Genomic DNA, 71,368 nt, shown 5'->3' on the forward strand with positions numbered 1-71,368 from the left:
TGCGAAAGATGCATAGGAGAATGAGGTCCCTATCTATAGGAGAGAGGTATATCTGGGTTCATACCGAGTACCAGGAACCAGCCATGTAGAGGAGCATCCAGGAAGCATGGGGCTGGGTGGCCAGAAGGCCACGTATCCTTGAGGCGCAGGGCTGTAGCCAACCCTATACTGGCAAGAGGCCAGGGAAAGGAAGGGGCGGGCACACCATGTCCCAGGCTTTTAATCCACTTTCAAAGGGGAGTGGTTAATTAACCTGATTGGCCAGTGGGTGCTCAGGTGTGGCCAGGTAGGGGCATGAGGTCACACAGGGGCGTGGTGAAGTCTCACGGACCTAATCAGTCTTAACCTCTATGCCTGCCTACATCAGAATGACTTTATTAATATATTTCAAAATAACTGTGGTAGTATCCTGTGGTATCTGACTCCAATCTACATGACATATCATGAATTTGCCTGTGACTCTGTTTTCTGTCCAGGGATAGCTTAGTGGAGTCTGACACAATTGTCGTTTGCAATGCATGTCTCGGGAAAGAGGCAGAACACGAATCCCAGTGGGCTCCTGCTGAGCCGGCTGACTGGCAGACTCCATATGGTGCAGCTGTCTGATCCTTAGGGGGGTCTTGCTTTTACTTTGCCTTTTCGGGCTCACCACTTTCCCCTCTGAAATCTATGAATTTGGATCTACATTCAAAACTGCTGAGGAGGATCGCTGAGGAGTCATTTTCAGTCTGCTTGGAAACTATTGCTTCATCTAAATAACACGTTCACTCCCCTTCCAAGAAGCTTGCAGTGCAGGCCCGTCCAGAGTCTCCCTCCTGTGATGTTCAGAGCACTTAACGAGGGACCTGGAAGCTTGCTCAGAGACTGTGCAACTCTCTGCTTCTACCAAACTCGAGAAAATGGAGGCCCAGGAGGGGAAGGGTATGGAAATCAGCAGGCAAGCAAAGACAAACCTCCTGACTCAGGGCTCATTTCCTACCCCACCCTTTGTGCTGTCTATGGAAGCTGACAAGAAAACCAAACGCCAAACACTCCTCTCTCCAGTCTCCCCAGAGCCGCATCCAGCCATCTATTTCTAAAACGAATTTGTAACTCTCCGAACCACAAGTAGGGGCAGCGCCGCGCCACTGCTGAGGGGAAAGATGTCTGTAGGAAAGGTGGCTGCTCTGGGCTCCTTTCCACCCCAGAGCAGCCCCTGGGGACCAGCCGAAAGCCCTTCCTTCACTAGTGACCGCGCCTGAAAAAGTGCTTCTCCCCCTAACATGACTGAATTGCCACTTCCCCACTAGCCGTGCACACTCAGTCTGCGCCAAGTTCTGGCTGCTACCCAGCCCCTCCTCGAGCCTGGAGCCAAACCCCAGACTCCCTTGTCCTAGGAACTGGTCCAGAAAGGCCTTAGCTAAGAGGAGCTCTATATCACAGCCTGGGAGGCCTGGCTGCCCAGGCTCCAGCTGCCTGGGTGGGCTGCTGGGACCCCTCCTCCGTACAGACGCACGGGCTCAGCAAAGGACAGACAAGCGAGGGAAAGGCAAGGCTAGCAGCAGTACTGAGGTGCTGCTTGGGGCAGGGAGTGAGGTTACTCTCGGCTCTCCTGCCTCTGTGACTAGCAGCTAGCTAAAAGCCACGTTCCTCATTCTTCAGGAATAAGCTCTGGGGATTCCAGAACCAAGCAAGCTCGTTCGAGGGGACCTTTGTCTGCATACCAGCTCATGGGGCTGAAACTAGTACAGGTGAAGGGGACTTCTCTCCTTCACTCCCTTCCTGGAATGGACAGCGCTCACTTTGTCCAGCAATGGACACTCTGGTGCCTTTGAGATTTCGTATTGGGGTTGCCAGGTGGGGTTGGTCAATTCTTAGTTATGGTTTATAGGCGGTGGCTTCCCTGGGGCTAGCTTCCAAAGGGCAGGCAGGATACGCGGATGGCACCTGCACATGTAGTGCAGACCCGAAAGTGCCCCAGACGCTGGCTCACTTCTGAACATTTGAGCCTCCACAGAGGAGTCGCTGTCAAGGGCAGGTAACACCTAGTGCCTCTCTGGCAGCCTGCACTTTCGTGTCCGAGCCATGTTACTCAAAACTGAGCACTCACGGAGCCCCAGGTCATGCCTGCAGGCCCTCAGGGATGCCAGACCTAGTTTGAAAAACACACTTGGTGAATGTCTTTTCTTTCACTTGGGGTGCTCAATCAGCTCAGATGACACGGGAGATACACAGATAATTCAGCTTCTGAAACCAGATGGCATCGCTTGGCTGTAAGGTCACTCCCACAGGCTTCAGAACACATTTGTGTTGATTTAATTTCTCTTTAGAAAAAAGTCAGAATGGCCCCAAAAGTGAAACACTGCTTTGGAACTCATGGACTCCTCTTCTGCTCCCCTCACTGTGTGTAACTTTCAGAGACTCATGGATGCTGTTTGGTTGTGGAGGTCTTTTGCTCCATGTAAGGAAAGAGCTCGAAGCTGGGCGCAGCTTGGGCTGTGTCTTACACGGCAGAGTCAGAGTAAACAAAGAAAATGCATTTGAGCACATGACCCTGAACTGGGAGGGCCTTGGTCAGTCTCTTCCCCCAAGGCCATCTGATCCACGTCTAACGTTGCCACCCCCGTCCATTGTTGAACAGCTCCTGCTAATGCGGTGTTTTCACAGCTCTGGTTGGCTGGTTTACAGCTTTCACTGATTTTTCGCTCTTGACCTCTGGAATCATGTAGAAATAAAAATTTTTAAAAGCCCCAAAGATACTGCAGCAGAGGGCATAGAAGCCTGATGTGAGCACCTTTCTTCTTTTATATAAAAGAATGCAAGAGGTTCATGGGAGCAGCCACTGAACACACTCATTTGCTTCTGAAGAATGCACAGATGGGGGAGATGAGAGTTTGCAGGAGAGGCACAGATGGAAAAGTCTTTTCACTTTTGATCTGTCACTGAGCAGAGACCTGGAGTTACTGTGGGTGTCAGGACTCGCAGATGCAAACACAGGGAGGAACGGCGATAGACACATGGCAGGCGGTGGCCGGCAGGGAATGTGTTGTGCAGGGTTCAGCTCCATAATGAAGGACAGGGACCAAGGGGCAGAGTGGGAATTTCAGCAGAAGTCCCTGGTATCTTCCTGCGGGGACAGAGTTGAAAAGTGGTATTTCCAGGTGGTTTATATCGGCTGCCCCTGCCACCCCTACCCTCAAAGAGTGAGTCCTGCCTCTATTTGATTTGCTGATCCAGGCCTTGCCCTCTGAAGTCTGAGGATTTTATACTGCACTTCTTTTGAAGTTAGTTTCCTATTCCATCATCATTATTGCAATGTTAGCCTTTGTTATTGGGTGACATATAACTGTAGTTTTTTTTTTTTTTAAGATTTATATATTTATTTAACAGGCAGAGTAACTGAGAGAAGGGAAGGAGATCTTCCATCTGCTGATTCACTCCCCAAATCATTGCATCAACCAGAACAGGTCAGGAGCCTGGAACCGCTTCTGCGTCTGCTACGCAGGTGTCAGAGGCCCACACACTTGGATCATTTTCCACTGCTTTCTCAAGTGCATTAGCAAAAAGCTGGATTGGAAGTGGAGCAGTGGAGACTCAAACCTGCACTGTTATGTAGGATGCTGGCACTGCAAGCCGTGACTTAACCCATTGCCCCCCATCAGCCCCTAATGTAGATGTCCTATACTTGCTTTAGTTGGTTCTCACCATTGAAAACTTTGTGCAGAGTTCTTGAACACAAATACACAGATACAGAGTCCTACTTTTGAAAGCACCTGCCAGCCTCTAGTTCAGCCAAAACAGCTTTTTGGGGCCAAGTGATGTGGTTGGAGTCCTCAGGATAAACCAATATGACTGTGTAATGAGATTCCTTCCTTGATCAATATATTATTATGAGATTTGTAGGCTTTCCAGCTGTTTAATGAAGCTCAAGAATCATTTGCATTTAGATGCCAATAATATATTTGAGATGTACATATTATTGGTGTTGGTTGTATACTTTCAGAGGAATCTGGAGTAGCCCAGCTCCCCCAGCTGCTGTTGATAAGCCTGGGGTATGCCCAGCTGGCTTTGTAGTAGAGAGCCCACTGGCTCCCTCGGGGTGGGTGTGGAGTCCAAGGCAAAAAGAAACTGCTTCTGTCTGTTCTGACCTGTTGCCCTTGCTGAGACCTGCTGGTGGAAGCCCTGAGCCTTCCCAGACCAGGGAAGGAAGGACCCCGTTTCCTTAGAGATGAGTGGGCTATGAGAACCCAGCTCAGTCTTTCTCCTACCACCGAAGCTTGTGCCATGGCCTGAGCAGTGGGGAGAACCTGCAGCTTCTTTGGCTGGGAACCTGTCTTCTTCCTCCCTGACCTCACACACACAAAAGGCAGTTTCACCCAGTGCTTTTGGGTTTGAGTCCCATGTAACGGTTTCCTTAGTGAGAAATAAACCTATTTCTAGACCCATTTCTTGATGGTCTGGAAAGCAGTTCCTAGTCAGACAAGTGCACCAAGGCTGGCTTGGAGGACTCCGCATGTGAAAATACAGCTCCTGCTGGACCAACACCTAGCAGGCAGATAGAAGGGGGAGCCTGCTACTTGCAGCTCCCAACAGCGCTGGCAAATGCCCAGAGACCACCCTAGTCCAGATGGTCCTATTTCGGCTCTGAGAAGAGGGACAGGCCATAGTTGTCAGATATGGAGAACAGGGCCTGACTTATCTTTTCCATATTCCGTGCTGGGCATCCTTTGTATGAAATAATTCTGGGGGGCAGGAGAATTCTATGGCTGAAGAACTTACTGCATAGTGTACACTGTTGTGAACACGGGGGCCAGTTGAGTCTGGCTCTGTAGGCTCAGTGTACCTTGTGTCACTCTCACAAACCATCTCTTGATACCTCTGCTGGAGAAAGACCGTAGGGTGGGATGAACCACGGGATCAGCTACTATGATATGTTTACAGTATCATCAGATACAAGAGAAGCATAGCAGGGTGGGAGACAAGGCAGGAGGACCAAGTCTCTTAACGTGGCACACTGTTGTAAGGACATAAATACACTGTCCTGATGTTGGTTTAGGGGATATTGAAAAGATGCCAGAAGCTTCAGTGTGCAGGCACAGCTGTGCAAGAGTGGGAGAAGGGGTCTGTGTCTGCGGTCCTCAAACCCACTGATCCACTTAAGATCCTGAGTGCAGATCTCTTGCTCTTCTTTTTCATCTTCCTTTCAACTCAGTCATCATCATCATCATCATCATCATCATTCTTCTTCCTCTTCCTTCTCTCCTCCTTCTTCATTTATTTTGTCCACTTGAAAGGCAGGGTTAGAGAGAGAGAGAAAGATGGAGAGACAGAGAGGAGAATCTTCCATCCACTGGTTCACTCCCCACATGGCCACACAGCCAAGGTTGGGTCCCACTGAAGCCAGGAGCTTGGAATTCCATCCAGGTCTCCCTGGGTGCAGGGTCCCAAGCACTTGGGCCTTTTCCACTGCTTTCCCAAGTACATCAGCAGGGAGCTGGATCAGAAGTGGAGGAGTCAGACTCAAACCGGTGCTTATATGAGATGCCAGCATTGCAGGCAGTGGCTTAAGCTGCTGCACCACAACACCGGCTCCTCAATCCCATTATTGTTAACAATGTATTTAAGGAATTTTATTTTGAATCACAACTCCAAGACCTCTTGTTTTAAGGGTAATTTCAATTTATTAATGAACCAGAGAAAACAGCACAAAATGACTGTGAAAGGCCAAGAAATACGGATGAAGGTTCATTCAGCCTGACTACCCCGTGCATGCCAGAAGAAAGCCCCCTTGAGCCACAAGGATAAGGGAAGGCTGGTCCCACAGGGAGGCGCCCAGTGCTTCTCTGCTTCTGTGTTATGGGTGGGGAAACTCTCTCTCCACTGGGCATGGGAAGCTTCCCTCCACAGGATCATAAACCTGCACTAAGAGCTAAAAAGCGCAACTTCAGATTTTCTAATCTGCAACCAGACTTCTGTGACACCTTTGGATTGCATTGTATTTCGTGAAGCAGCACATTTAGAGAAAGGTTGCAAACTCAGCCTGTTAGATTCTACCGTCCTTTTCTTCTATGCTGCTTAAAAGTTTAGATCCAGGTGTATCCCTCTCCCACTCAGAAGGGAAAATACTCAGACCTTCCACCATCATTTTCAAAAGCATGAACACACAGCATCTCATCCGATCCTCACAACAGCCCTGTGAGGTAGGCAGGCAGGCAGGCAGGCATTGTGGTTCTGGGATAGAGTACAGAGCTGTGGCAGGTGGAGCTGGGAAGCAAGTCCACGTCCTCAGGCTCCTGATCCAGGGCTCCTTCCACTCCAAGAGATGAAGCTCACCTGCTGAGCAGACCAGCCTTTCTGGTTACAAATGATGAACGAGCCCTTGGGCTTGCAAACACAGGTGATGTTAGTACAGACGTCGTCAGAGAACTTGGGGAATAAATGTACCTGAGGTCAGTTCAGCATCAGTATTGGGGGTGGAACAGGATAGAACAGGGGCATCTTGGACAAGAGTTTTTTTCTTGTTTTCTTGATTCTCACCCAGACAGTGTTGGGGGCTGTAACCTTAAAGCAGCAGAGTCCAGGAGGAGAGAAGCCATTCAAAGGACTTTCTCGTCTAGTAATTTATTTATCCCTTCACAAATCCGCTTGAGGTTGGGCCGATAGTCTCCGTCCAGACTGTAGAGAGTGGAGAGGAACTCTACGTCTGCAAAGTGGTTGAAGACGTGATTGATGCGCCCGTGGGTCCTGGGTGTCAGGTGCCGCTGCACCAGTCCATGCACCAGGTCCTTGCACTCATGCAGGAGCTTGGAGAGCACGTTCCTATCAAAGGTGTATTCCACCTCGTAGAAGCTGACCATGGTCATGGCTGTCTGGTTCAGCTTCTTCCGGAACTTCTCCACGACAACCACCTCCTCTTGGTTGAACTGGTTGTTCCGGTAGAGGATCCCAATTTTGATCGCCACCTTGATTAAGTCTTTCATGATCTTGTGTGCCTCTTTCTTGTTGTGGGTGTATTCTCTGGTGACTTTGTAGAGCTCATCAAAGATCTCACTGCTGGTATCGTCGATCAACATGTTGGCCACAGTTTTGCTGGCTATTTTGCTCAGAATCTTCTTCTGGGCTTGAAGGGCAAGACTCTTTGAACTAAAAACATCGGGACCTATGGTAAGGAAAGAAATAGGTGTTATAGAAACACGAGAACAGTTTATATGTTTCTGCAAGTAAAACAGACAAAATTGGGGGTGGGCATTTGGCTTAGTGATTGCAATGCTAGTTGGGACTCCCACTTCTTAGAGTGCCTGTGTTTGGGTTCAAGTTCCAGTGTGGCTCCTTATTCCAGTTTCCTGCTGGTGCAGATCCTTGATGGGCAGTGGGTTTCGGGTTGTGATTGGGTCCCTGCCATCCATGTAGGAACCCTTTATTGAATTCTGGGGTCCTGGCTTCAGCCTGGCCTAGCTCTGGCTGTTGCAGGCATTTTGGGAGTGAACTGGCAGATATGGTTCACTCTTGGTCTGTCTTTGTCTCTGTCACTCTGTCTTTCAAATAAGGAAAAAAAAAAAAACAACAACTGTAAATTGATCTATATATTCTTTGAGCAAAAACTCATGTATTTATGCAACTTTCTAACCAAACCCTGTCCCAATCTGGCTACCCCTCTCTCCTCTCCACGTGACAAGCTTGTTTACTGCTTTGAGCCTTCTACACTGTGTTTATGCCCTTCCCTCTGCTGGAAGTGATCTCCTGGGCAGGCAACAATGGCACCTTTTTAGACATACTTTATGAAGAAAGTCTTCCTGACCCTGGAGAACTTTCTGCTACTGCTGTGACACTGGAAACTACTCGGTTTCAGAAATCATACAGGAGCAAACCATTGCTTAATGGCAAGAATGTAGTCCCAGTATCAGGGCAGACACGTTTCCAGGGCGGATAGTAGGTCATGGTAGTCTTTTTGACTGAGTCTCAGAGTCCATATTTTACTGAGTCTTACATGTGTGTTTCCATTTTTGAGATGTATCCATTTTAGGGTGTCTTACAGTCATGGCTGCCAGGAAGCTATCCTGCTATGGGTGTCATTATCTGTCAATTGCATGTTAGTTTACACCACAGGTGTGAGAGATTAGGGAGAAAGTCAAGAGCATTCTTCTAAGAAAAGTCTCCTCGCCAGTGTCCTTGGCATCACAGGACATGGCACTGTTTGGGAAACACAGATATCAAGAACCCCAAGTCAGAGGTGCGGCAGATGTAGGCGTTGCCCACATCCCACGTCAAGAGCGCCTGCTTTGAGTCCTGGCTACTCTGCTGCTGTACCAGCTCCCTGCTAATGCACCTGGGAAAGCAGCTGAGGATGGCCCAAGTGCTTGGGCCCCTATCACCCACATGCGAGACTCACATGGAGTTTCTGGTACCTGGCTTTGGCCTGGCTAGTCTAGGCTGTTGCAGGCATCTGGGGAGTGAATCAGCAGATGGAAGATCCCTTTCTCTCTCCCTGTCTCTCTCTGCCTTTTAATTAAATAAATCAATAAGTCTTTATTTTTAAAGTGTTACAGACAAGTACAACTCTGTATGTGAAAAAGCTTAGAAAAACCACAATTTATTTTACTGTTATGTTCTACTTTATGAATAAATGAGAGCAATATACATTAAGAAAAACTACAACACTACATCTGGGCACTTTCCATAAGTATGGATAAAATTCTAAGTACCAAAAAGCAACAATTCGCAATTTAATCAGCAGCATTTTTTTTTTCCTTTCTTAAGAGCATATAAAATCACATCTTACAATTGATGATGTCTGAGATCTGATAAAATAGAAAGTGGCCCATTAGTGGGAGCTGACATTTGAAATGAAAACCCTTGGCCTTCCTCACTCTACAGCATGTAAGCCTGTTATTCTTATCTTCTCAAGGGATTTAAGTGGCCTGAGGACGGAGACAGTGTCTTCCACAGCCCCTAGCTCAGTTCTGGGTTCAGCACAGAATGGTGTCGGCTGAGTAAAATACCTGAGAACCATTGCAGAAGAACAAGAAGTTGTAAACTAGAACGCAATATTCCTTTGAGAATCGAGGGTCCGCCAGGATCCCTGGAGCTCTCAGGCTGTGCCCTGTGTCACACGCAGGTGGCAGATGCGGTAGACAGAGTAAACAGAGGGATGGCCACATGCACCAGCTCCGGTTCGCCGTCTGCCCCTCTGCTGTCTGTACCCTAGCCTCTCTGCTCACACCAGACTCGTTCCCTCGGCAGACACGGATTCGCGACTGGATGCTCCAGTCTTGCACACACAAACTCAGTAAACACTCAAGCACAATTTAAACAACGGCTTTGCATCTCCCGCAGGCTGGCCCAGCCTTGGGTTTTTCCAGGACAGCTCCTTCTGCTTCTGGGCCTCTTCCAGAGGCAGGCCCCTATTGGGCATATCCTGGAGCAGGGTCACCGCAGTGGAATCAGCAGGACTCAAACAGTGGGCACCAGGGGGCTTCCAGAGCAGCAGGGAGCTCTCTCCCCGAAGCCTGGGAGCACACACTCCTCAGGCAGTTTCACAGCCCAGTGACCTGGCATGGCCAGGATTTTCCCCTCCGGTCTCAGAGTATATAGAATGCACACTCACTGTGCAGAAATACAAGAAGTGAACACGGTCTCCTGGCTTCCTGATTTATGCTCTTGCAGAATTTGAGACCAGTGATCGTTTTCCTCAGACTGATCATCTACCATGGTTACCAGACCTCTGCATGAATAACCTTTGCTTCCCCCAAAATCGAACTTGTCCTTCAAAGACAAATATTTACACACACTAAGGAAGTTCAAAAGATCACACTGTATGCTTTGATGTCGATTCCGCACAGAAAAAGCTTGGCGACTTTTGAGCATTGGCTCTGTCACATGGCAACAAGTGCATGCCTCCCCAGGTGATCACTCCAGTGGGACCAACAGAATCTCTTCTGCGAGATCAAAAAAATGTAGCCACAGCTCCTAAGAATAAGTTCTTTTTAAAGGTTTTCTGGAAATGCAGGAAACCTACACTACACAGGCGCAATGGATCCACTCAGTAAGTCTTAGTGCTGAATGTTAGCACTGGGAGGGAGGGATGTGTCTGTCCAAGCGCTACCTTATGCGCAGGGCCTAATGATCATCGTCTGACTCTAGGATGAACCCCTGCTAGCTCGCCTGATTCCAAACCCTGCTCTTGTTACCACCAGCATTTCCGCCACGCTGCTCGGAGCAGTGGTCATCACAACGTTTGTTCACACCTCCCCATTAGAATTTTGAGAAAGCCATGTGTGTCTCTGCATATTTTAAAAACTTGGCAGCATTTCCCACCTTAGGGTCAAATAATTAGAAAAGGTATAATTTCTAGGTATTGTAAATATTGACATTTTCAAATTAATCTGCTAAATCATTCTTCTAAATGTGTCCACTGCAATATAAGTACTGTTGTACTCTAATGCCCAGTGTTGTCCATTTAAAAATGGTACAGGGCTGGCGCTGTGGCATAGTGGATAAAGCCACCGCCTGCGGTGCCAGCATCCTATATGGGTGCCAATTTGAGTCCCTGCTGGTCCACTTCCGATCCAGTGTTCTGCTATGGCCTGGGAAAGTAGAAGATTGGCCAGTTCTTGGGGCCCTGCACCCACATGGGAGACCTGGAAGAAGCTCCTGGCTTCGGGTCGGCGTAGCTCCCACCATTGCTGCCGTCTGGGGAGTGAACCAGCGGATCAAAGACCTCTCTCCCTCTCTCTGCCTCTGCCTCTTTGTAACTCTGCCTTTCAAATAAATAAATAAGCCTTTAAAAAAACGAAAATGGTACAAGCAGCATATCCTTTAAAATTGAATTTGGGGACTGGTGTTGTGGTGTAGCAGGTTAAGCTGCTGCCTGCAACGCCAGTATCCCATTTGAATGCCAATTCATGTCCCAGCTGTTCCACTTCCTATCCAACGGTAGCTAATGGCCTGGGAAAGCAGTGGAAGATAGCCCAAGTGCTTTAGCCCTTGGCACCCACTTGAGAGACCCAGATGAAGCTCCTGGCTTTGGTCTGGCCCAACCCTGGCTGTTGCTGCCACTTGAGGAGTGAACCAGCAGATGAAAGATCTCTGTCTCTCCCTCTCTCTGTAACTGTGACTTTCATGTAAATAAATAAATAAATCTTTTTTAAAAATTGAAAATGAGACATGTCCCTTTTTTTCTTCTTGAAATTGTGTCTCTGTTCTACCTTACCCACATAACCTTAATCCATTGTAATTTCCTAGAACCAAGAGATGTACATTGATTGAAATTTAAAGAAGATTCTAATGATTATCTCTAGGCATTAAAAGTTATCTTCTGGAGCAAATTACCACATTAACCCTTGTTGTACCTGAGCGAGTATGAACAAAGGAGCTCCACACATTGATAAAATTTGATGGTCCTTTATTTGCCAGCGGTGGAGAGTGGGCTCGTGCCCTAAAGAACTCTCGACCCTGAAGCCTAAAGCAACAGGGTTTATAAAGGCAAAAACCACAAAATCAGGAGGGGAATTCTTCTTCTTTTTTTTTTTTTTTTTTTTAAATTTTTGACAGGCAGAGTGGACAGTGAGAGAGAGAGACAGAGAGAAAGGTCTTCCTTTTGCCGTTGGTTCACCCTCCAATGGCCGCCGTGGTAGCGCGCTGCGGCCGGCACACCGCGCTGATCCGATGGCAGGAGCCAGGTGCTTATCCTGGTCTCCCATGGGGTGCAGAGCCCAAACACTTGGGCCATCCTCCACTGCACTCCCTGGCCACAGCAGAGAGCTGGCCTGGAATAGGGGCAACCGGGACAGGATCGGTGCCCCGACCGGGACTAGAACCCGGTGTGCCGGCGCCGCAAGGCGGAGGATTAGCCTGTTGAGCCACGGCGCCGGCCCAGGAGGGGAATTCATGGTTGCTAGGAACAGGGGGGAATACATGGTTACCGGGGTCAAGCCGACCTAAAACCTATGCGAAACTAGTATCAATTATAATCTTGACAATACCAGTTACAATCTTATAATCCTGACATTAATCCAGGTATTGGTTTTAATTATATGTAGGACATAGACAAATTACATTTTTATCATTAACCCAGGTGCAACCTTTCTACTTTTAAGCTTGAGCGATCATGCTAGGGAGTTTCTGTGCTCTGCCAAGGGTGATGTAGTGGATTGCTATTGTTATTCTGTTTTAGATCATGGTTTCAGACCAGAGTCTCACAGTGGGGGGGGGGGGTGCTTTCCCAGAGTGGAGTCTCAAGTGCTCCGAAATGGAGTCCCTACTGTCAAGGTGCTACTTCACACTTTGGGTGTGATACAAAATACTACATTTTGGAAAAATATGCATTAGAAATAAAAAGTAAATTTTATTGGAAAGGTACCTCTAAATTAGATGGGCAGGAGTGGGTTATGGTGCCTTGACTCAAACAAGCATTGCCAGTAGGAGTTCTACATCATCCCTGAGTCTGACCTGGGAGGTTCTGCACTCAGTGTCCCCCTGAGAGTCTTTATGGGTGAGGACTCTATGATTTAAATAGTGGGGAGAAGGGAGATCCACCAGGCCTTAACCTCAGGTTTCTATTCAGGTAGATGGGTTTGCATACAATCTGTACAAAGAGTATGTGCTGAAGCTGGGAAGAGGAATTGGGAGTTGCAGGTTGGATCCCTTCAACGTCTCTTGGTTTGCACATTGCATGGAGAATCTCTGGGCTGTGGGAGGTGTGCACACAGTTTGAGTCCTCCTCCTCTCTAATGGCAGCAGCATCCCAGGGAATGTTAATGTTAAGAGGGATCTTTGGGAAGAAGGAAAAGACTTCCTTGGTTAAATACATTTGAAAAAACTGTATTAAGAAAAGTGAGGTTCTGGCCGGCGCCGTGGCTCAACAGGCTAATCCTCCGCCTTGCGGCGCCGGCACACCGGGTTCTAGTCCCGGTCGGGGCACCGATCCTGTCCCGGTTGCCCCTCTTCCAGGCCAGCTCTCTGCTGTGGCCAGGGAGTGCAGTGGAGGATGGCCCAAGTGTTTGGGCTCTGCACCCCATGGGAGACCAGGAGAAGCACCTGGCTCCTGCCATCGGAACAGCGTGGTGCGCCGGCCGCAGCGCGCTACCGCAGCGGCCATTAGAGGGTGAACCAACGGCAAAAGGAAGACCTTTCTCTCTGTCTCTCTCTCTCACTGTCCACTCTGCCTGTCAAAAAAAAAAAAAAAAAAAAAAAAAAAAAAAAAAGAAAAGTGAGGTTCTTTTCTGTGAGACTTTAAAACTATTCATTTAATTCATTAAACGTTCTATCAATTTTCAGAGAGGAGCGGTGGGACAGGATAATGGCCTCCCCAAGGTGCCCATATCCTTTTTCCCAGAATCCAGAGCTACGCTGCTTTCCATGGCGAAAGCCACATTCATGTGTGATTAAGTTATGGATCTTGGCTTTGAGGAGATTATCCTGGATTATCCAGAGGGCTCAATGCAATCACAAGGGTCCTGATTACTCAGAGAGGCAAGAGAGAGAGACAGAGAAAGACATGTGCTGCTGGAAGCTGAGGCAATGTGGTCGTTGGTTCTGAAGATGGAGGAAGAAGCAGTAGCTGAGGAGGGCGGATGACCCATAGAAGCTGGAAAGGCGAGGGAAAGGACCTCCCCGGGAGCCTCCAGAAACACATGACTGCTAGCCTGGGAAACCAGCGTCAGAGTTCTGATCTCCAAAAATTTAAAATGACAAATTACTGCTTTCAGCCTCTAAATATGTGGCAATTTATTTCAGCAGCAATAGAAAATGAATGCAGGTGGACAGAATGAGATGTGACTTTTCCCAGTTTCATTTGGTCAGGGAACTCTTTTCGTCTCCTGAGTAGAGCTGACGCACGCAGGGAGGTAGCCTTGGCAGCCAGGAGCTGAGGTCTGCCCGTATCGCCCCGCTGTCCCGATGCTGCAGCTCTGCCCACCCCGGGAAGCACAATGGCCCAGCCCATGGTATGGCAGCTCTGCCTGGGCTGCCAAATCCCCTGCTTGCCCCTGCCTCCCGCACCACTCAAAACCCCTTTTCCATGCACCACCGACCCTGCTCCTTCTGTGTAGTGAAAACAACTTCTGTGATGCTGTCACTTAGCACTGATGGCAACTAAAAACACCCAACATGGCTACAGGCTGTGTCCCTGCGATTCCTTTAGTTCATTACAATCTCATTGTAATAAAATTACTATGGCTGATACTCCCACTCCCATCCTGGACCTGATGCCACAACACTTCCAAGATTTCCAAAAAGGCGGAAGGAAATGGGCTGTTCTCAAGCCCCACCCCAAACTCTGTTCTCTTTGAATATTCAATTAAGTCCCAATCCAGATACCACCCCTTATGCCTCCAGATTGTATAAAAGGAAGGCCCTGAATCTTTTTTTTTTTTTTTTTTTTTTTGACAGGCAGAGTTAGACAGTGAGAGAGAGAGACAGAGAGAAAGGTCTTCCTTTAGTTGGTTCACTCCCCAAATGGCCGCCACAGCCGGCGCTGCGCCGATCTGATGCCAGGAGCCAGGTGCTTCCTCCTGGTCTCCCATGCGGGTGCAAGGCATAAGCACTTGGGCCATCCTCCATTGCACTCCCGGGCCACAGCAGAGAGCTGGACTGGAAGAGGAGCAACCGGGACAGAATCTGGTGCCCCAACTGGGACTAGAACCCAGGGTGCCGGCGCCACAGGCGGAGGATTAGCCTAGTGAGCCACAGCACTGGCCAGAAGGCCCCCTGAATCTGCTGCTCTCTCTCTCTCCTGAGCTTGCCTACACTACGCTTTAACTTTGCTTGTAAAGAAAAAACATCTTGCTTCTCTGCTGACCTTTTTCTATGTCTCCTCCTGGATTTCCTTCTTATGATGGAGAAAAGAACCTGGCCGAAGCCTGGCCAGGGGCCACCCTACAACAGGGACCAACTGTCCAATTTCCCAGCAGTAAGGAATTTCCCAGATATTTTCATTGCTAATAGTGGAAAAATCCCAGGAATTGGGGAAGAAGTTGGTCATCCTACTCCTGAAATATATCATTTCCCTAAAGAGTGAAGAACAGAGAAGTAATGAAGAAAACATTTCAGGAAGTAGAAGAAGATGCTGTTTGATGTTTAAGAGGCTACCATCTCAGCAGGATAAGCAGTGCACCCCCCATGGTGCAACATTTACCGCCCTCTACCTTCTGTTTAATTCTGGAGGCAATCATAACCCCTTTTGGTCCCTATTAGACTAAGCTCCCTTTTGTCTCTTTTCTCTGTAATTATTGAGCATTTACTATTAGGTTTTCTCTGTTTTAAGTGCTATTGGGAAAACCTCATAAAGTATTCCACTGGATCTTACTCTGAATATAATCTTATAGGGAGACAAGATACAAACAGTGAAACAAAATACAGAAACATGTGAAACAGCCCAAGCTGACGTGAGTGAGAACAGTTGCAATAGGCCCCAAGGGCTCTACAGATGGACTTGAATGCAGGGAAGCAGGGAGAGCTCCTGTTAAGAAGTGGTTTCCAAGATCAGGAAAACAGCACTGTAATTTTCCCAAGATGCAAAAGCCCTGAGTGGATTCCTGATAAGTTTCCACCATCTCTTTTGTATTAGAATTTATTATTTACCTAAAAGGCAATGTAGGGTACAAACTTGTAGGGTGAGAGGATGAGAAAGGTCACAGGGATAGCATCTTTAGTCATAAAGATCAAGTGTCTAGAGTAGAGGAATCAAATGCTACAGGTCATGACTGTCACCAGGAAGGCTTCAAGAAAAAAAAAAAAAAAACCCACCACCCACCACCAAGTAGATTACTCCATCTGCCTTGGATTCCCACAGCTCCATGAGAGATTCTGCCATGGTGAATGTGAGACGTGCTCAATGAAGACACCGTGGCCCAACACATATCCCAGAGGCCATTAGTCCCATAGGATGCTCCTGGAAAGCAGGTTCTAGGGTCAGTTAAATGAGTTTGTAGGTGACTATATCTTATGGCTTGCCCTTGAGAGTCCCCCATACCAAGTCATTTATTATGGCTTTAAAAAGTCCTGCAGTAAAGACACCTGTGGAGTGTGGTTTAGTCCACCACTTGCCAAACTTACTGGACAATGCCCTGCTGCCCTGCCTCCACCCTACAGTATGCGTTTTATGGGAAATACCAGGATAGGACGGAGAAAAAGAAAATAAAAAATACTCGAGTCAACAACACTTTTACACCTCCCAGAGATCTGTAGGGGGAATGGCACGGAGAATGGAGAATGGCACCATTGCTTGCAGCTAATGATATGTGTGATGTAAGGACTGCACTGAGGGAGCAGTCCCATTCAGGGGATATTTTGCACATGGAGATCTTGGACTTGCATCCACCCATCCTCTGTCTCAGCCTTCTGCAAATGGTCCAGCTGGGTAGCCACGAGGGAGGGACACTGCAGGCTAAGGGGAGGAATGTGAGCAAAGTTTTCAGAGCCAAGAGCAGGGGTGTGCCTGGGATATCTGGGGAAACAGGCCTTATAGTGGACACATGCTTGTTGGTGGGGAAACACCAAGGGCTCTAGGCTAGGTCTTGGCAAAACCATTCTCTTATTTCTGTGTACAAGGAGCCTTAGGAGATTGCTTTTGGCCAGAGACACCATGTTCGAACAAACATTCCCATTCTTCAGCCAGGAAAGTTACTGGATTGTTTGTGATACCCTGAATAGAGATAAAAATGTGATTATGCAGTGTAGTGTGGCTCATCTGACCACACAATGGGACACCCTGAGGAAGCTGTGCAATTCATCTTTGTAGAAGCAAATGGGGTTTCCTTTCACCAAGACTGATGGATAACCTCAAGGGAAGGGAACATGAGCACAGTGCTCTGAGAATAAGTAACCTTAACACCTTTAGAAAGAAAGGAAAATACCACAACTAGGTGGGAGGAATGGTGTGACCATGGTAGTAACCAGTTTGCAGAGAGAAAATAAGAGAGCATTTAAGTGGGCACTTTACTGCATGAAAAAGTGCTGAGGCCAGTCGGAGTTGCTGCTTTCACAAATGATGTTCAGCTGGCGCACAAGAGATGTTTCCACATTTCTAGAAAACATTAAGCTCTCCCAGATGGTGAAATGCCAAGCTGATGGTGACAAACAGCAGGAAACTCTAACCAAGCTGGGTGAGTGGGCAGAAAAGAGACATGGTCAGAACAAGGTAACAAATTTGGGGAAAAAGAAAGCAAATGATGGTTATGAAAGATGGCAGGCTTTGAGCTGTCTGCTGCAAGCCAGAGTGCTTTGGCAGTGGAGAAGGCACGGGGATGGCTGGCATGCTCTCCTCTCTCCCATGGGATTCTGCAACTTCTCCACCTCTGCAACACTTCCAAGAGGTGTGTGGAAAAGTTGAGTAGAAGCAGAGATAACTATGTCAAAATGATAAGATTGGAAATGATTTGTAACAGCCAACAAACAATCTCACTTCCATAAACAGCTTAAGATGATGGTAGGAAAGAGAATTAGCTAAAAATGTTAAGTAGAGGAGTGGAGATGGTACCCAGAGAGGAGCAATCTAGTGCCTAGTGAGCACCATCTGTCTAGTTAAGGGATCCATAGTACAAGGAAGGTGGCAAGGGAGGCGCCGACCATGGGAAGGATAAAACCCTGGGCATAGGGAGATTGAATGATTGTCTAAGTTTCTGGTACTCAATCATTTATATTTAACTCTTGAAAAAAACCTCAAGCAAATCTCCTTGAGGTAGAAGAGCCTTGCAAACTACTTTGAACTTGAACTTCAGTGATGAGCAACCACCCTTCTGCTCAGCTGCTTGTGCACTGGGAAATGCTGACTGGGTGTGTGTCATGGCCCTCGGCCTCCAGCCTGCACCAATGGGGAAAGTGATAGCTTCCCCTCTTCCCTTCAAGTTTCTTTTTCTGTTCTCTGGGTATGTAATGAGGAAGGGGATTGCTGCAGGGGTGAGGTGGTCCACAGGATGGGCTAACCATGACAATGATACATGCTTCGTGGAGCAGACAAGGGCCCTGCTGCCCACAGGATGGGTTGTCCATGACAATGATACGTGCCTCCTAGAGCAGACAAGTCCCCTGCATTAGTTCTTGGTCGTCCCTAAGTAGCTGTGGAGACAAGATGATTAAGGAACATTAAGCAGTGTTTAGAAACATAAACCTCACAGCATTGTGGTTCCCAGAATGAGCAAGGAGGCACATCCAGGGGAGTGACACTAGAAATCATTTTTCTCCCCTCATATAAAACTGTCATTTGTATATTTCTGGAATATTAAAGAATGGACATGGAGCTGGAGGAGCTGGAATAAAGTGAAATTGTTAATGAATGGTGAGACCTTCAAGGTTGGGACCATCACAGACCTTGATTCTCCCCTTCCCCCACAGAGAAAAGATCAAAGCTTAGAAGTTCATGAAAAATGCCTTTTGTTGGTACAATCCTTTCAAAGTTGAGTAAGATGGTGTTTTTGAAGCTTAAGAAAGGCACTTAGGGATACTTTGAGAGGCACTCACAGTAAAAGTTAGATGACTGAGGAGGGTTAGGGAATGGATTTTTCTGACCCAGGGCTGACCCAACGCATCTCGGAGGACTTTTTGGGGCTGGCACCCTCAACCCTCCAAAGGTATCTGATCTACCTTGAAGACAGAGCCCGTGGGCTCACCGGGCTTCTGGAGAGACCTCTGGTGCCCCCAAGATTTCCACCACTTTCAACAAGAAGCAGGCAGATTGTGGGTCCTGTGAGTGGGGTACCATGGTGAAAGGGGCAGCAGCCTCCACCAGGCACCACTGGTGCGGCACACAAAATGAAAGTATTAGAACCTCTATGTATGTTTCCATTTTTTTGGTCATGGGATAATTCAAGCTCTACTAATGGTAGTATACAGACTGGCCCTGAGGCAACTGTTGTGTGACATTCTCAGGGCAAAGGCTACAGAGAGGGGGGTTAGTGTGTCCATCATTGGCTTGTTCCCTTCCAGAAGTTTTGATTTATTTCAGCATAAATGTATGTGTTCTTGGTCATACAGACTCGCTGACCATATTATTTAGAATCACTAAACTAACCCTTGCAAAAGTGACTAGTGATTTCAAAAGATCCCTGCAAGAAACAAAACAGAATGGAAGACCATGTGCCAACCATTCAAGTTCACGTGAATAGTGAGGGAATGGCAGAACTTCTCCACAGCCAAACTACAAGGTGAGAGTGAGGATCTAATCAGATCTGATGAGAAGTGGACCATCAATCTTCCAAAAATTTAAATGGCCTGAAATTCGGATTTCAAGTATTTTTATTTACCTTGAGGTATTCATTGATGGCAGTAGGAAGCCATGACAATTAACAAAACAATTAAAGCACTGTGATTTCAATCTTTGGCTTATCCTTTGAGCCAACAGGATGAATGGTCTTTGGGGAAGAGCAATGAGTCAAGGATGATGCTGTTTTCTCAAGCTCTGGATGCCAACGGACAGGGCTGGTGTTGTGGCACAGCAGGTTAAGCCACTACCAGTGACACTGGTATCTTATATGGGTGGCATCGGTTCAAGTCCTGGTTGCTCCCTTTCCGATACAGCTCTCTGCTAATGTGCCTGGGAAAGCAGAAGATGATCCAAGTTATTGCGCCCCTGCCTCCCACATGGGAGACCCAGATGGAGTTCATGGCTCCTGGCTTCAGCTTGGCTCAGCTCCAACCATTGCAGCCATTTGGCGAGTGAATGGTTCTCTCCTCTCTCTCTCCCCCTCTCTGTAACTCTGCCTTTGTAATAAGTAAGTAAACAAATAAATAAATTCTTTAAAAAAATGTCAGCTGAATTAGGCATCAGGGAAGAGAAGCCAGCATTCAGGGACGATGAGTTCAGCCCTGAGTTCCAGGCGGCTGTGGGGCATCTGGGTGGAGGTGGCCACTCCAGTTTAGCAGGGCACCTCACACCTCCCTGGTCCTACCCCAAGCAAACTCTATCCCTTTCCAGTTAGAAAAAGATAACAAACAAACAAACAAAAATCCATCTTCTTGAAATGGTTGGTCCTTTAGGGATCCTTGGGATAAACAGGCTCTTCCTTCAAAATGCAAATACCTACATAGTCAGGGAAAGTGGATTCACTGCTTATTTTAATCACAGCCAGGCTGTACTCCTCTCAGAATTCTCCCCTTTGAGGCCCAACACCAAAGCACCCCTTCCTCCACCAAAAGAATGAATTATTTAGCAGGTAAGGTAGGAAGGGAGAGGCAGGCTTGGGTGCAGGAGGGCTGGGATGGAGGGTGGAAGGAAGCCTGGCTGAATGATCAGATACAACCAGATGCAGACCAGGGGGCGCTGCATTCTCCAGTCTTCGCCCCCTTCGCCGTGTGACCAATGTCCTGTCACCAGCTTGGGCCTGGATGCCCCTGAAATCTTGCCTTTGCCTCAGGCCCGTGTGAGGCACAGAGTCTCGGCTTTTCAATTCATTCATCCGGAGGCTAGAAACAGGGATTCATAGCGTTTGGGGAGAACCAGGCATAATGAAACACCCCAGCTCTACTGGACATTTTAGGGTGCTGAGTAAGGACATTTGCAGGCAACGGTGGTTGAAATGGACGCTTCTTACAGGACTTAGAGCACTTCCAATACTTGCACTGAAAAATCATAATCGAAAAGCTGTGTTTGATCATCTTCAAAGAGGAAGACTAAGTATTTTTCCTTCTTCCTGGGCCTTGAAAGGCCTCCTTGGTTCAGTGAACAAAGACTGGCAGAGTCCACTGTAAAACCTTTCAGCTTGTTATCTCATGTTGTTTTAGACTCCACATCTACCACCCATCAGCGCTGAGCAATCCGTAACTCAATTCCTGATAATGTCAGAGCTAAAGATAACTCCTGAGCACAGATTTTGTACTGGGGAGAGGGGAGGCGGGTACACCTGTGTATTTGATGCTCACAACAATCACACAAGAGAAGTGAGTTCCATTTTAAAGATAAGGAAACTGAGGCACAGCACATGGAAGGAATTTGCTCAAATCTAGGAAGTAGCAGAGCTGCAGTTGGGCCCAAGCGCACCAGACAAAACCTGTAATTTTTGCCTTCCTGCATTTGCATTCAGAAAATTTCTGTTGGTTTCCTAATGACTGTGATTTCTCATTTATTTGAAACACTAAATAGGCCTAAATTTAAACCTCCATCTAGAGAGGGGGGGTTCCATTTCATCTTTTCTTTTAAATACAAAAGGGACAGTCTCATGTGATAGAACAATACCACATAGTCATCAAAACTTGAGACAGCTTTCATTTTTAGACAGAATTCTATGGATTTCAGCAGAGTTACGTATTGATTTTCGTTTTTCATATGGATTTTTACAGCCAGCGCTGCAAAGTGAATGAGTGTTTGATCATTTTACTTGCCAGAGCTAACCGAAGTAGAGCCGTGTGAAGTCACTGGGGGCTGAGGGCTGAATCATCTCCAACTCAACAGGTTAATTTTGGAGATCTGAGCGATATTTTTGTCTCACTGCAGTAGAAGGGCAACCATCACTAAAACAACGCCTACTTACATGAGCGCTTATTCCTCCCCTTCCTCTCCTGTACCTCACAAATAGCTAGTGTCTCTCTGGATGGATCATATGCAGGCATAATAATTAGAGTCCACTTATGTACAGCCTATTCTTCTTGGTGCTTTATGACCACAACTTGTCATATCTTGCAACAACTCCATGGAGGAGGCACTAAGACATCTTCGTCATCATTAGTAGCAGCAACAGGAGCAACAGCATTTTACATTCAAGGAAACCAAGGCAGAGGGAGAGCAAGGAACAGGCATTGGCCTAGAAGTTAAGGCTCTGGGTAGGATATCCCTGTCCCATAGTAGAGTATGGGTACCCACTTCCAGCTCCTGACAGCAGCTCCCTGCCAATGCTGACCCTGAGAGGCAGTGGTGATGGTTCAAGGAGTTGGGTTCCCGTCACTTACATGGAAAACCTGGATTTGCTTCCTGACTTCTGGCCTTGGTCTTGGCCCAGCCCCTGTCGTTTGTGGGCATTTGGAGAGTGAACCAGCAGATGGATGTACTCACACTCTCTCTGTTGCTTTACCGCTCAAGTCTTTTCCAAGGGGGGAGATTAAGCAGCTGTTCAAACCTACCATTAGGAAGTAGCAGAGCTGGATTCAGCAGCTCTGTGCCTCGACCCACCCTACTGAACTGCCAGGCATGGGGTGACAACCGTCAAGTACTTTTTTAATTTTTAAAAATTTGTTTTAAAGATTTATTTGAAAGGCAGAGTTACAGAGAGGCAGAGGCGGGGGAGGGGGGGGTTGCCAGAACTGCAGGCAGCGACTTCAAGTACCCGGCCCATCAAGTACCTTAAATGTTTTTTGAATCACTGCCCACTTTAAGATGGAGATTGAGCAGGGTCCCCCCCCCCTCCGCCAAGAAATTAATTTTTTTAAAAAACCACAAACCCCTTCAAACAGAAGATCATAATAACAAACCTTTGTGTGGCCCCCACCAGATGGAACGATTCTTAATGTTTTGCCCCTGATGCCAGAGGGAGGTGAAGCTCTCTGTTCCCAACATCTTCTCTTCTGCTTTGACTGCCTCAGAGAGGGGGCACTTCAGAAGCTGATGTGCCTTTGTCTCATCTGGGATTGTGTTCTTGTGAGCAACTGTGTGAGTATCCGTTAGCATCGTGAGGGCACTCAAGACAGTTCATGGAAAATGCATATGACAAAACAACTATGCAGAGATTTCAATTTTTTTGTTGTTTACATGCAACCCACTTTATTGGTTAAAATTTTTTTTTTAATTTACTTATTTGAGAGACAGAGGGAAAGAGAGACAGAGCGCTCCCCCTTGCTGGTTCACTCCTCAAATGCCCGTAACAGCGTGGGGGTGAATGGAGAGGGTGATGAAGCTGGGAGCCAGGAACTCAATCCAGCCTCTCCTAGGTGGTGGCAGGAACCCAACCACTTGAGCTATGGCTTCCCAGAGTCTGCATGAGCAGAGTGAGGAGCCAGAGCTCAGAATCCAGGCACTCCAGGAAGGGACCCAGGCATCCTCATTGGTGGCTTAACTGCTAGGACAAACGCTTGTTCCAGATTTCAATTTTTTTTTAAAAAGACTTATTTATTTCTTTGAAAGCCAGAGTTACAGAGAGGCAGAGGCAGAAAAAGAGGGGAGGAGAGAGAGAAAAATGTCTTCCCTCCACTGGCTCACTCCCTAAATGGCTGCAATGGCCAGAGCTGGGCTGATCTGAAGCCAGGAGCTTCCTCTGGGTCTCCCAGGTGGGTACAGGGGCCCTAGGATTTAGCCATCTTTCTACTGCTTTCCCAGGCCATAGCAGAGAGCTGGATTGGAAGTAGAGTCGAACCGGTGCCCACTGCAGGTGGTAGTTTTACCTGCTACGCTACAGTGCTGGCCCCTAGATGTCAAAATTTTGGCACAAAAATAAACTTCTCTTTTAATGCATTTTCCGCGAATCATTTGAAGTACCGTTGTATTTTGATAAGTGTTTTAAAACTTGATGTAAGAGTCTTCTGAACATGCTTTCAAGATTTATCTAGCTGAGGCATTTATTTCTTATATGAATATATTATATATCCATGTTTCCTGTTGATGGACATTTAAATTCCTTCCATTTTTCTGCAAATAAAAAAGTGCCCATATGTTTTTCCTTGTGCACACACCCCACAGTCCCGGGCTCTACCTAGAATACAGCTGGCATATCCTGTAGCAGGGGTTGCAAGTCGCTCTGCAGTGAGTCGGCACTGTCACTCCCAGGAGCAATGTGTGAGTTCTTGCAAGTTTCACTTCCTCATCAATACCTCAAATAATCCAACTTCAAAATTCTGGCCCATCCGACAAGCACAAAATGATATCTGGTTTTTTTTATATATCTCTGTAATGGCTACGAGATTTGACGTGTTCCTATTTATTGGGCTTTCAGGCTTTTCTCCTCACAATTGCGTACTCATACAATTTAGTTGTATTTTTTCAATTGAAATGTATGCATTTTTCTTATTAATTTGTAGGGTTTTTAAAAAAAATCTATGAGCATGTCATCCTATATTTCCTTCTCTTACCTAACTGCTCTGTAGGAGTTTTTACGTGTTATGGATTCTAACCCTCTGCTGACCACATGAGTCCCAGTTATCTCCCCCTGGTCTGTGGCACTGCCTTTTAACTTTATTATGGTGTCTTCAGTCATTCAGAAAATTTACATTTTAATACAATGAAGTTGATTAATCTTTTCCTTGATGGTTGGTGGGTCTTCTATCTCATTTTAAACATTTCTTTCCTGACATAAGTTTACAAGAGTCTTGTGTATTTTCCAGAAGTTTTAAGGTTTTCATTTTCACATTTTGGTCTTTATTCCATCTGGAATTTATTTGTGCATATTGCATAAGGTTGGGAATATTTTTCTCTTCATCATTTATTCTTTTTATTGAATAGTTCGTCCTTCTGGTACTGATCTGTTCAGACCCATTTTTAAAATATCAACTTTCCATATTGCATGACTCTGTTTCTGAGTTTTTTACTCTGTTTTACTGGTCTGTTAGTCTATTTCAGTACCAATACCACAGTTTCTTAATTACAATAACTCATAATTTAAGTCATAATAGACCAAAAGGAAGTGCCCCCTCTTACTTTATTCTCCTTAGAAATTATCTTAACTATTGCTGCCTTTACCCTTTCATGTGAGTTTTGGGATCATCTGATTAAATGCCAGGAATACCCCATGGTAACCCGAGGCACACTGGTATCTTTGTGGTGCTGAAAGTTTGCACCAGGAGAGTGACAGGAGTCTCCATTTAGCCAGATCTTCTGTGTTCTTCAACAACGTGGATAGTGCCATCCACCAAATTCTTGCATCTCTTTCAGATTTACTTTTGAGGTAAAGTAAAAGGCTTCGGTTGCCACTGTTAGTCTAAGTTCTAAAATTACAGTTTCGCCAGGAGCCAGGAACTCCCTCCTAGTCTCCCACATGGGTAACAGGGGTCTGAGCCCTTTGGCCACTTTGCACTGCTTTTTCAGGCACATTAGCAGGGAGCTGGATTGGAAGTGGAACAGCTGCAATTTGAACTTGTGCTCATATATGATATTAATTAATTTGAGAGAGAGAAAGAGACAGTTCCCATCCACTGGCTGCTTTATCCCCCAAAATGATAAGACCCAAGCCAGGAACTCAATCTGGGTCTCCCACATGGATGGCAGGGACCCAACTTGAGCCATCACCTGTGGCCTCCAAGGGTACAGAGAGATGGAATCAGGAGTAGAGCTGGGACTTGAACCCAGAAACTCAGATATAGGATGTGGGCATTCCAACCAGCATCTTAACTGCTAGGCCAAGTGTCCAGCCCCCTATAATATTTTTGGATGATGTATATATCACCTTACCTCTACCAGTCCCCTCGTAATGGACTTCAAATTATTTCCAGCTCTTGCTACAACGCTATGTGGAAAGTGGCAAAAAACCCAGCAGTGGGCTGCCTGCTGCAAGGAAGCGTACCTAACAGTGTCTACTGACAGATGGCAGGATTCCCTTCATAAACCTGAGGTGGCAGAAGAATCCCACAGACAGACCTCTGGCCCCGCCTACCCCACGCCAGCCCTCCGACCCAACGTCAGTCAAAGAACACGCCGGCATCAGGACCCAAAAGGCAGTGCATTTTTTCACAAAGCCAGCCTTGCCCTGAGAGCCCCACGGTCCCGGCAATCGGCCCTGACTGCCAACCATGCCCTGACCCTCTGGTGCCCACAGCTGGATCCAAGCAGACCCTTGTCCAGGAGGAAGCGGCACCGCTGACGGCAGCCCTCACATCCCTCTTCCCAGGGAGGGGGCCCTTTGCCCACAAGGCACTGAGATCAGCTCTCTGCTTTCCGCACCTGGTGGTGACTTCTTAGGGACCGATGCTCAGAGGTTGTGTCCTATCCTCACAAGGAGGAGGGCACCTGCTATGGAGAAGCTGTCCAACAGACGTCAGTTTAGAGAATGGCTGAATGAATGGTTTTTGGCGTGTTCTTTCTCCTTCTCTGAGGTCTGGGTTCCGTCCGTTCTGGGTCCACACCTGCGTGGTCGCGGAGTGCAGATTGAACTGAATGCACTCACCTGCCTTCTTAGCTCAGCACGTGGGCTGTGCCTTGCCTTTCGCTCTCAGCGGCCTGCCTGGCCTCCTGGCCTCTGCCTGTCTTTGCCCCAGTAACAAGAGCATGTAGGGGGCCAGACCGCCGCTCCCCCCACATGCCCTCTGTGTTCCATTTCAGCAGGAATCCTCTCTCCACAGCAGCAGCACCATTCCTTCTGCCACCCCCAGAGCTTCCCCATTCACGCTCCTGCTCACTCACGAGCTATCTGCACACGCAGGAGCCGTCAGGCACGGGGACAGCACAGGCCACGTTCTGTCTCTCCGGGTGATCCTCTGTCTCTGCTTGCTGCTCCCAAACTGTTCTCAACCATGCCAGGCACCTAAAGACCCAGGCACGGGCTGCCAAGCTGCTAACAAGGGCCCTGGGAGAGAGGCAGCACAAGAACACAGGAAGCTAACAGGCAGATGCGCTAAAGAGGTGGTCTTTGGAATTCTTTAATTTTTTGAGTACAGACACAGAACCTAAAATGTCAAAAAGCAGGCAATAAAATGGTACACGTTTCATTCTGTTACGTGACCTGAAGTGTTAGACAGGTTTAGGCTTCAAGGATTGAGGTTTCTGGAAGGTGCTGAAAGTAGAGTCATATAGCTTAGTGAACACGCACACACACACACACACACCTGTTAGCCGTACTACAGAGGTTGCAACATGTGAGGGAGAGGAAACCAGAAGATGCTTCTGGAAGGGAGATGACTTGGCAGGCAGCACTATGCCTCGCTCAGTGTTCTACCTCACTTTTTCATTTTAAGTGCAACGTGAATTTTGTACAATGACAGTTTGGGATTTCAGTCAGCTTGTGGGATGGCAGCAAAGGAGCACACGTAATATATGGTGTATAGTATGCCTTACCTATACGGTAGAGTGAAGGTTTGATTATGCCTGGATTTCAGATTGGAGAGCTAAGTGGCATTTTGCATCTCTTTTGGTGCCATGGTCAATATCTGCCTATGGAATGACAGTGTCGAGGGATGTAGTCTGCAAATGCGAGGTGGGAGGGCATCTGAAAGGTGCCCCGAGACTGGGCCCCTAAGCTTTTTGGGACCCCCACTCTGATAGACACACTTGGAGTCCAGGGGCAGGCCCATTCACCTCATTAAAGAGAAAGGAGGAGGCATGACTTCCTGGAGGTTACTCAGAAGTGTGTTTTCCTCCAAGCTTCTTTTTTTAAAAATTTTTAAGGATTTATTTTACTTATTTAAAAGAGTTACAGAGAGAGGTAGATTTGAAAGAGTTACAGAGAGAGGTTGAGACAGAAAGAGGTCTTCCATCCACTCCTCAGGTGGCTGCAATGGCCAGAGCTGTGCCGATCTGAAGCCAGGAACCAGGAGCTTCCCCTGGGTCTCCCACATGGGTGCAGGGGCCCAAGGATTTGGGCCTTCCTCCACCACTCTCCCAGGCCATAGCAGAGAGCAAGACTGGAAGAGGAGCAGCTGGGACTGGAACTGGCGCCCACATGGGATGGCAGCGCCTCAGGCCAGAGCCTTAACCCGCTGCGCCACAGCGCCGGCCCCCAAGCTTCTTTCTAAATTAAATTCTCCCAGTACTTGTGCCTAAGGCAGTAAATGGCTGGAAGTTAAAATTTTTATACTTCATGGTAATATAAAACAGTGCCATTAAAAGGTTTTACCTTTTTACAAGCAAGTCAGCAGGTGTGGTCACTCAAAGATGCTGAGAACAGAGCAGGTGTTGTGGCTTAGTAGGTTAAGCTCCCACTTGGGACACCTGCATCCCATATTGGAGTGCCTGGTTAGAGTCCCTGCTACTCTGCACTTCTGATCCAGCTTCTAGTTAATGTGCTCCTGGGAGGCAGCAAATGATGGCTCAAGTAACTGGGGCTCTGCTACACAGGTGAGAGATCCGGACTGAGTTCCCAGCTCCCAGCTCCAGCCTGGCCCAGCAAATGGGACATTTCCTTTCTGTCTCTCTGCCTTTCAAACAAACAAAAAAAAAATTAAAACAACCGCCCCCCAGCACGCATCAGATGTGACTGATGCTGGTGTAGGGATCATCAGCTGTCTGTCTCACGTGCTGGTTCCCTGCCTGCGCTAAGCTCTCTCTGCTCACGCCTGCCATTCTTTGGCAATGGAATACAAGTTCTTTCTGCTTTCTGCCACTGTGAACATCTTGATGCACTGACCTTGGATCCTCCAGATTTCTTTTTTTTTTTTTTTTTTTTTTTTGTGGTTTCCTTCCAAAATGCCATCCCCGTCCATGCTTCCCTGGGGGCCCCGATGCTTCCATCAGCCCTCATCCTCCTCTGTGAGACTTCAGTCTGTGCTCCCCAGACAGCAGGTGGTCAGCAGGCGGTCATGATGGTGCTCTCCAAGGCTCCTTCCTGTGCTGGCCTCAATATCCGCAGATTAAGCTGCAGACTGCCAGCCCCACCAGGTCCTGGCTCCAGCCGGCTGCCCTGTGCTGACACAGCTGTGTGTGGGAGTTGTGTCCAGAACCTCAAGGGCAGCTCTTCTCACTCGGCCTCACATCCCTGTGGCCCAAAGAGATGGCGGCTCAGCCTTTGCCCAGTCTCACTCCACTGTGCTCTGTGTATCTTCTCCCTAAATCCAGGCACTCCTGATGCCCTTCCCCCTGCCTCTCCTCTGCACCAGACCTATTCCAGGAACTCCCAACCTGGCTTCATTTGTTTGTTTCCTGGTAGTCCTAGGAGAGTGGGCCTTGATTGCCAAGTTCACCATGGTAGGAGATCCATAGCATATTATTTTATTTAATTAAAGTTTTCTCCATTTGAGAGGCAGAGAGACAGAGACAGAGCTCCCATTCTCTGGTTCACTCCCCCTAAATGTCTTAAACATCTGGGGCTGGGCCGGGCTGAAATTTGGAGCCAGGAACTCCATCTGTATCTCTTGCATGAGTGGCAGGAACCCAACCACTTGAGCCATCACTTGCTGCCTCCCATGGTCAGCATTAGCGGGAAGTTGGAATTAGGAGTGGAGCTGGGACTTGAACCTGCACTTTGATATGGGATGCAGGAGTTCCAATTGGTGTCTTAACTGCTGTGCCAAATGCTCACCCCTCAATGGTAAATTTCAAACTCAAAAAACCGGTAGTGACTGGTCAGCCCAGGAAGAGGCCTGAGGAGAGAGAAGCTGTCATTCGGTCCTTCCCCAACTTTCACCTCAAACTCGATGGTCTTTTCATTGTCCCTGAGGAGTTTGGAAGCACGGGAGGGCATTTTGGGTTGTTGCTGCATGCGAGAGGTGTTCTTCCGGCTCCTAGTGTGCACACACAGCTCTCCGTCCCTAGCTAAGCTGGCCTCCCGCAGCACTGGAGCCTCTCCCGGTCTCTGTCCCTCACCTCACTCTCTTGGTCCTGGCCTCCTCCTGGGCTACTTGCCCTCTGTTTGTGCTTTAAGTCCGCGTGTTCTCCTGGTTTCCCTCTTCTCTGACCACACGCTCTCCCTGGCAGGGGAGAAGCACCCATTCTCTGTGCCAGTTCCTTCCCAACACACACCCCCAGCCCGGGGGTCTCTCCTGAGGCCCACTCCCACACCAACTGCTGCCTGACCTCGCCACCTGAATTCCCACCGACCCCCTCACCTCCACACGTTCAAAATGTCTCAGCTCCCTCCTCCAGCCCCCGGAGCCCTCTCCTCATATATGAGGTGACTCTGTCGCCTGCCTCGTGTGCAGAAGCTGGGGGCCAGCCTTGCCTCAGCTCCCCCGTCTAATGGGACACCTGTCTACTCAGCGCCCTTGATATCTTCAAATACATCTGCCTTCCCGTCTCAGCATGCTGCCTTAGCACAGAGCACCGTCATCTCCTTCCTCACCTCTCTCTCCCCCAGCTTCTGCCCTATTTTCCAAACTGGGCTGAGAGCAAGATTTGTTGATGCTCTTCCTCTGGAAGAGCCTGGTCTGGCTTCCCATAACGTTCAGGACAAAGCCAGACTCTGTTGGCATTCTGTGTGCTACTCACCTTCCACACACTCTGAGCTCTCAGCCCTAGGCTACGGACAGCTCTCCATGTACCTAGGTGCCCTCTGAGCCTCTGCATCTTCTATCCCCTGTGCCTGGAAACTGACCCCCCCCCCCCAACTTGTCTCAGCCCAATTCCTCCTCAACCTCCTGGGCTCCATTTGAAAGACTTCTGACTCCGGGGTGATTTCTCTCTGCTATCGACTACCCTGGAGTATACCGTTATCACGGTACAGATCCATCAGTCAGCCATTAGCTGGGTGACTTCATCTCCCACCAGTCTGTGAATGCCTTGAGATGAAGAATCATGGTTTCTGCATCCCAGTGGCCCAGCCAGGGATTAAATCACACACAGCAGTCAGTGCATGAAGGAACAGCTTGCAGCCTTAACATCAGACTGAAATACACTTGCACTCCTGTCAGAAACATTAATGATAACCACAGCTGGCCTGTCCTTGGGTCTCTGACGCCTGCTTCTTCCAACCAGGAGCTGGGAGTCCTCACACAGTGCCTCTTCCCAGTGAGAGGGACCAGGGTCACCCCATCTCGTCCTGAGCTTGCTTTTCTTTTCTTGTTTTATTTTTAAAAATTTATTCCCAAAATAATACATGTGCTTTAAGTCAAACCATTTTAGAAGGCACAAAACATCCTGTGCTGCCCTGCTAGTTCCATGGAGACAAGACACTTTCAACCTTTTTAGCTGCTTCCGTGAGTAATTACTGCTACATATTTAAATTCCACGCTTATATTGTTAGTTCCTGATTTTAGTCACCCTCAGCTTCTTAGCATGGAAGAGGACAATTAAGCTCTCTTCCCTATTCACTTCCTCTTCCACCTTCCCATTTGGTTCTTTCAGCAGTTGGTTAAATCAAACGCAATGACATGGCTGTGATTTCGATCCTGTCCATGACCGAGTCAGGTCTCCTTCTAGGACTTACTTGACAGCATTTCCTGTCTTACTCCTCTTGCTTCCCCAGGAGGTAAGTGCTGCTTGTTTATCTTTCAGTTGGTTTTCTGTCTGTCTATAGCCAAGTCACTCGCAAAGTTCCCAGCAGAATAAAAACCTCCTCAGTAGGTCCAGACACATCAACTAATCCAGGGCTCCCACTGTTTTACCCCTGGGGATGCCTCTGGGAGCCCTCGGTCTCCTAGTTTGTGTGGGAGTGCATTTCCCCCCAAGCCTGCCCAGCTGTCAGCCGAGGCTCTTCCTGCATCTTCCAGCTCTTCTCTCGGGTTCTCTCCTCTTTCCTGGATCTCATGCTTCTTCTCTCTTTGCTTACTTTCCTGTTTTAGTGGAGCACTGGTCTCACCCAGGCATCAGCGGACTACTCCCAAGAACCAAAGAATAATAAGCCAAATGGCGAAATGGAGGGGATTATGTAGGGACTTGTATGACTGCTAAAAAACACAAACACAAAAGCAGGCGGCAGGCCGGAGCTGCCTGCAGGCCTCTGTTGATTGACTCATGATCTAGCAGCTCCCTAAGGAAGGCCAGGGGAAGGCCACTTTCTTCAGATTTAACATACCTTATAACACCCTTATTCCACTCACAGCTGAACCCATGGTTGACTGCGTCCAGAACTCCGTGCTGGGATCCTGTCCCGGTTGCCCCTCTTCCAGGCCAGCTCTCTGCTGTGGCCAGGGAGTGCAGTGGAGGATGGCCCAAGTGCTTGGGCCCTGCACCCCATGGGAGACCAGGAGAAGCACCTGGCTCCTGCCATCGGATCAGCGCGGTGCGCCGGCCACAGCGCACCTACCGCGGCAGCCATTGGAGGGTGAACCAACGGCAAAAGGAAGACCTTTCTCTCTGTCTCTCTCTCACTGTCCACTCTGCCTGTCAAAAAATAAATAAATAAATAAATAAATAAATAAATAAATAAAAGAAGAAGTCTAAAAGAACTCCGTGCTGGACTTGATATTCTCATTTAGGTTGAGAATTCAAAGGCATTGCATCGCTATCATCCAGCTCTCAGTCTTGCTACTTAGGGAACGTAGTACATCAGTAACGGCCTTCCCCCGCCCCCCCCCCCCCCCCGTTCCCCCTCTGGAAGCTTTTAAGAGTTTTGCTTCCTGGCTAGTCCCTGGGAATGGCCACAGAACTTGGAATTTCCACTGCTTTAGTCCTCCTAGTTCCCAGGCAAAGGATACAGGGAGGAGCTTGTAGATCTGAGATGCTGCAAGGAATAAGGCAAAGAGCCAGGACCAGGGCGGACATCAGGAGGGGAACTCCTTAAGGTTAAGAAGGCAGGCAGAGGGGCCCAAGGAAGGGCAGTGATTAGCAGACTGGTTGCAGGCCAGGGACTCTGAAGAGAATGGGCTTGGCCTACAGCACCCCTGGCAAGTGCCTTCGACTTCCTCACCACCTGACCCGTTTTCTTAGCCTTCCTTCTGCCTGTGCCATGTCTCCTAGTGACCACCCACTTTCACCCCTCTTCATTCTTTGCTCAGACTTCAGCCAACCTCATTGGGTTATGACAATTTGGCAGGGCTGTTTTTGTGTAGAAATTCATCTTGGCCGGCGCCGCGGCTCACTTGGCTAATCCTCCACCTGCAGCACCGGCACCCCAGGTTCTAGTCCTGGTTGGAGTGCCAGATTCTGTCCCAGTTGCTCCTCTTCCAGTCCAGTTCTCTGCTGTGGCCCGGGAAGGCAGTGGAGAATGGCCCAAGTGCTTGGGCCCTGCACCCGCATGGGAGACCAGGAGGAAGCACCTGGCTCCTGGCTTCGGATTGGTGCAGCGCCGGCTGTAGCGGCCATTTGGGGGGTGAACCAACGGAAAAAAGAAGACCTTTCTTTCTCTCTCTCTCTCTCTCTCACTGTCTAACTCTGCCTGTTAAAAAAAAAAAAGAAAGAAATTTGTCTTAACAATATAAAACAACACATTAGGGATAGTTGGGAAGAGACCTCCTCACCCATTCCTACACCTCAGCCATCACTGACCTGCCTCCTGGGGTAAGGAGAAAGCCCAGGTGGGGGTGTTCCAGAACAGCCCATGAGTGACCCACACTTGCTGCCATTCTGGCAAGATGTCTGCTTTCTCCAAGAATTTACTCAAATCTCCATCATTCTGCCTCTCATATTCTCTGATTTCCTTTAAAAATTATAGCCAGTGGTGGGGAGTGGGGAGTGTGGGACGTTGTGGTGTAGACATTGTAGAGCTTCTACTTGGGATGCTTGCACCCATATAAGAATTCCTGGTTCTAATCCTGGCTGCTTTGCGCTTGCAATCCAGCTTTCTGTTCATGTGCCTAGGAGGCAGCAGATGGTGGCTCAAGTTCTTAGGTTTTGCCACCTTGTGGGAGAGACCTGGATGGAATTCCAGGCTCCTGCCTTCAGCCTGGCCCAGGCCCAGCTGTTGAGGATATTTGGAGAGTGAATCAGTAGAGAGAAGATCTCTCTCTGTTTCTCCCGTTTTCTCTGTCACTCCGCCTTCCAAATAAATCGAATATTTTATTTAGGAAGGAAGGAAAGAGAGAAGGCGAGAAAGAGAGACATAGAGAGGGAGAGAGGGGAAAAGGGAGGGGGAGGAGGGGAAGGGGGAAAGAGAGAGAGGGACAGAGGGGAGAGAGAGAGGGAGAGGGAGAGGGAGAGAGAAATGTTTCCCATCTGCTAGTGAACTCTCCAAATGGCCACAACAGCTAGTTCTGGGCTAGGTTGAAGCCATGCGCCAGGAACTCCATCTGGGTCTCCCATGTGGGTGTCTGGGACCCGAGTACTTGGTACTTGGGCCATCTGCTGCTGCCTTCCTAGGCACATTAGCAGGAAGCTGGATTGGAAACAGCTGGCTTCCCATGCAGCGGCTTAACCTGCTTGGCCACAATCACCCACTCCCGACCCCCCACACCACTTACATCTTGCAAACATTTTAGGGTGTTCACTGAAGGGAGAATTGGTTTCATAGTCTATTGAGCTTGTGTTGTACACATTATAATGCCAACACGTCCCTTTATCGTTAATTCTTCATCAAATTAACTTTTCTCAGGCCTAGGGCATGGGCCAAGTGGGAGGTCCTTAGGTCACTGGGGGCGTGCCTGTGGAGGCCCGGTCTCGCGAGAGATTTGGCTTTAAAAGCGTTGAGTGGTGGGTCTGCTTCAGCATGGGGCTCTGCCCTGGTTAGAAGTTGTGGCGCTGTTGCATCTTCAGGCTGCCGAAGCAATGGGGTCACGGACCCTCGCCCCTGAACTTCCTAAACCATGAGTGGAAATACATCGCGTTGCTTCGGAAGGAGCTTGTCTTGGCTATTTTGTGATAATGAGGAAAAGCTGAGTACAACCGCGGGGTGACCCCGCTGTGCGGCGATGTCCGTGCGCGCTCGGTAGTTCTCTGCATGTCTCTCTGGGTGCTGCCGTTATTTAGGTTAGCTCTTTGGAGTTGGCTCTGCCCCGTCCCCTCCGCTCTGGGGAAGTTTTAAATAGAGAAAATCTGCCACTGCCTTTGTGGTGGAGCTAATTTAATCCCTCCGAATCTGCCTCTTCAGCTGTGAACTGGAAATAACAACACCTGCTGTATCCGTGCCATGGTTTTGCTTTGAGATTATATGCGTGCGGGCTATTTCATTGTTCTTCCGCCTTCACAGTGGGGGACCTTTGAGTGATTTGGGGGCCACCAGCAGAACTGGGAGAGGATAAGGACGAGGACGAGGGCAAGGCAATGGCCTGGGTGTGGATGTGCTGGGGCAGCCTCTGGTCACCAGGGGAGACCTTGGGCGGAAGGCTTTGTGCTCAGGAGAGAGCGCTGGGCTAGACCACAGCTTTGGGAATCTGTAGCTCTGTGCTGTGAGGACAGATGGGTTTTCCCAAGAGTGTTTTGTCAGAAAATACCACCTTGGGATGCATAGATAGGGAAAGGTACTGATGAGGGGTACAGGGCTAGAAACTGAGGAAGGGTGCGGGGAATTCAGTATGAATACAGCCAGAGATGTCAAAGAAAAGTCAAGAAAATGGAGATTGAATTCCTACCAGATACCACTCTGGGCCCTCTAAAAGCTGACCTGTATAAACTTAACTCTGCTAGCCTTGTTTGATGGGATTGAATCGGTGATCATGAAGTTAAACTCTAAAGGGAGGGAGGTCTAACACAGATAGGCAAATTTCTGTTTTCTTACAATAAAATCAGTCTGAAGAAAATGAAACATAAATGTGACATTAGAGGCCAATAAAAGTTTTCTTTAGTTGTTTAAGCCCAAGTAAATTAGCTTTCATAGTTGTCACTGGGCATCTGTAAAACCTACCAAACGCCTGTCACATACTTAAAAAAAAAAAAAAAAGTATGTTGTTGTCTTCTGAGGGTTCCTTGAAGAAGGGCTATTCTGACAGGAGGGGGAGTGGCTGGTCCAGGGAAGAGGCTGCTGCATCACACACAGGTGTGGACCAGCGGTGGAGAACCCTCAGAGAGGGAAGGTGGTGGTGGTGGGGGTCAGGTGGCAAGAACACGGAAGAAAGTCTCAGAAGGGAAAAGAGCTGTGTCCTCTGGATATCCCAATACCTAGAATAACTGATTTTTAAAAAATGCATATGTTTTGAGGGAAGGATAGAGAAATCAGGGGATCTGGCCCCCTAGATCTGATTCCAGTGCTGCCTGGCTGTGTAGCCAGATGCTTTTAGCAGCCACAGACAAATATTTTGGAAGGGGTATTCTTATTCTCTCTAGACAAAGCTCTCTAGCATCTTTTTAGTATTGCTTTTGGACTATATTCTTGCCTTAGGAAGAGTGCATCGACTCTTAGGGCTCAATTTGGTTTTTCTTTGTACTGTTTTCACATGGCTTTTCACTCATGTGGTCAGAAAATAGTGTTACTAAAAGGCAATAACTAAGAGACAGCTCTGGAAACCTAAACCCACGTCATCTGGCTGTGCATTTCAAATTATTTTCATAGTGCCAAAACCTGAGCTTTGCGTTCTCTCTTCCCCCTTGAGTCACCATGTCCTGGAGATTCCACATCTGAAATAGTGTGAATGTTGGGGTGAGGGCCCGGCATTGTGGCACAGCACGTTAGGCCGCTGCGTGCAATGGCAGCATCTCATATGGGCACTGATTTGATTCCCAGCTGCTCTGCTTCCAATCTAGCTCCCTGCTAATGCACCTGGGAAAGCAATGGAGGATGGTCCAAGTACTTGGGTCTCTGCCATCCATGTGGGAGACTCGGATGAAGCTCCTGGCTTTGGCCTGGCCCAGCCCCAACTGTCGTGGTCATTTGGGAGTGAGCCAGCAGATGGAAGATCTCTTTTTCACTCTCTTTCAAGTAAATAAATCTTAAAAATAAACGTTGGGTTGAAACAAAGGGCTTAGGCCCCAGTCTAAGTACAGTCCGAGAAAGGGAACATTTGTCTTTGGCACTTCGTAACTTGGCTAGTCACTCCTGTGCTCCTCTCTTACCAGGTCCTCTGACCCCAAAGAAGCCTGTGACCCTGCGGTCCCCCTGGTCCTTCTCTCCCTAGCAGTGGCTTTGTGTCCATACTCTCTCTGCCCTACTAGCCACCCTCACCAGCTCCTGTTCTAGAGCATGGTCAGCCATGTATTATTGCTCATGTATTATTGGACTAATGCAGGGAATGTCTGCAGCTTAAAGTAGGGCCTTGTGGAGATACAGTTAATGCCTTACTAACAAAGGAGGCCTCGTGGTCAGGGTTATGTTCAAAATCGGTCATCCTAGGCCCGTCTTGGGCTCATCTGTACAATTTCTCATCTTGTTTTACTGTGACTTCTTAAACTCCAGTTTCTCGTATTCTGTCATCTCCACTCCAGTCTTTCCTCCCTGATTTTCTCAGTCTTAATGAAAGGAAACTGAGGAAGCAGGACTCAAAGGCCTGCGCTGAGACAGCCCCCGCCCCTCCCTCCTGTATTCTAGTCCATATTTGCCCACCTTCCTAGTGGAACCCACAGGCCCCAGCTCAGGAATGTGGGACGTGCGTGCTCACCAGCAGCAGCGTTTTACAGAATTTCCTCCCTCATGTGAAACTGGATGCCTGCACTATAAAAATATAAACTGGAGTCTCCATAAAGCTGCATATTGCTAACGTGCTTGCTTTAAGGGTTAGAACAGTTTCACAGAAAGCGTATTTTACTTCTGAAACAGAACCTAGCAGCCAGTGGCTGTCTCTGTGGTTTTTCAACAGTTTTAAGCAACACTGGACACCACCAAAGTGTCTCCTTTTTCTCTCAGAGAACGGAGTTATAAAATACTGGTTTCTATTAGGGTGTGTCTAGCACTTTCTGTGCTGCCAAACCTTCCATTTTTATAGTCTGCACACTGGTAGATTTTCCATGAGCAGGCCCAAATTTATTCCCAAGCAATGATGTTTAGGAAACCCAATACAAACACAAAGATTGTTCTAAAGCAGCCTCAGACTTTGTGCCATGCAGTTGCCTAAAAAGAACATTGCTTTCTTATAAAACTTTATTTATTTTGAAAGAGTTACAGAGACAGAGGCAGAGACAGAGATGTTCCATCTGCTGGTTCACTCCCCAGATGGTTGCAATGGTCTGGGGTGGGCCAGGCTGAAGCAGGGGGCCAGCAGCTTCATCTCGCTCTCCCATGTGTGTGGCAGGGGCCCAAGCACTTGGGCCATCTTCTGCTGCTTTTCCTAGGCCATAAGCAGGGAGCTGGATAAGAAGTGGAGCAGCTGGGACATGAACTGGCACCCACATAGGATGCCAGTGTTGCAGGCTGTGGCTTTACCTGGTATGCCACAACATGGATCCCAAGAACATTTCTGATGTATAATAAAATAAGATATTTTCCCATCATGTCTTAATAAATGGGGAGGGGAATCTTGAAAATGTTCACAGAAAATGTGTATCATGGACAAAAATATGTATTAATATCAAAAATTTTTTTTACCAAAATACTTTGATCTTTTGATTACATTTACTTTGAGTTTTTAAAGGAATCTGTGGGGTGGGGGAGGGTGAGTAAAGGTATTTTCTCTCCTCATGAGATATTTTAAAGGAAACTTATCTTTTAAGTTCTCCTTCTCTATCCTTTTATTTTAGCACTTGTACTGAATACAGCCCAAACACCCACCTACACAGGCATTTTATATAAAGAGTTGGAAGCCAAGGGACTGGAAAGCAAAACAAAATTATTTATATAATGTCTTTATAGAGATTTACGTGTGAATTCAAATGAGAGTCAATGTAGGAGCACGAACCAGTTAGCGAAAGTGCTAATGGAAAGTGTGACTATAATTTAGTGTTGCTGACAAATGAGAAAGCAGGTGCTATTTTTTAAAGGAGAAAAATCACACAGGAAATGTATGTGTACACACTCATACACATTATCTATCTCCAGCAGCCTCTCACTAGAACTTCAGTAACCTCGCTCCACTGGCCAAATCCTGCACTGTTTATGGTTGGTGCTGCCCAATCTTATAGACTGAGTTTGAGGGTGGGTGTTTTCTCTCTTCTTGAAGGCAGAACCACATCTAATTCCATTTCTGTGTGCTCCAGCATCCAGCACCACTCTGAATACAAAACAAATGACCCAGCAGTATCTATTCAGTTGTGTGTATTGAACAGTTGGGTGCAAACTGTGAGTTTGGGAAAGGCAACTTCAGCTGCCTAAAGAGGTCTAGATAAAGTTGACAGCTGAACAAGCACCCCCTGAACTCTGCGGCTGGTCAGGCTGCTGTCCCGAATGAGACAGCCCTGAAGAACTGTGCAGGCCACTTGTGGATGCTGCCACGTGCAGTTTGGCTTTGCCTTCAGGACTGAAGGACTCGCCTCCACAAGCCCTCGGCTGAAGGGTACAGGCTCGCCCAAGGTGACACATGAGGTGGCCTGCCATCTAATGACTGCTGACTGGGGGAGGCGGGTAAAAAAGCTTGTCTCCTCACCCCAATCGGAACAGTCCTGAAGGGTCCTTGTAGCTTGTGGGCTTAGCTGAGGCTGTTGGTGGGTCTGCAGGGCAGCTCCCTTCCCTTCCCTCCTCACCTCTCCCTTCCCTGCCTTTCTGTAGACACTGATCCCGAGAGAGGTCACAAGTAAACCTGCTTGCTAACGTCCATCTCAGTCTGCTTCCTGAGAACCTCCCTACAACACCGTCCCTGCATCCACCCCTCCATCTACCTGTCCATCCAGTAACTTGCTACGGTGTGGAGGGCTCCTAAGTGATGTGAGGGAAGGCAAAGCGTCTAAAAAAGACTCGAGCTTTGCCCAAAGGCACCCGACAGCCCAGGATAGGAACAGCTGTCAAACACACATTGGCAAGTAGCTAGTGTCAGAGATTCAGTGAGGGTATAATCCCCCGCAAGGGAGGCTAGGAGGCTTCAGGCACTGGCTTAGGCTGTGGTCATCGGTATGTCTTGTCTCTCCGTCCAGTTTCAAGTCTTAGAGGACAGGACAGACCGTCCTAATCTCTCTTCATGTTCCTCAGAATGCCAAACAGTTTAAGGCAGTGCAAGAAATCTTAAAACGCTGGAACAAAACAACAAAATACCAAAGGAAGGCTCTGGAAGTTCTACTTCAATAGACAGGTTTGTGGCTCTTGTCTGGCTTTTTAGTGCGAAGTTCTCAGGAGGATCCTCAGGATATTAATTCATTTACTATTCTCATAAAACCTCGGGAACATGAAGAAGCACATGACAAGGTCCTGACTTTGAAAGCAGCTACAGCTCACTGTGTGGACAAGGCACAGACCCATGCAAATTTCAGTGAACAGAAACAAGAGACGGGCATATGACTAATAGCCAAATGGCCCATCGTTCCCAGGTCGTGCCTGCTCTCAGCCAGTCCTCTCATCACCTTTCTGTCAGTCAACAGAGATTGCAACAGCCTGCATATGGAATCGACCAATGAGAGGTAGCAAACCAGCAAATCGGATGATATCTCAGTACCAACGTGCTTGTGGAGCTGTCTAAAGAGGAAAAGAATCTTGAACCCAAGCATCACTGCCAAGAGCCTGAGGATGGAGAGGCGTGTGGTGTCAGGGAGCCTGGCTCTCTCATTTCTCTGCTTCCAGGGCATCTTCACTCCAACTCAACACGCCACTGTCTCCCTTCCACTCTTCTTCTCCTTTGCCACTTTTGCACAATCTGTCACCAACTTCTGTTGTTGATTTCTCTGAAATGCCATTTGTATCCTTCCTCATCTGCCTTGCCTTAGTGCTACCACCCTCTTGGACATTATGGCCACAGCCTGGTAGCTGGAGGCTCTAAGCCCAGGAAAACCTTGCATTTCTCCATCTCCACCAGATGCAGCTTCTGAAAACCCAGCTCTCGCTTGGCCACATCTCTGCCACCAATCACAGAAGCTCCCCAGGTACCACCATCCAGACCAAGTTTTTAAGACCTCCTTTTTACTAGAACTCCCTACACTGACCTAGCTTGATTTTTCCAGGACCTTCCGTGTGTACCTACTACTCCAGTTACCTCCCTGTTCATCTGTCCCTTTGCTCAAACTATATCTGACTCTAGGAATGTATTTTCTCCGCTTTGAAACCCAGGGGGTGGAGAAGCAGGGCCTTTGTTTTCCCAGTTGATTTTTTTCCTATTCACAACCCACCTCTATCATACTACCCAGGGGCAAGATGTCCCATCAAGCTCGACTGCCCTGGACTGTGTACCTGTGAGTGGAATGAGCTCATCTAAACTCAGCTGGGCAAACTATCTTGGTCTTCCAAGCCATAAAGGAGAAAAGCTGATGTTGCTAATATTTATTCCCATGTTGCTTCTTAGGAAAGACTCTCAATCACTCCCAAGTGCATACATCAAGCTCTAGGGTTTCTGAGAGATGGATGGTGGGTTTGCCAGAGGAAAGACTGCCAAGTTGGGTGTCTGGAATGAATCCAGTAGTCCATAAACCTTGCCTCTTCTCTAATCACAGAAAGAACCATAAAATGCCAGAAAGGCGAAGCATCATCTTGTGCTTCCTTAAAAATAGAAAATGCAGATGAAGACAACTCTTCCTGACAGCCCTAATCCCCTGCTATAGGGTGTTGCTTGATGAGAGATCCACACCACATGCAGAGGGAAGACCTTGGAAGAGTCTCTTGAGATACTGTAAAGAGGGAGTGACTGTGAAGTTGCCTTTCTCCTCTGCCAGCAGGTGGCCGTGATGGGCAGAGGTGGAAGGGAAGAAGGCAATCACGTCCTGTGCCTGCTGCCACACTGAAGGGAAAGGGTTTACCAGCGGGGTGGGGAGGGGGAGGGAGGGGACCGTCACCTCTTCCTCTCATCTCCAGGTAGGCAGGCGGATTAGGTAGGGGGTTCTCGGCTTTTTACAACTTTTAGAGCTGGAGGAGAGGGTGGTGGAAACAACAGGTTGGAATGTCCCCATCTTCATGCCTTGGGCTGGAAGACGGATAAAGACGAGAAGACGTGAATTGAAAATCTCCCCCAAGTGTTTGGTGCAGCAGTTAAGTCTCTGCTCAGGATACCCCCATGCCCTATCAGAGAGTGTGGTTCATATCCTGCCTACTCCACTTTTTTTTTTTTTTAAGATTTTGTTTTATTTAGTTGAAAGACAGAGTTACAGAGAGAGGTAGAGACAGAGAGAGAGGTCTTCCATCCACTGGTTCACTCCCCAGATGGCCGCAATGGCCAGAGCTGTGCCGATCTGAAGCCAGGAGCCAGGAGCTTCTTCCAGGTCTCCCCATGTGGGTGCAGAGGCCCAAGGACTTGGGCTAACTTCTGCTATCTCAGGCCATAGCAGAGAGCTGGATCAGAAGAGGAGCAGCAGGACTAGAACCGGTGTCCATATGGGATGTCGGTGCTTCAGGCCAGGGCGTTAACCCCCTGCACCACAGCACCAGTCCCTACTCCACTTTTGATCCAGCATTCCTGCTAATGTCCACCCTGGGAGGCAGCAAGCAGTTGGGTCCTGCCACCTGCGTAGGAGACCTAACTTAAGTTTTAGGCTTCTGGCTTTGGCCTTGCCCAGCCCTGCTTGTTGTGGGTATTTGGGGAATGAAACAGTATATGGAAGATCTCAGTCTCTTTTTCAGCTTTTCAAATAAAAATGGAAATTTAAAAAGTTTAAGAGAATCATCCCCAATAAACACTTAAGTACATGCAGACATACATCAGATAAAAAGATTAAAAAGGAGAAAATCCAAAACAGATTTCTCTAGGCAATTAAATCAGTGTGGTGACAACAATATGAATTGTTTTACACACACCTAATGATTCACATTTTCCACAGTACTGGGGTGCATTATTTAGCAGTATTCTTAGAATAAATAACCTAATTGGGCAATAATCAAAGAGCAGTTACCATTAAATGATGGTTCCTGAATGATGACCAGGGAGGTTCTTCATGGGTTACTGTTTTTAATCCTGTGGTACTATTGTTATCCCCATTTTACAGAGAGGAAAACTGAGGTTAGAGAGGTTCCATAACTTGCCACATCAGATGGAGATTGACACGAGGGGCTTTCTAATTCCAAAGTGTAGGCTCAGTCTTATAATATCCATCTTAGGGTAGGGCTTTTCATGCACTCAGGAAAGGAAGGATGTTGGGAAGAGGCGATCCTTACATCTCACCTGCCTACAAGGTTGCTGTACACAGGACTAGTCCAAGAGGTCCTGCTTACTCGGTTGCCTTTCTCTGCTTGCACACATACACGCTCACGGGTGAATGCCAGCTTTCCTGTAGTGGCACGTCATCCCCTATGGGTAACACGCCTGTCATTTAACCTGTGTCTGAATCCGTGACAAGGGTTTTCATTTGACAGAATGTAGCCTTAGCAAGGTGGTGAATTAGCATCCACTTTTGACGTGCTGTCACTAAGGAGAGTACTTTAACACTGAAACTAATGAGTGAGACTCAATGCCATTTAGCAGAATGGCTCATGACATTAAAATATTCAACTTCTGAGACTCAAGCGCATGAAGAAAGAAGAAATGACTGTAGAAAACAGGTGCACAAATATGGTGACAGCCCATGCCATCTGGCTGCTCTGTCCTTTCTGAGACCCATCCGACCACAGTGCTAATGTTTGCTATCAGCTGTGCAGAGGCCCTCTGACCCAGAGTGTCATGGATATATGCAAAGATACTTAGCACTAGGGCAGAGTAGGAGTAGGGTGAGGACGGGAGAAGACAAGAGGGTGCATAAGATCCCCCCCCCCCCAACACACACACACTTAACACCAGGACCAAGGATCCTGCAGTTTCTCCTCACTCCCTCTTTGTCTAAGCCTCCTTTTTCTCATTCCTATTGCAACCCTAACCTCACCCAGCAGGAGAGATTGAGGGGTAGCATGAAGCCTGTTAGACTCTGGGATTTTGAGACAGTAAAGAATCTGTGTCAGTGGCCCTCCCTCCACCCATACTTCGAGCTCTGGAAATAGTTTACTTAGAAATACACAAGCCACCAACTGGACCTTTAAAATGATGAGAGCGCCACAAGCCACCTGTGAAGCAACTGTTGAGTGCTTAATAGTCACAGAAACAGGTACACAAAGGGTTCCCGTTGGAGAATGGTCTCCATATACCTCGGCAGAACAGGTGGCGCTTACACACATACAGGAATCCCCACAAAGGGCATCTTCCTTTCTGTCAGCCTTGTCCCTTCCCTTCCAGCCACCCCCAAGGTATTGGCCACAGCTGCCCTGTGAGGGGTGTGGCCCTGTGGTAGGGGAATCCAAGAGCCCAGGCTACTCCCAGGCTCTTGAGATGTGAGCAAACCCATTTCCCTGCCTCTGAACCTCTGCAGAATGGATAAAACCGCCTGGCTAGGTGCCGTGGGGGATGAAGGGGATTGATACACACAGGAATAATACACTTGGGCGCTGTCCTGCCCGGTTCCTGAACCTGTCTTCCCACGCCCACGCCCGCACTGGCGGTGCCTCCTGTCTCTCGGTCCCCACCCTAAGCCCTGTGGTCTGAACTGGGGAGAGTGGGGATGGTTCCGGGGCTTCTGTACCAGGACGGCATCAGCCAGCAGGTCTCAGGTCTGTGCTAGTGCCAGTGGGTCTCAGAGGCACGGACTGGTGGGCGGGAGCGGCCGGTGGGGGTGGGCAGAGCTCGGTGGTGAGTCGCCCTAGGTTGTGGGTGGCTTCCTCTTGCTGCTCAGTATCAGGGAGGGGCGGGGGAGGGCACTCATTTTCTTCCCCCAAGTAAGCATCTACCTCTTGCTTCCATAACTATCGATTGTGAAAAGCCGGCGGTGCTTCCCGAAGGCGACGTCCGCCCCCGCGCGCCCGCGTCTGCGTTCTGGGACCCCCCCCCCCCCCAGTCGGCAGCGATGGGCCAGCGCTTCTGCACCGGCTCGCCCAGCAGCCTCGGGGTCCCCTGCCCGTCCGTGGCACCTGCGGGGCCTTTGCCTCCCAGAGTCCCCATCACGCCCGCGGACCCAGTCACCTGTCCCGCAGCATGGCCACAGGTCCGAGGACCCTACGGGCGCTCGGAAAGTTCTTTAAAAAGATGTGTGCCACCTTCGCTGCAGCCAACTACAGGACACGGGTTTCCCGAACCCTTCCCTGCCCCCACCCAGCCCGGGTGCCCGGGGCCCGCTGCGGGGGCCAGCAGTGCCGAGAGCCGCCCCCTTCACCCCCCAACCCAGTGCACTTCCTCTTTCTCTCCAGCGCCCAAGTACCAGTGGGTAGGGGAACCCCAAAGGAAACTCTTCACGGAGCGATTCCCACCCTGGCCTTCCAGGGAGCCGGCTGGTGAGGACTGGCCTCCCGCTTGGCAGCTCCGAGATTTCCTGCCCCGGCCTCCCCTCCTTCCCAGCCCCAGCCCTGCCAGCAAGGCTGCCGGAGGGGGGCCCCTTGCTACCTGCAGCAGTCACGGGCTCGCCCTCGCTCTGCTCCCCGGAATCCGAATCCATGCTGCGGGCTGCCGGCCGGGTGTGCACGGAGCCCTGCCGGTCTGCAGGGCGCTCGGGCCGGCGTCCCGGCTCGGGCTGCCGCGGCGCACTCTGCAGGCAACCGGGCGGCGCGGGCTGGGCAGTGCGCGGCGCCAGCAGTCAGGGGGCGGCTCCGCAGAGGCGAGAGCTGCCCGCGCCCGGAGCCCGCTGGCCGGTGCCTGTGGGGGAGGCCAGCGCGGGGCTGAGGGTGGGGCGCGCGGGAGGGAGCGGGGAAGAGGGGGAGGCGCGAGAACCGAGGAGCTGCGGAGTCCGGCGCCCCGCGGGCTGCAGGCTAGGGTTAAATACCCCGGGGGGCGGCGCTGCTCCTCCCCACCCGAGCCTGGCGCTCCGGACCCGGGGAGCGTGGCACCCGGGTGCTGGCCGGCGAAGCCGATCCCCCTTCCCTTGGGTGTGGCCGAGTTTGCAGGAGTCTTAGGTGAAAAAGCGCCTCTAGGCGTGTAGGACTGGGAGAGGTCCCGAGTGTTGGGTGATTGGAGGCTTCCCCCGGTTCGGAGCCTGACTCCACTGTGCAGAGACTCTGGGCTAGGACTCTGCGTCTTTTTCCTCTCTTGGAAAGTGGGGGGAAGGGTCCGAAACGGCAGCTTCCTTCTGGTAGGAATGTGGGCGAGTAAGATAATGCACGGGAGGGACCGGGCATAGGGCCTGGCACCTAGCGAGGAAGTAAACTTTACAGGGCAGGTGTTGCGCACCCTGGCTGTTGTGCCGCTTCTGCTGGCGGGGATGGGGCAAGTTGGTGGTGCTGGGGCGCTGGGTGAGACCTGCCCTACAGACCGTGTAGCCCTGCCACTTTGCATCCCCCTCCCCACCCCCCAACCCGCGGGGCAAGAGCAGATTTTTAAATCTTTTGGAGTTACAGTTCTAAACTTCCTGAACACCCAACTGCCCCCCCCACCCCAGGGAAAATATTTATGCATTTATTTACTAGGAGACCAAGGTAGGAGGAAAATACTCGGATCAGTAAGATCTCTGTTGTTGATTTTAGATTATCCACGCGTTTTTCTTTGAGTGACAGATTGCAGCATTCACACTGCCCCAAGCTGCTTTGTTGTGATATAAGGTGCACAGAGAATGAAAACTCCGGACCTTGGTGGGTGGGGGGCGAGGAGGCTCCGGAAGAGAAAGTCTACTAAAGAGCTCCGTTTGCTGTTTCCTGTGTGCTTCCCTTTAATCTGTACAGTGACCCAGGGATGAACTCAGGTTGAACAATTTGAAAATGTTTTTCCGGGGGGTAGGGGGGGTCAACAATGGTTGAGAGCTGACAGTTTCATAGAATTCAACTTAGCCTTACTGGCAGATGTAGCAACTGAGTCTCAGGGTGGACTCAAGTCCAGTGAGTGAGTGAGCCAAGACTTGAAATTAGGGCTGCCTGACGTCCAGACCTCCTCCTAACTGTTGTCACAAGGACAACAGGGAGTTTTGTCTTCTAGTCCACGGAGCGCGCGCGCGGGGGGGGGGGGGGGGAGTGGGGGGGGCTGCTTCCTATGTGCAGGAAGGTGTGGGCTGCACTTTAATACAACTTTACCTTGCGTTCTCAGAAGAGCTTTTCTGGATGGCCAGACTCTGGGCTTCAGTGCTAAACGCTGGATGCATTTCCGTGAGATGGTTCTGGAAGCCCCACACTAGTTGTGTGGTCTTGGGCCAATAGCTACCTTCCTTCATTTTCCTCAGGTGTGGGCATCTTCATCGGGTGATGGTAAAGAGCAAATTAAATAAGAAGTATGGAAGCTATTCCTCAGTGCCTGGAACACAGATAATATTTGATAAATGGAAAATACATTTTTTTTTAAAGATTTTATTATTTGAGAGAAAGTTACAGACAGAGGGAGGGAGAAACAGAGATCTTTGATCCACTGGTTCACTCTTCAAATGGCCGCAACAGCCAAGTCTAGAACAGGCTGAAGCCAGGAGCTTCTTCTGTGTCTCCCATGTGAGTGCAGGGACCCAAGCGCTTGGGTCATCTTCCACTGCTTTCCCAGGCCATAAGCAGAAAACAGGATCAGAAGAGAAACAGCTGGGACTTGAACCAGAGCCCAAAATGTTAATTCTTTGATCTAGTGGATCTCATTTAGAAAAAAAAATTTAATTTTTAAGTGAAAAGAAAAAAGTAATGGCAAAATTTGAATACAAGTTCATACTCAAAAAACAAATAGCTGGGATCATGTGTGATATATGTTGTAATAGCTTTGGAGATTTTAGGAAAAGTGGTAGCTTCACAGAGCAGCATGTTTGGTTGAAAAGGCACTGTTTCCGCTAAAGGCCATCGCAAAATTCAACAACAGGAAATGTGAAACTTGCTGTTCCCTGAGACCTCCTTTCCCTGCACTTGCTGGGAGCTTTTTATTTTTGCTTGCTTGTGTGTTTCAATGGACAGGTGCTCTTAGTTACAGTGAGGGAGACAGAAACACCAGGGAGAAACCTAACACACACACACACACACAGAGAGAGAGAGAGAGAGAGAGAGAGAGAGAAACGGGAGTACATGTGTTAGAACTTGATCAATAGCAAACAAAGTACTGGGAATACACATTTACAATACATGTATGCCTATCAGTCATCATGTCTTTAATGACTACCTGGCTCAGAGATAAATACTTGGGGACAGAGAAGAGGAAAAAACTGTGCAAAGTGTCTTGAAAAGTCTCTGAAGCAAGTCTTGAGACAAACAACACCTATTCATTTAGCTGTTCCTACACTCACTCATGGTATATTTCTACAAAATGAGACAGACACAGAATGAAAAACTGAATGTGGAATGAAACAATGGGAGAGAGATCCAAACAAAATAATGTCTCAATTCCAAGTTCCTATGATTTGCAATCTGTTGTCATGGGACAGCAAGACAAGGGAAATGACTGCTGGCATGTGTGTGAGTTTAATGAGGAATGTTAGTAGAACATACCTTATGTGTCCCTCCAGTGTGGAAAAATCTCTGTAAGAGAAGGAAATCCTTAAAATAGTACCCTATGACCATCATCCCCCTGAAAAACAATGAAATCAGAGGTGGTGAATCCCCTCAGTCTCCCTTTTTTTCTTGTGGGAAGGGGACCCAGCTCTTAGGAAGGAGAAAAGAGGAAAGGGTTTTTGTAGTTCCTCTGTGTATTTTTGGAAGAATGGCATCACTTTGCAGGCTTGAATCTAGGGTCTGAGGGTTACAAACCACCTTCCTCAGTGTTTCCACTACATCTTCTCAGCCTGGCAGCTCTTCAGACGCACGCATTTCTGACTCTCATTGGTCATTTCTTAACTTCAGCAAACAAATCGTTGGCTTTTTAAGGTAATTGCCTGTCTGGAGGGAAAAGCGTATCTATTTGTAAGGTGTCAAGAAACAGATAATAAAATAGATCCATTTCTGCTAACACAATAATACTCTTTGATCTGAGCCAGGGCTATGACTCATCCGCCTGTCTCCTCCTGTGGGTTGGAAAGAGAGCTGTCTGCAAACCTTGGGCGGCAGGCAGCACAGGAGGAGGAGGAAGGGAGGCAGGGAGATTCCTTTCCTATGCTAGGGTGGCTACTCGGCTTCCAAAACCTCCAGCCCCAGAACTGCCCCTTTCTCTTTTCTGGGACCCTGGGAATGAGAGAGTGGCCAGGACAACCCCATTTTCAAAATGTGTCTCAAGGTAGACCCTGGTCCCAAGGATGCTTCTGCCCAGAGTCAAGCTGGCTTTAGTGGGACTGTAGATGAATGGGAGAACTGGTTTCCTATCTGTCCAGTGAAAAGGGCGCTTGAAGGCAGCCTTGGAAGAAGGGACCTTTTCCTCTTTGTTGCTAGTAAAATTAAGTTTTTATTATTGCTTCCCCCCATCATTTCAAAAGCAAAAATGTCACTGCAGAAAGACATAGAAGCAAAGGGGAAGAAAATTAAAAACCCATTTATAATTCTACCAGTTGCAATAGCTGTTAATATGTTTTTTAAAAAATGTTCCTCTTTGTGTATACAGAATTCTGCTTTTGTAACTTTTTCCTTTGAGCAATATGTTGTGAATATTATTTCATCTATTCTTTGACAAAATGATTTTTAATAGCTGCACAGTAATCTACTAGATAGGTGTTACATAATATATTTAAAGAATCCTTGGCCGGCGCTACGGCTCACTGGGCTAATCCTCCTCCTGCGGCACTGGCACTCCCGGTTCTAGTCCCAGTTGGGGCGCCAGTTCTGTCCCGGTTGCTCCTCTTCCAGTCCAGCTCTCTGCTGTGGCCCAGGAAGGCGGTGGAGGATGGCCCATGTGCTTGGGCCCTGCACCCATTGGGAGACCAGGAAGAAGCACCTGGCTCCTGGCTTCGGATCAGCGCAGCGCGCCCGCCATAGTGGCCATTTGAAGGGTGAACCAACAGAAGGAAGACCTTTCTCTCTGTCTCTCTCTCTCTCACTGTCTAACTGCCTGTCAAAAAAACAAAAAAAGAATCCTCTACTTTTGGGCATTTAGTTTATTTCTAATTTTTCTGCATCAATTAATATCTTCATGTCTTTTTGTACATATCTTTAATTAACGTCTGTGAACCTTCACCAGCCTCCATGGTTTACTATGGGTGAGAGAAGGCAGAAAATTGTGGCTAACAAAATATGAGTAATTATGGCATATTTGAATATCTCAAGACTTAAAGGTTATCAAGAATCTTCATGCACATGATTCCCTATAGGCAGAGGGTGAGTTGTTTGAGTTCATTCTTTCATTTGTCAAGTATTGATTGAACTCAGAGGGGATTTCTATAGATTTAGGAGGGGAGTAGAAGGATTCCTGCTGCACTTTCTTAGTGGGCCTGTCCTCTGTGCTCCCCATCCAAGCCCAGACAACTTGTGGGAAGCAGAGGGTGGATGAGGCTGGCAGCTTAGACATTAGGCTGTTCTGGGATCTTAGCTCTACTCTCATGAGCTGCCCAGAGGACAGCTTCCTAGTAGCTGCCACACTTATAGTGACTCTTAACACATTGTTTCAGAAAGAAGGAGATGAAGAGGGGGGAGGCAAAACAGAAAACCCCCATGGCCCAACATCTGTTTCTCCCTGGCCCAGTTTCCTGTGAGTTATTTGCAAGCCTTTTAAATGGAAGCCCAAGATTGCAGTTCTGCTCTGTGGGGAGCTTCTGTGATCACATATGGTGTCTAGTCTCCCCTATGGTACTCACTTTGGAGACTGCAGGATGTGACGGCTGCTGTACGGAATCTCTTCTTCCGAGCATCCACACAACTTCCAGGTGCGCACCCTACATGCTGTGTTGGCTGTGTTCAGTGGCTTCCCATCTTTTAGGGTCCTTACACAGCTGCGTGGCATGAACAGGGCCAACATTCTTCCCACCAGGGAGAAGACAGAGAGTCAAGCCCACAAGGTGTCAACAGTAGCTGGAGCCTTTAGGAAGATGGGAAAGAACTCAAGGACTGGAGAGGGGTAATGCTGGCCCAGTTTTCAAGTGGGAAAAAGGAATAGATCCCAGAGATAACTGGTTGGTAACATTTTTGTCACTGTCTAGCAAAAGTCTGAAACAAGCTTGTAAACACCTAACGAAGAAAATGCTGAACACGAGTAGCCAATCTGGTTTCTTTATCACATCCTGTTAAAATGACCATTTTGACTTTGTTCAAAATATGTCACTAGATGTATAAAAAATATAATTTTGTTCAACTTGCACATACTAGTTGAATGCTCTCTGGGCTTCAGGTGCAAGGTGAAGGGAGCTGACTGCCACAGATACCACAAGCTGTGATTTAAAGAAATAAGTTGATGAACTGTCACACATGTTCCTTGCTGCTAGGTAGGTCTGGAGCTAGTTGAACAGTCCTCCCCAATAGACCTTGATTCATGGCTCTGATTTGAATTGGAGGGAGTCTCTAATAGGGTGATACAAAGCTCTGCTGTTGGCTGTGGTCTATTCTAGTTTTCCTTCCTTCCTTTCTTCCTTCCAGCAACAGCAACATCACCTATAATTGTTTTGATGATTGTGCCTAGCAAATATGTAGATTACTGTGGTAGGACAGGTCAGGGAAGACTCGGAATTATAAGGAAAAGATATGTGGGTCCTGGTTGCCTATAAGATCAACATGAATCAACAGAATGACAGCTGTACAGATGGCTACAACAGGGACAGGGATTGTCCTCTAGTGTTGGAATTGGTGTTAGGAACACACGGAGACTTATGGACATAGGGTACCACATATGGGAGCTCCCAGAGGAAGGGGAACCAGCCTAATGAAAGAGATTTGGAAACCATTCTATGTAAGGAAGTTGGAATGTCAGGCTGGGGGGTAAAATTGAAACGTAACAGAAACTACCAATGCACAACTGTATGAATGTCATCAATATGTAAGAACTCAGATTCTAGACTGATGCAGGACTAATGGGTAGAAGTTACATGAAAGTGGGAGTTGGATCTTGTGCCAATCCTGGCCTACCTGTTCCTCAGGTGCATTCCTTGCTGTTTCTTTGCCCTCTGTTCAAGAGAGGCTGACCTCTCTAGGCTGCATCCACCAGGCTCCTGCACCACTGGTTTTTGCCTGGATCCAACCAATGGGAAACACTGGCAGAAGATTGGCGGGGATCAGGGTTGGGAGAGGGGATAGCCAGGATACCCTTTCCAATCTTCAGCTCTTTCCTCCGCTGTGCTCTGGCCCCCACCGGATGGACCTACTGCGGTTCTAGCTTTCACAAGCTGACCCAGCCCTTTGGCTTTGATAACTGTGATCTCAGCCTTTTTCTCTCTTCAGTCCAGCATAGCAATGGCTTTCTGCTATTGCTAATAAGTAGATTGCCTCACTGTCCTCTGTTTGGCTTCTCAGCTCTCCTGCTACCTGTGCAGCCAGTTCCCTGTATTATATTAGTTCTTTTGAAAAAATATAAAAAATGCTTTTCTAGTCGGACCTTATTCAGGTACAGACACACAGGAAGAAGAGAGAGCTTTTTAAATGATTACAACTGGTTGACCATAGGCAGGGTTATTGTGGGATGATGGAGACCAAGATCTCTAGGATTCCTTTGGAAATCAAGGCACGGAAGGGAGATGACATGCTCAAGTCCTGGAAGTGGCAGATCTGAGACTAGAGCTCGAGGATTCTGACCCCTAGACCTGTTCTCTTTTCATTGGATGTTTGCTGTCTCCTCCTACATTTACCAGTATTAACCACCATCCCATGGTTTGTGTTAATCACCCTTCTGATCTGTGGGAAGGAAAATGGAATCTCCTGATTTTTTTTTTCTTTTAATTCTCTCGTAATTATGTGACAACCCAGTTCGATAATGCTTACTTGCTAATTATTTTACAGAACAAATATTGCTCGCCAAGTGTTGAATGGAAGCTTTTATTCCTCCTTTCAAAGCATTTTGTACTTAGAAAAGCTAAATACGTGTTCCAATCTGGAAGGTTCCGTTTATGTAAGTTGCTGGCTTCATAATATCTCTGTTGAATTGAGGGATGTAGAAAGCGGAAGGAACGTTCAAGGTCACCTAGTCTAACCCCATCACTTTAGATATGAAGAAACAAGTCCAGAAAGAGAGTGTCCTGCCAAAAGTTAGGGCTGGAGCTGGTGCTAGCACCCACATCTGTGGCCCTCCTTTTGGATCTCCCATTGTATTACCATGCTCTTCTGTGGGCCTTCCATTTTCCTTCACTACATCCAGTTTTTAATCTTGATCTACCTTCAGTTCCCAAACCCCTCTCACCAATACTCATCTCTCCCCTCTTTTCCCCTCACCAGTGTTCTGGTAACCCATTTCCACCTAGAATGGAATTGTCAAAAGCAGAATGTAACCAACTCTCCTTTCAATTTCTTCATCTCATCAGACTCCCCCCCCCCCCACTTGAATTTTCAGACTTTCCATTCCTCTCCTCTCTCTAGCCAATTTTTTTCCCCATCAAGTCTTCCCTTGGCATTACTTTTAATCAATCCCTCCCTTCTATGTTTAAGACCAATCTGCCTTGTTGATGCTGTCGGTACTTATGAGGGAAAAATCATAGAAACACTGGGCCTGATCCCATGAACGTTTGATCACTTGTTGAGGAAAGGCACAAGTTCATGCCGTCCCTTAGTAGGGTCCCTGGGCCGATCTCTTATTACCTCCCTGACCTCTGACTGTGGAAGTGAGCACCTTAACTCCCGAAACACTATTGCGGAGATGGGGAGTATCCGATGGCCAGGACTATCGAATTTATTTTAATTCAAACCATTGACAACTACCATCCCATGGGAGTTTTAAGTGTTTCAACAACTTTCTCCTTTGGCTGTCAGTCTTGGCTGGTTTTTAGATCTTGCTAAATTTGTGTTATCTAGAAATTTGTGAGTGGATAGAGTTACTGAAGCTCTTTCAGGATAACATTATTACAGTCTTAAGTTTTGAGTCACGGTGACCTTGTTCAAGTGAACAAGTTCTCTCCCAAATGGACACGTCAACAACATATTTCCAGTTGGCTTGGTTGTATTCTTCTATCCTTCCAAATTCTGTGTTCCTTTCTTCCAAATTGGATTTTGTTTCAGTCACATAATCGTTGAGAACCAAGGAATTTTGTGTATTGTTTGCATTCCTGTAATTTATACTGTAATTTATATTTAGGTTTTGCTTGATGAAGTCAGTAAGCCAAGAATCAACTATTGGGATTTTGTCCCAGAAAACAAGTACAAAGGCCACCTGCCTCCTTCTTTTATACAGGTGCTATTGCTGCAGGAAGCAACAGGAATGGGGGACTTGGGGGATGGCATTGTGGCATAGCGGGTAAAGCCAGAACCTGCAATGCTGAAATCCCATATGGGCAACCGTTCATGTCCTGGCTGTTCTACATCTGATCCAGCTCCCCGCTAATGGCCTGGGAAAAGCAGTGGAAGATGACCTAACTGCTTGGGCACCTGCTACCCACATAGGAGACCTGGAAGATGCTGTTAGCTTTGGCCTGGCCCAGCCTTGGCTGTTGTAGCCATTTTGGGGAGGGAAGCAGTGGATGCAAGATCACTTTCTCTGTCTCTCTATCTTTCTGTCTCTCTAGCTCTGACCTTCAATTAAATAAATAAACCTTCAAAGAATGAGGGTTCTTTGTAGGAAAGAGGACTGCCTTGGAGACCAGGCTCCACAATCCTATCAGACCTTTTGCTCCTACTATGGAATGTAGGATGAGGTCAGTACAACAGCGACTCTCAGCTTCAAATGATCCCACCTTTCCAAAGTCCCCAATGTCATTTAGGGTGCCAACAGCCTGCTCATTCCCCAGGCTCATAGTCTTCAAATAGTCCCCTTATTTTTGTCTTCCATGTTGTCATCCAAAGTTCTGTCAGATGGAATGCTATCTCTTCCATGAGTGTCTTAACTTCACACTTTCCTTTCCATGTCCACATCCCTCCTCCCGGATGTTTACCCATGACTTGATGGCTGCAACATCACCCTCTTGGCTGGTCCCCACTTCTCTGGCCTTGCCCGAATTCAACTACACCCAGGCTAGAGCTCAAGCCTCTCAACCATCATTCCTTTCTATCTGAAAGCTTGCCCCTTTACTGTCCTGCTCTGTTCCCCACCCACCGGAGAGCCCTGAATACATTTTAAGACAAAGAACGAGGCAGAGTCTAAGCAGTGCTAGGTTTCTCAGAGGCCTGCCCGGCCCCACATCCACTCCATTTGAGTCTCTCTCACCTTGCTCTGCCTCACACTTCATTTCTCTGGCTCTGTCTGTGCTGTCTGTGCTGCAGCCACCTTGCATGTCCCTTGTTCCTCCTCATGCTGGCTCAGGAGTCCTGCCTCTTCCCTGCCAGCTGGGATTCTTTGCTGTGGTGGCTGGAGGTTTTGACTCTGGCTTGGCGTCAGGCCCTTCTCCCTGAATTGTCCTCATGGGAACTTCTGGCTAGTATTCCCTTGTGTTCTGGAACCCACATCTTCTTGGCTTTGCCTCCGGATAACTAATTGTTGGGTAATTTCTGTCATGGTGGAGTGAACACACCTGGATTTTTGTCCTAGCTGCTCGTGAACTTGATATATGACTTTCAATAAGTTAAAGGCTGTCTGTCCAGCCCTTTTCAGATACCAGTTCTGAGTACCTGCAGCATGCATGCCGTCTTCCATGCCGTGAGCATGTTTCCTTTCCTGCCACCCAGCTCTTCCTTCCCTGCTGGTTCTTGGACAATCCTGCTCAAGCCTCTTTACCCCCAGAAAGTGAGGCAAGAGATGAGGCCTGTTTCTAACTTGACATCCCTCTTGCCCTGGGTCATGGTTTCCCCTTTGGCTCTGCCCCACACTGCAAATCGGCATGCTTGGGCTTTGCCTCAGTTTCCCTTTTGCACTCAGGTGTCCCTCTTGGGACAGTTGCTCCAACCTACACACTGACTTCCTGAGGTCTAACCATTTCTCACTACTTGAGGTAACACAAATATCAGTTTTCATCTCCAGAGTGTTTACCTAACACAGCTTGTCATTTAGTAGATGGCAACTTTGTTTTGGACATTAATTTGATTGGATTTTTATAAGTTGCCTTATAGCACCTTTAAGAATATAACCAGGAACCAGGGAGAAATCAGAAAGGAAAAGCCCCTGAGCTATCCGACAAGACATCTTTAACTCAAAGGAGAAAACCTTAGGCTCTTGCTGATAATCCAATTTTATATCTTTACTTAAAACTCTTGGTTGGAGTGAGAGTAGAAGTGAGGGGTAGAGTACCAGAGCTACAGTTGTAGGAGCTTCTGTTCATGTCTAGGATGCCTCTTACCTTTCTGTAGCCCAGGTAGCTTTTGACAGCAATTACCTGCAGGCTTCTGAGAGGCTTCTAAGGGGAGTAGCTGTCAGAGAATGATGGACAGAATCTAGGGATAAAATCAAGCTCCCTGTGTCTCACATGGGACAGCTTCTCACAGGCTTACAGGCCCCAGCTTCCCACAGTGGTAAATAACCTCTCATTAGCGCAACCCGATTGGCTGCCTTCCCTCTCCTCTCTCACTGGCTCGCTCTCTCCTCCTCCTGTTTTCTGGGATGGCTTCCGAGACAAACAGCTTGCCCTCAAATCCTCATCTTGGGGTCTGCTTCTGAGGGAACCTGTCCTAAGCCGTGCCACAAGAGAGAAAAGTCAAGGGAAGATGGAAGGAGCAAAGAAAACTCCAGGAAAGGCAGAGAGAACTGAAGTAGTTGAAGGCTGTGGGGTCCTGGAACAGAGACCACTGGGACGCAGTGTCTGGGAGGTGGTTTTGTATGCGTGGAGGGATGTGGTAATAGTAATATCCACACAACAGCGGTCCAACCCCAGGCCTGTCTGGGAGGCGGTTTTGTATACGTGGAGGGATGTGGTAATGGTGATATTCACACAACAGCGACCAACCCCAGGCCTGTCAGTGAAGATGCCTCCAGATTCCAGCTCTCTTGTTGCCACAGGCGAATTCCCAAAGTCGTGGAGCGCGATAATTATCCGTGTTGTGCCCTGGTCAGATTTCTGATCCATAGAAATTTTATTATTTTACTTTTCTCTGGTAGCAAAATAAAATGGTAGTTTTGGGGTACTTCATGACACTGGGTATAACGTATTCTCTTAAAGAGACCCAGGCACTAAATATCACGTTTTAGAAAGGTTTCTACCTGAAAGAGTGAAAACTGGTTGTGAGGTTACAGGAATAATTCATCAGAAGCTTAGGTTTCCTGAACGCTCCCTCGGTTGATAGCCAGGATTTATTGGGTTTTTACTTGAACTAAAATCATTGCCTTCAAGCTTCAGAGCTTCTGCTTCTAGCAGTTTGAGTCTTTAAGGTTCACATTCTTCATGTTTTTCATCATCTTTGTGCCCCTTTCCCATCCTCTGTTTACGTAATGGAGTTTTCTTTTTAAAGTCTTCCATTCTGCGGAAGTCCCTTTCCCCCTAGATCACTTCAGTGGCCTTTCTTATGCATCATTATTTCACTCCTGGGGTGTGGGGATCAGCTCTGCATTCAGTATTCCAAGGGCCAATGCACTGCGATTTATACTGCTGTTTTGTTTCCAGTCCAAATTGATTATTTTTTTCAGTTTTCATCCAGATGTTTGATATCATGTAAACACAGCTTGAAAGTGTTCCTGAACTGCTTACAGATGTATGCCAGTGAAACCCTTTCCAAATTATATATAATGATGCTCTGGATCTATTTATATCTGTGTCATAGTCCTGGCTTGAATTCTGACTATAAGCCTAAGTTGGAAATAAAGTGAAAAAATTCACGTGTCTGGATGATTTGTTTTCTTGATTAAAGACTCCAGACATTTGAAAATCTTAAGTGATTGACACCGTTTTGCACTGAATGCTGGCATATCTATAACTAAGGCATTATGGCTAAATGTGTTCCCCTCTCTACCAAACTCCTATGTAAAACTCTAGTCCCCATGGGATGGTTTTTGAAACTGGGGCCTTTGTAGGGTGATTAGTGCTAGACAATATCATTAGGTTGGGGCCCTTATGATGGGATTGATATCCTTAGGAGACATAAGAGCACTCTCTCTCTCTCTCTCTCTCTCTCTCTGTGTGTGTGTGTGTCAGTTGAGAAGGTGCCTGTCTGCCATCCAAGGTGACAGCTCTCATGAGAAATGGACCATACTGGAGTATCCTCATCTAGGATTTCCAGGAGGGTGAAAAGAGAAGTTTGTGGGAGCCACCTCATCTGTGGTATTTGGTTATGGCAGCCTAAGATGATAAATAGCTAGGAGGACACAGGTTCTCTTGATTCATTTAGCATCTGGCCATTGTGACTCTCAACTCTGCTCTGTACCTGTTTAGATCAAGCCAACACCTCTTTGCCTAGTGTTTGGCACCAGGAAGACACTTAGGTCGCTTAGGTCTGCTCAATTATTATCAAAAGCTTGACTTCAAGAAATAGCATTTATGGATGACTGCATAGTATAACAGATCATATTTTCCAGCAACAGTGTCTACTGTACCCGTGGTTTTCTACAATGTGATTTTTAACCTGCCTCCTATGTAGAAGTGTGGTCTAAGTCTTCTGTCCTTGAATTTGAGTCAGCTCGTGACTTGCTTTGTAGCCATCCTTATGCAATGAATGGGATTTCACATGAATTCTGAGACTAGGCCAGAAAAGACTTTAGAAATTCTGTCTGGTTCTCTGGGACACTCACCTTTGGAGCCCTGAGCTTTTGTGTAACGAATTCTGACTACAGCAAGAGTCCATGCAGTGAAGACAGCCACGGCCATGTAGAGAGGCCATATGTGACTGTGCCTGTCCCAGCCAACAGCCAACATCGACCACCAGACATGTAAATGAAAATGTGTCCAGATTCCAGCTGCTAATTGCTCCTAGGTGAGCCCCCAATATCCTGGAGCAGAAAGAAGACATCCTTGTTGGGCCCTGTCCAAATTCTTGTCCCACAAATCTGGAAGCAAAACAAAATGGCAGTTTTAAGCCACTAGGTTTTGAGGTAATTTGTTACACATCTACAGTCACTGAAATAAATGTACATTTCATTAATTCTTTTGGTGAATAAAATACCAGCCCTGGATCAAACTAGAACAGCAGAAATCCACCTGGCTTGGGTCCTTTCCTGCCTCGCTGTCAGCAGTGGTGCCCTGGTTTGTACCAACAGGCATGATTAGACGCAGGGACTCTGCAGAGGTACTGCTGAGGGCGGGACAGAGCCCACTGAGATCCCTGTGAAGGAAAAGCTGTTCCCTTAAAGCTGCTGAGTTCTTCCGATCCTGTGAATCTTATTGTTGCTCAGCTTTCTCTGTTTTTCTCTGGCTTCCGGAGGCTTAGGGCTAACCTTGTGAGCAACTTTTAATGGTTCAGTGTCTCTTTATATTCAGCTACATTTATTTTTGTAAAGCTCTTAAAAATTCTTTTGGGACAAGGGTAGTGAATGTCCCTCAAATCACTCTAATGTCTGAGAGTATTAGGAAAGTAATACTTATATATTAATAAATGACATTCTGAGAGTATCATTAGGTAAGTAAAATAATGAGGCATTTAGACAGGAAAAATAATCTTTACCCAGCACAAACTATCTCCCAGGCATGGATTTTGTAGGTCATTTATGTACCAATTCCATTTACGCTCATTTAATCTTGATAATTAAATGCCTGGGTGAGCGGATATTTATTTTACAGAGCGCATAGATCAGATCCCACCCATGGGAACACCGTGTAGATGCAGGCCTTCCATGGGAGTGAGGTTTTGTTGTAACTAGCCGTGGCCAAGGAGGGGTTCGGTGCCCTCACCTGCAGCCAGCAGGGAAGGCGAGGGACAGTGACACTCCTGCGGGGGACAGACGCTTAGGTAGCTACTGCTTTCTGAGCTCACAGCTTCAGCACAGGTGTTTCATTTTCCTTGCTCTCTTTAATGTTAGCACCGCTGTGCCCCACCCCACTCTGGAAAATATTGTTGCTCTTCAAGGAGGCTCCCTGGAAAACCTCTTGGATGTCAGCCCCGGCTGTGGGTGAGGCTTCTGTCAGTCCCCAGACTGAGAGCCTGCTTGTTTCTGGGCACTGTCACACAGAGAGATGTGTGCCATTTCTTCCCACATATGGACAGGAACTAGAGAAACGTGTTCTTGGTACCAAAATAATTCCTCTCAATGGATTCAATCACGAGCAGATTGGCCAAGCATTGTGACCATGAGCTTGGACATTCTTGTACTTTGTGTCATGAATTGTTCCCTGTCACCCTGCTTTAAGCACCATGATTTAATCCCCAGGCAGGCGAAGGCTCGACTTGGGAACAGTTCCATCTGAGACATGACCACATATGGTCACTTATCCTACCTGTGCAATACTACTGAAACTAAGACTGAAATCTCCCCACTTCTCCCCACGTAGGCTTGTCTGCATAAATGATCTTTTGGTCACTATTGGAGATGAGTCAGTATGAAATGACTCAAAGCCTGTCACTTGGCTGAGTTGAACAGCCTGACACTTCTCCTGCCAGTCAAAGTTCCACCATCTGTGGTTTATGCCACTGAATCAAAAGGAATCTTTCAGTGGAGAGACAGTGAGGGACACCTGCATTTGTAGTGTTTTCATTCTTCTTCCTGTTCCGGATGCCTGGCCTCTTGCATTCATTGAAAGCCTTCAGGGTCCTGAGGTCTGGTGACGCAAAGCCACCATGAGACATCCAGAACTAAGGGCCAAGGGACCTCTTGACATGGCTGACCCATGACCCTGTTCTCCTAAGGAAAGGACATGCTGTTACCTTCCCCCATAGTTCCTTGAGACCCTCAAGTTCTCATTGAGCCTCCACTACCTGTGAGGTACAGTCTAGGGCCTGTTGAGGGTGGGAGTTCCTTATCCAAATTTTGGGAGAGGAGTGCAAGACAAATATCTCACTCTATTGGCAGCATTACAGAGGCCCCTTTTTGCTTAGCCATGGGCTTCAAAATGAAATTTAAAAAATCAAGACAATGCTGTTTCAACAAGGTGAACCCAAAATGAAAATGACAGAAAAAGCTTTGATATGACACTCAAACTGCAAATTGTTTTTCAGTAAACTGGTGTTTTGAAAAATTTCCACATTTACCTCACGTGGCCTTTCAAGAGATTCCCAGTACATAGGAAGTCCCTATGTAGTGTTTAGATTTGTTTTCTTTCAGTTTCCAGATGTCAGACTTAGGGAGTGTTGCACCCCATTTCCAGGAGTGATGACAAAAACAGAGTTGTACAATTTCCTTCTTCTCAGAAAGCATACTGTTTTCTGTTTGATTTGAGTCCCCCTGCTTCCTCAGAGAGCTGGTGAGGTTCCCCACTCAGCAGAGAGTCCAGCTGCCCCCACAGGTGTGATCCACTATACACCGTGCACCTGTGACACGAGGGAGGAAGCAGTGCCGGCACAGAGTGTGATTTGGAAGGTGCCCATACACTTTCTCTACCAGCAGGTGGGTCCCAGTGTCTGCCGTCGTGCCTAACCTTTCACCACTAGGGGTTTATTTATTCTTTTTATTTTTTGTTGTTTAAAAGATTTATTTTATTTATTTGAAAGGCAGAGTTACAGAGGGAGGGAGGGAAAGAGAGGAAGAGGGAAGAGACAGAGGTAGAACTCTTCCTTTTGCTGGTTCACTCCCCGAATGGCCACAATGGCCAGGGCTCAGCCAGGCTGAAGCCAGGAGCCTGAAATGCTATCCAGGTCTTCCGCATGGGTGACAGGTGTCCAAGCACATGGTTCGTTGTTGTCTTTCTCAGCCACATTAGCAGAGAGCTGGATCAGAAATAGCTACATATTCCTTTTCTTTTTACCTTGTCAAAAATTTATTTTATTTATTTGAAAGGGGGTGGGGAAAGAGAGAGAGAGAGAGAGAGAGATCTTCCATATGCTGGTTCACTCCCCAGAGGGCCCACACTGTGAGGACTGGATGAGGATGAAGCCAAGAGGCAGGAGCTTCATGTGGGACTCCCACGTAGGTGGCAGGAGCCCAAACACTTGGACCATCTTCTGCTGCTTTTCCCAGGCCATTAGCAGGGAGCTGGATTGAAAGCGAAGCAGCCAGGAGGTGAAGAGATGCCCATATGGGATACTGGGGTTGCATGTGGTGGCTTTGCCCACTACACCACAATGTTGGACTCCCAAGTGACAATGGTGATGCCAAACCAAAGCCTATCCCCGTTTTTCCTTTGATGATATTTTCAAACTTTTTTGGTGGAAGATGGTAAAGCAGCAGAGCTCTTTCTGTAAATGAACTCTTGTACCACAGCCCAGAGGTGTATAATTCAGATGTGAACTAGGGATCTCCCTTTCCTGAATTCAAGGGGTTATTCCCTAGACATTTCCTTCTCTCCTGTCCTACTTATCTCACAGCCTGATGAAGCCTGGGGATGTGAGAGTCTTGTGATCCCCTCAGCTTCAGGCTCCTGTGTCCCAGTTTCTCTCCCATCCATCTAGATGTACTTTTCAGCCACACTCCAGTTTCCATGGGGCCCCTATCATGGGAAGTGTTTGGTGAGTTTCTCCAGGAATCAAAGATAGTTCATACTGCTGTCAGGTCCACCCACTTTTTCTCTAACTTCTCACATCATGATTCTCCTGGGGTTCCCAGTTCTCCTGTCTGCACTTGGACTACCTGCAGGTGGCCCTGGCTCCACTGGCCCCAGTGGATCCCTCTACTCCTGGTGCACACGCTCCTCCTCCATCCTCCACCCACTGCTCAAATGGAACCAGCTGTCCTTGCTTCCTCCTCCCTGTCTGTGTCCCATGTCCGAACGCCTAGTCCTCCCTACCATGAATACCCCTATTTCTCCAGACTGGATACAGAATTTCAACATAGCGGGGCTCAGGGAGTAATATACTGTGGAGGAGGTGCAAGATTGGGGAATTATTTCTTACCTGGAGGTGCATACCCAACACACTGTTCTAAACTTGACTTTATTTTTGAGGGTGGCTTTCAGAGGTAACGGAGATTATGGGAAATGGCAAAAATCTCCCAACCTCTTTCAGTTACTTCTTTCAGTTCCTCTTGCCACAGTGCTCCTGAGGAAGGTGGGGTGACCGCACAGCCCCCACTCTAGCCCCTGGCCTTTCTGCTCTTCCTGATCTGTTCTCCGCACTGCCCTCAAGACTGGCTTTCCAAAAGCTGAGTCCAGTCATGCTGTTTCTCAGCCTCAGTGGTCCTTGTTGTCCTTCAGCTAAAGACCCAAGCCCTTTATACACCTCCCAGAGCCCACCACAGCCTGGATTCCCTTCCCCAGTATTGGTCCCACCTCCCCCAGGGCAGTCACACCACGCTGTTGGCAGTGCCTTAGTGCACCAGTGGAGTTTGCACAGGCTGTTCCTCCACACCACCATTGTCTGGTGAAACCATCTGCAGCTCAGCTTACCTACCCAGCTGGATGTTGCTTCCTCTGGATATGTCTCCGATGTCCTTCTAGGCTGCCTTGTAGAGTGCTGGCATGGAGTTTTTTGCAGCAGGTAATAACAACAGCTCCCAGGGTGTGGGTTTCTCTTGTTGATCAGAAGCCCTGCTGCCCTGAAAGGCCATTTTGCCCACTGTTGTCTCCCTGGTATCTGGCACATCACAGGTGCCCAGCAAATAGGTGCTGGATAAATGAGTGATTGAACAAACAGCATGTCAGCAGGATGTATCCATGTCAAAACAGCTCATGGTGTTTGGTCTGGAGAAGAGACAACAGGCAGCGGTGGGGAGGCTGTGCGTGATCATTACCTGAGGTTGCTATGCGAGATTGTTGGCAGGATAGAAAGGAAGTGCATCAGAACTCCAAGCATGGTGCCAGGGACCCAGGGACCCAGCAAGCTCCCATTGAATAATACTTCCCATCTCCTCTTAGCCTTTTTGCACCCAACTCCCTACTCCCTGCCTCTAACCTTTGGATTGAATTAGACGCAGCAAAGAGAGTTCAGAGAGCAGCTTTCTGCCCTTGGAGGGAGAATTTTCTAGCAGAACATTCTGGAAATTGAAAGGGATCCTTGTGATGGTTATACCCTACCCTCTATCATGATGTTGAAGCAGGGGTGCCATGCACCAGAAGACTTGGGCAGGAGATGGACCTGATGTCTTTTCGGTTTCTTTCCCTCTCAAGAAGTTCTGATTCTGTCATCGTTTTTTAAAAATGTCTTTTGTTGTCTTGATTTAAAATAGGTGTAGAGATGCTGCAAATTCAGATATGAGAAGAATCTCAGGAAAATTATGTTACTAGGAAACCAGAAAGGTTTGGCATTCATTCAAGAGGAATTTCTATTCTGCCACCATATATTGTTCCTGAGTTCCTGCCAAACCGAATTCTTTATCTGTGGCCAATCTTTCTTGGATTGTTTCCCCAAAAAATGGCCAAGGCTCAACATCTCTGACCACCAAATGCTACTCATTGGCCATTGCTGTTCTTGGTCTTTTAAGTATTAAAGTGAACCATTAGGATTTTTAAGAATGCTTTTTATTCCAAAGAAGAGGGGTTTGAGTTTATTCTGGACATTTTGGTCTCTGTCAATGACTTGTATGAAATGTCTAAGTCTGGGTTTCTCCATCTTGGTACTACGACATTTCGGGGCAGAGAGTTCTTTTTGTGGGGGAGGGGAAGTTTGTCCTGTGTGTTGGAGATGTTTTGGCAGTTGTTCTCTTCGAGATAGATGCCAGAAGCACCCTCCCAGTTGTAACAACAAGAATGTCTCCAGGTATTACCAGATGTCTTTTGGGGGAGAAAAATCAACCCTATTTGTGGGCCGCTGGTCTAAATAAAGATTTTGGGTGTCAGTTAATCACCTACATGTTCTGTTGGTCCAGTCACTTTCCAAATTGTACCTGCAACCTGGCTTTTCTGACCTTGTTACTGGGCTGAGGAGGCAGAACATAGAAGTGATTAAGATCAAGGATCCAGAAACCAAATGGTCTACAATCAAATCCTGGGTCTTTTAACTCCAAGTTATTATTAACTTCTATAAGTTTTTTTTTTTTTTTCATCTGTGAAATGGGCAGTGATCAGTACTTACCCTACTGGGTAGTCAGGGGGTCAAGGTGGTAGAAACCTTAAATCAGATTAAAATTTTGTGAAGTGCTTATCATAGTGCATGACACTTAGTAAGGCTGTCACCCATGTGAGTTTTTTGTGTAAAAAACTCCCTCAGAGGAGCAAGATAATCCAGTCTTTATCAAATAATGCAAAAGCTGTCATGCATTCTATACTGAGCACCATAGGCTAACTGCTAAAACAAACATCCCTGAAGTTCAAGTGTCTGAACACCCCAATAGTCCATCAGAGGAATTTCTGGTAGGGCTGCTCCACCTGGCAGGTTGGCTCTAGGCAGTGTCTTGGAGTTCCAGGGTCTTTACACTTTGTGGCCCTACTCACTCTACTGTCTTTCCTGAAGTGCGAATGCTGTGTGAAAATTAAGACTTCCGAAGTCAAATGAATTTGAGAAGTAATATCCTTACAAACCCTTTCTTGGCGATTCAAAGTGTCTGTTAGCCTATGCTGGACTCTGATGACATCTGCAGTAAAGAAGCCTGTGAGATTTAGTTTAACCCGATGTCTGTCAGTAAGTCAGACTGCTGTGGGCATTGGCTTGCCCTCCTTTTAATGGGACATTGCCCTGTCAGCTCTTAACATCACAGGGAAATCTGAGTACTGAGCAGAGGAATGATGTGGTCACAATGATGTGATGTGCTTCGGGAAGGTCCTCCAGTGACAGCTTAAGGGTGCGGTGCCAAGAGACCAGGCCCACGAGAGGCTTGTGCCACAGTCCAAGCAAGCCATGTCCTGAACTGGGCAATGGCAATGGGGTGGGAAAAAAAGGACTAGACTGCATTTTTGCGTGTGTGTGTCATTTATACCTGAAAAAAGCTGGGAAGAAAAAGAGGAATTTCAAGGTAGAGTCACTTGGAACTGGAAGGGATGTGGCTGTGGAAATGAAAATGCCAACTTTGCCTGTCTGATATGATAGAGAAGACTAGATGCTGGAAGACAGAAGAGGCACCTTGAAGGTTTGGAAGGGAGCTGGTGAGTCTGGTGCAGGTAAGATCACCCAGGGAAAGGGTAGAAAGGAAGAGAGCAGAAGTTTCTGGGCAGGACCTGGGAGAACAACCCTCTTGGAAGGCTTAGAGATAGAGATCGGAGAGGAGAGAGGGTGGAGCCTGTCCCAGAAGCCAGAGAAGGGGGCTTCCAAAAGGCCACTGAACGTGGCAGAGGCCACAGGAGTCTCAGGAACAGAAGGAAAAGCCACCGTTGGTTTGGCCTGGATTTAAGAGCTGAGTGTTGTTGGGGGGCTGGGAGGGGAGTGGGAGCCATCTCAAGGCTCACTGAGGAGGTGGAGTGGCAAGGGTAGACCCCTCTCAGGGAAGTTTGGATAGGAGGGAGCAGGGAAGGGGTTTAAGGGACAAAAGCCCAGGACCTCTTTGTGAAGTAGGAAGTCAGGGGTACCAGGAAGGTAGAGATGCCAGAGAAAAGGGTCCTGGAGGGTGAGGAAGGAGCCTGCTGCTTTGGGGAGGAAGGTAGCAGGGAATATTGCTTGGCATGAGAAGGTGAGAACAAGGCAGGGAGGTGGAGGCAGTTCCCTTTCCTCTCAGGCTGTGGACAGTGAGCGCACCTGGCAGACAAAGCAGAAGAAGGGGTGCTTCTCATTACAATAGCAAGTACCAAGAGGAGCTCCTGCAGAAGGCTATTTCAGCTGACAGTTTTGGAGGGTCGCAGTCCAAGCTTGGGCGGCCGCATGGGTCTAGCAGCTGCTGAGGCTGCTGGACAGTGGAATACATGCAGAGGGAGGATGGGGAGAGGAAGGGAAGGAGGGAAGGAGGGAAGGGGGTGGGGTGTCAGCTTTATAACCAACTCTGTCCTGAGAACTACCTCCCAGGGGCACACTTCGCAGTGACGTGCACACCTCTCCCTGGGCCCATCTCCTAGACTCCATAATTCGATCAAGTCTCCACCCTTAATCCATTAACCACAGATAGGAGACTTTGCACCTGAACCATCTGTATGAGTTGGGAGCCAAGTCTTGTTTACACCATAACAGATATGTAAGGTGTGTAGGAGGCATCTGCTGAAGGGGATGCCACAAAATGGACATGACTCGCTTACACGCACATCTCTTTTCAGACGTGACCCTCCTTGATTACTGGTGTTGATTATGAGTAATACTTAGAAAAATTCCCATTTTACAGAAATATAGACAGTGGTGTCGAAGTTTTCCCATAATCTCGTATTCCAGAAATAGATCCTGCCATAGGTGTGTATCTTTCCATATTTCTCCCTCTCCCTTGCCCTCGTTCTTGTGGTTTTGTTACCAAAAAATGAGATTAGGCCTACTGCCCATCTTTTCATGTCTGTTCTTGTGATCAGGCAGTAATTTTTTTTAAAGAAAGATTTATTTATTCATTTGAGACAGAGTTTACAGAGAGATAGACAGACAGACAGATCTTCCATCTGCTGGTTCATTCCCTAAATGGCCACAAAGGCTGGGACTGGGCCAGCCAAAAGCCAGGAGCCAGGAGCTTCTTCCAGGTCTCCCAAGTGGTACAGGGGCCCAAGTATTTGGGTCATCCTCTGCTGCTTTCCAAGGCACAAAGCAGAGAGCTGGATCAGAAGTGGAGCAGCTGGGACTTGAATGGACACCCACATGGGATGCCAGCATCGCAAGTGGCAGCTTTACCCGCTATACCACAATGCCAGCACTGAAGGAGTAACATTTTTTTAAAAAGATTTATTTATTTATTTGAAAGTCAGAGTTAGAGAGAGAGAGAGAGAGAGAGAGAGAGAGAGAGAGGTCTTGCATCTGCTGGTTCACTCCCCAGTTGGCTGCAACTGCCAGAGCTGTGCTGATCCGAAGCGAGGAGCCAGGAGCTTTTTCTGGGTCTCCCATGCAGATTCAGGGGCCCAAGGACCATCTTCTACTGCTTTCCCAGGCCATAGCAGAGAGCTGGATCAGAAGAGGAGCAGCTGGGTCTCAAACCGGCACCCGTATGGGATGCCAACACTTCAGGGCGTTAACCCATTGTGCCACAGCGCTGGCCCCAACAGTAACATTTTAATGGCTGCTTACTCTTCTCTTTTTATTCCATGAAGGTATTAATGCAGAATTGTGTTCCTAATAATATGTTGTTTCTTAAAGTTAAAAGTTAAGTGGGGTTACAGACACTGTATTAGACACACAGAAATATCTGAAGGCAGAAAAGCAAAACCAGACTGAACAGCCCCAGGAAACTTGAACAACAACTCCAATCTTCAGTTGTTTTGGATATGGTTCCTTTAGGAGCCGTTTGCTCTAATTTCTGTATCTAAGCATAATTTCTACAGAACCATTCCCAGAACAAACACTCCATATATTTTAATCTCAGATGAAAATTCACTGTCTCCTGATCTGAGTCACGGAGGAGAACTCAAGGGCATCACTTACTTGGCTTCTTGCCCAAAGGGCATAATCTGTATCTCATTATCAGGAAACATCAAAGTCCAACTTGGGACAGTCTATAAAATATCTTGCCATTGTTGCAATGTTTTTGTAAGTCTGAAATTATGTCTAAAAATAAATTCTTAATGAAAATACCAATGTAAACTCTTGTTTCCCTTCCTGTCAGAAGACCTAGACATGCAGTTTAAAATATTTAAGAAATTGCTGACTTGGGGGGCTGCCTACAACTTCAACATCCCATATGGAAACCGATTCAAGTCCCAGCTGCTGCACTTCCCATCCAGCTCCCTGCTAATGTGCCTGGGAAAGCAGTGGAAGATGGCCCAAGTACTTGGGCCCCTGTGTTCTTGTAGGGGACCAGGGAGAAGCTCCTGGCTTCAACCTGACCTAGCCCCAGTCATTGTGGCCATTTAGGGAGTGAACCAATGAATGGAAGATCTCTCTCTCTCTCTCTCTCTCTCATGTCTATCTCTCTATCATCTCTCTCTTTCATCCCTATCATCTCTATTTCTGTCTCTCTCTCTGTAACTCTGCCTTTCAAATAAATAAAATCTTAAAACAGAAAAAGAAATTGTTGACTTGGAAATAGTTGACTCATTAACCTTGAAACAAGTCACATAATTTGACTTTGTCAGTGTTGCTGATCGCTCACCATCTATCATGCTAGCCCGATGACATACTGTCATTTCTTTCCCCACACTTGCCCTCCTAATGCTGAACTTGCCCATCTGTCTTCTGACTCCCACCATCAAAGCACTGTGTCATGTCCATGACCATGGCTTTATGTGGGGCTCTGGTGGGGTTCTCTCTGTGGATCATAACATCATGGTCTTCGGGGATACTCAACATCTCTGGGTCAGTAATTGTAGACATTTCCCTGAAACTATTTTTTTCCTTCATTATCCTATTTTATAGGAGTGGGATCAAATATATTTACAAGTATTTCTTTGTCACCCTTTGAATAGGGGAATGTCTTTGCACCTCAATTATTGTTCCATTCTGCTCCCCCCTCTCTGCCCCTAGAATTAGAAAAGGTTTTATTTGTTTGAAGGATTCTAGGACTTTTGCAATTGGAACACAGAGATTGGAGTGGGAGCAGAGCAACTTAGCCAGAAAAGGGAAGCTGATGTTTATAATGAAGTGTATGGAGAGAGGAGGAAAAAATGAAGCAGTTAGGCATAAAGTAAATGAGAGATTATGGAGTGCTGTGTCTAAAGCAAGGGTGGGGATGGCTGGTCTGTGGGCCATATAACGCCTGTGAAATCATTTGGTTTGGCCCTTCCAAGGCAGCTGCAGATGGGACTCAAAATTCAATAAGCAGGCTAATTTTTAAGTAGGTAATTTTATATGACCTGTAAATGATGTTATAAATGTCAAAATGGCCCTTGGCAGAAAAAAGTTTCCCCAGCCCTGAAGAGTTGGATGACAAAGGGACTTGGGAATGAAGGATTGTTGGGAGTTGTGAATTGGAGAGATGGAATTAAAACTTTGCAATTCTTTTTTGTATGTTAATTTGGACTATTTAGACTGTGCTTTTTTTTTTTTTTTAAATTGTAACTCCATCCAGAGACTGGATGCATGGACTGGAGGTTTATAATGGTTGTGTCATTCATCATCTTTCAGTAGCTCCCTATTGCCTGTAAGATAACATGTAAAATATTCAATCGTGTCATTTGAGCCCGTACTCATCACTGGTCCGGCTCTTTGCAATTTTTCACCCGCTGTGGGAAGTTTGCTCTCCCTCTAACTGGTCGATGTACTGTTCTCCAATGACGCCTTGTGGAGTGCTCACTGCCTGCTTTTGCTGACTTACACAAGTCCCTCTTCTCTTTGAAAACTCCCTTCTCTGGAAGCCCTCTAGCACGTCTCACATCTTGTTCTATGGTTCTCCTACCATCTCTTCTTGTTAGTTACTCTTTGAGGCCTCTGGCTGTCCTCCCCTACTTGACAAGCTCCCTGAGGGCCGGAGTGCCTCCTCCAGTGTCTGACTCTAGGTGGCTGCAGATCCACCTGTGTTTTTAGTGGCTGCTCCTGTGAATAGATCATTTCCCACATCCTGCCTGGCGACCAGGAGCTATAGGAGTTTCAGTTACCCCTGTCTGGGTGACCACACATTATCTGCACTGCTCTCCCTTCCAACCTTTTGGTCTACTTTAAAATAACTGTGAGATATTGGGAAGCAGTTTCCATTCCCCTTTGCCCATGGTTGTGCCATTGGCTAGGACTTTGCTCTGTTAATACTTGCAGGTTCTGCCTTTAAAAAGGTGGTAATCTTCTCTCCCCCATATATTGGGAATGCTGACTGTAGACATTAGGGCCTCAAACACCTGGTCTATACTGAAAGGCAAAGTGGGCTTGAGATCTGTTCTGGTCATGATGCTGTCGGTCCTTATTTGTAAAAAAAAATTTTTTTTTCTTTATTGACATTTCAGTTATATTAAGTGATCCCTATACGTAAAGTCCCATTTTACAGCAACTTTAAAATAAATCGTTATGCCAGCATGTTGCTTTTCTATACATCCCTCTTTCAATCCAGGATTCAAAAGTTATTCCTGGCTGTTTTTTTCCTTCCACATTTAGGCTACTTAACCTGAAGACTTTCCTGGGCTACTTATTTGCCTGCTCGAGAAGCTGCCAGTGTGTAAGTATCTTCTGATGGTTTCCACATTAAAGATCTTACTTGGCTCCTCTCTACTTTATCCCTTTTTGTTTCTCCCCACCCACCCTTCTCTTTATGAAGGGAGAAATGGAAAGTTTTGTGGAGAATGTGTCTGTGCTGAAAGCATAGTGGGGCCACCCAGCCAGGCTCTTCCCAATCCAGGGACACTTTCTCAGTGGATTTGTTGTGGGAATATGTTTCCCGGTTGTTTTACTCCAGGATCTCTCCCTTGTGTGAGATAAGAATTCAAAACAGAGACACAAGCAAAGTGCAAAGCTGGGAGCAGGATTTATTTCAAGAGAGAGTGAGTACACATTCAGACATGAGTGCAGGCAATCCCACGAGGAGACGCTTGCCAGCAGAGGCACAGAGCTCTGCATGAGGTCAGTGAGTGTATCAGCAACGGTGCGGGCTGCCCATCCCAGTCAAGGGAGCCCCTTTCTGGGGTAGGAGGTGATGCCCTTATTGAATATGCAGATGGGGTGGAGTTTGGGCAGGCTTCAGTGTGCATGGTGTCCTCTGGGAAAGATTATATGGTGACTCGGTGTGGAGCTCAGTGTGCATGTTTATGGCATCTTGGTGTTGGCGGAGTCTCAGGCGCATCATGGGAAAGTGGGTGAGCTGGATTGGCATGTGAGGGGGTGGAATTAGGGTACAGGGCTAGAGACAGAAACTGGAATATCTTCCAGCTCTTTCATTCCCTGACTGACTCCCTGCCTAGCTCTCTATCAGATTTAGTCCCTCCCACCACCCTGGTTCCTGACTTAATGAGAGAAACTTTTCGTTTCAGACAGGCCCATCACATACAAGCTCTTTGGATCTCTTAGCGCCTCCTTTTCCTCGTCTTTAAGACAGCGATAGCAGGTATCTCTGAATATGCAATGAGATAAAAATGATCAAGTACCTGGCCTGGGGTTTGGCATCTAGGAGGAGTTTAGGAAATATGAGATCTTTTCCTCTCCTCCCACCTAAACAATACCTTTGAACAGTGACCCTCAAACTACTGTGTATAAGAAACTTGTGAGGTCCTTGGAAAAATCGAGATTCCAGGGCCCCAAATGCAGAGTCTGACTCAGTAGGTCTGGGTGGGGTTAAGGAATCTGCTGTGTTAATCAGGCAGAGATTCTAATACAGGTGACTGGCAGATCACACTTGGAGAGACCTTGTGTTAGAATCA

At 47.6% G+C, this 71,368-nt stretch overlaps 1 protein-coding gene across 1 annotated transcript; it reads right to left on the reverse strand.

The window, feature by feature from the left end:
• Positions 1-5,653: 5,653 nt before the first annotated feature.
• Positions 5,654-44,858, reverse strand: TNFAIP8L3 (TNF alpha induced protein 8 like 3). The gene is made up of 2 exons (XM_062204770.1): positions 44,677-44,858; positions 5,654-7,138 (listed from the first exon to the last, which is right to left on the reverse strand). The coding sequence occupies exons 1-2, from the start codon at positions 44,726-44,728 to the stop codon at positions 6,576-6,578; spliced, it is 615 nt and encodes a 204-aa protein (XP_062060754.1). The 5' UTR covers positions 44,729-44,858; the 3' UTR covers positions 5,654-6,575.
• Between the last annotated feature and the right edge of the window lie 26,510 nt (positions 44,859-71,368).

This window comes from Lepus europaeus, chromosome 11, assembly GCF_033115175.1.
Source record: "Lepus europaeus isolate LE1 chromosome 11, mLepTim1.pri, whole genome shotgun sequence".
Classification (NCBI taxonomy): Eukaryota; Metazoa; Chordata; class Mammalia; order Lagomorpha; family Leporidae; genus Lepus; species Lepus europaeus.

Bases quoted from the DNA above. Each gene is read 5' to 3' on its own strand.
- TNFAIP8L3 (XM_062204770.1), bottom strand. From the start codon at position 44,728: ATGGATTCGGATTCCGGGGAGCAGAGCGAGGGCGAGCCCGTGACTGCT. The intron at 7,139-44,676 runs GTAGCAAGGGGC...TCCTTACCATAG, and splicing joins CGAGCCCGTGACTGCTGCAG to GTCCCGATGTTTTTAGTTCA.